General features: G+C 37.9%; 3 protein-coding genes across 4 annotated transcripts; 1 reads left to right on the forward strand and 2 right to left on the reverse strand.

Moving 5' to 3' along the window:
- Positions 1-9,207: 9,207 nt before the first annotated feature.
- On the reverse strand, positions 9,208-10,957 carry LOC127079760 (protein MAIN-LIKE 1). Its single transcript, XM_051020133.1, has 3 exons — positions 10,787-10,957; positions 10,027-10,701; positions 9,208-9,930 (listed from the first exon to the last, which is right to left on the reverse strand). Exons 2-3 carry the CDS (start codon positions 10,615-10,617, stop codon positions 9,268-9,270), a joined length of 1,254 nt encoding a protein of 417 aa, XP_050876090.1. The 5' UTR covers positions 10,618-10,701; positions 10,787-10,957; the 3' UTR covers positions 9,208-9,267.
- Positions 10,958-11,607: 650 nt separating this feature from the next.
- LOC127079765 (polyribonucleotide nucleotidyltransferase 2, mitochondrial) lies at positions 11,608-18,441 on the forward strand. Its single transcript, XM_051020138.1, has 16 exons — positions 11,608-12,022; positions 12,294-12,449; positions 12,514-12,684; positions 13,569-13,694; positions 13,771-13,932; positions 14,048-14,167; positions 14,311-14,448; positions 14,562-14,724; positions 14,915-15,040; positions 15,311-15,441; positions 15,614-15,833; positions 15,945-16,028; positions 16,656-16,735; positions 16,845-16,988; positions 17,118-17,819; positions 17,944-18,441. The coding sequence occupies exons 1-16, from the start codon at positions 11,732-11,734 to the stop codon at positions 18,046-18,048; spliced, it is 2,919 nt and encodes a 972-aa protein (XP_050876095.1). The 5' UTR covers positions 11,608-11,731; the 3' UTR covers positions 18,049-18,441.
- Positions 18,442-20,254: 1,813 nt separating this feature from the next.
- Positions 20,255-22,944, reverse strand: LOC127079777 (sirohydrochlorin ferrochelatase, chloroplastic). Of its 2 annotated transcripts, none has more exons than XM_051020153.1 (7): positions 22,767-22,944; positions 22,385-22,436; positions 22,088-22,263; positions 21,941-22,002; positions 21,233-21,343; positions 20,786-20,878; positions 20,255-20,532 (listed from the first exon to the last, which is right to left on the reverse strand). In XM_051020153.1, exons 2-7 carry the CDS (start codon positions 22,426-22,428, stop codon positions 20,428-20,430), a joined length of 591 nt encoding a protein of 196 aa, XP_050876110.1. In that variant the 5' UTR covers positions 22,429-22,436; positions 22,767-22,944; the 3' UTR covers positions 20,255-20,427. The 2 variants fall into 2 exon arrangements, with proteins under 2 accessions (XP_050876110.1, XP_050876105.1); XM_051020148.1 differs by having other exon boundaries at positions 22,088-22,275.
- Positions 22,945-72,089: the final 49,145 nt, after the last annotated feature.

A 72,089-nucleotide genomic window follows, 5' to 3' on the forward strand; every position in this document is an offset into this window, starting at 1 on the left:
ATGAAAAGAGAGTCCAATGCTATATATAAAATACAAATTTTTTGAAGTTCCGCATCACTTAGTTTTGTGAGTGAATAGGGAGTGAGTGTATTAGGGGTCTGAGTTAATTGAGAGTATATTATGTGTTGTAATAATTTTTACATAATATTATTCTTTGGTTGTCTATTCACAAATAGCCGTGGTTTTTTCTCCCATTTTTGAGTTCACGTTATATTCTTGTGTTGTGATTGATTTTTTTCTTTTTATACTTTGTTTGTTATTTTTCAACACTTTGAAGTTACAAAAGATAAAAATTTACACGTGACAATAGATATTTCACTTCATCTTCTAATCCACTCTCTATAATTCAACTTCTTCAACAATATTTTTACTATTTTTTTAAATAATAATTTGCTAATTCTTAGTCATGTTTCTTAAACCATATATTCAACATGCAACTATTATTTTATGAATCATACTTTTATTATTGTTGAAGTTGATAATTGTGTTGTTGGAGTTTGTTTAAAATTTTATTTAAATTTTTGAGTTATTTTAGATATATAAATATGTAAGAGCAACCTTATCTTTAGAAGATCCTAATATATTCAATAACCTATCCTGCTTTAAATTTTTCTTTTTATTTCATTCCTAATTTTATTGTTCTATTAATTATTATCTATATTATTTTAGTAGATGTAGGCTTTGAATAATCACAAAATATATATATTTTTAATAAATTTGTTGTTGAAGAAGTTAGGCTATAGATAAGTGTGAGATAAAAAAACAAATGGAAGTATTTATTATCGGAGAAAATATTAAAGTTTTAAAAAATTATTCAACATATGTTAATATGTTATAATTAACCTATGTTATAAAAAGATTATCAATAATTTAATAGTTTTAATAATTTGTATTTTCAATATAGTTTTAAAAATGGAGAAAAATATAAAGGTTCAAACATAAAAGATTTTATAGAATAAATTTTTATAAAAGTAAATTAAATGCATAGCCTTCTTATTATTGGTGTTGACAAAAAAAACTTTCTTCTCTTCTCCAAAGTAACATTTTGTTTTCTCTAATTTTATTAAAATTTATTTTTGTTTAGATATTGAAGCATCATAAAATATTTATTTTTACAAGAAATTTTGAAGAATCTGAATTATATCATATGACAGATTAAAAAATTAAATTTTTTTATTTCTTTTTAAAAGGGTTTCAATTTATTTAATTATCTTAGATAGTAAATTATGGCATTGATCTAAATTTTATCATTTATTTTAATTTCAGATTTTTCCGTCTCTTTTGCTTCAATTATTTTTCTATTAATAATGTAAAATATAATACAATAAATGATTTATTTAACATACTTACCAATTTAATGCTAATTTTATTTTAAATAATAAAATAATATTATTAAACATCAAAATAATCATCTTATATTTTAAGTTACAAGACACCCAATATTAAAAATATTGGTATTATTATACTCTACTTATTTCTTTTTTTAATAATGTTATTATTATTATTATTATTTTAATAATAATAATAATAATATTTAAATTAAATTTAAGTAAGCTATGACACTATGGAATGGAACTAAGAGCTAACAGAACGCAAAGAAAAGAAAAAGGATGAGGTTAACACAAAGATGTCAAGAAAAGGATGAAAAAGAATGGAGAGGAAAAAGGATGGATGTAAATGCAAAGATGCAAAGGAAAAGGGTGAAGAGAAACGCTTATCAAATTCGCTGCAGTAGGAACCATCTAGGAGTTATGGACATATAGAAATAATAGAATTTATGGAGATAATGTAACTAATACTAATAAAAAAAGAAAATCATGGTACAATAGTTAGTTTTTTATTGATATTGTTCTTTTAGTTTTTCATTTTGAGTTGCATCATTTAATATATGAATTTTTGAATTAATCAAAATTCTTTTATTAATTAAAATAATATTTATATTACTATATCATTTATTCAAAAATTTATTATTAATTATGGTTATTATTAATGATAATAATAAGTATAATTTATATTTTTTATATATGTTTATTGGGATTTAATAATATTTATGATGGCTACAAAATTATTAATGTATAATTTTTTATCTATAATACTTTTATTAAAAATATATTCTTACCTCGCAGATATTAATTAATAATTTAAAGGATTTCACATGGAAAGAAAGCAAAAATATTTTTTTTTTTATAAAAATAATCCAATTTTTCATTGAAATTCCTAAAATACATTCGGTTTCAATTTTTTTTTCAAACTACCCCATTTTTAGGAGGAGTCGCCAATTGACTCCAATTGAATTGGCGACTCCTCTTAAAAATTGAATGGAGGCGTCAATTGGATTGGCTAATTGGATTGACATGTGTCCTTGCCAATCCAATTGGCGCCCATGTGTAATACTTGATAGGAGGCGCCAATTGGATTAACACCTCAGTGTAAAATATAATTTTTTTTTGCTAAATGGTCTACGTGATACATAAATTTGAAATAAAACCAATTGATATTAATAAAATTTTCCATTTACACAAAAAAGCCTAATGGTGATGACCGGGATCACCTAACCGACCTCCGGTCCCACATCCCCTAGCAACCCTAACTCGTGGTCCTAACCCACGCTGATGATTCACCACTGGTGTTTGAGCATCTGAGGGGTCAAGAGCGTCACTACCAACTACAGGAGATGGTATGTTGAGGTAGTCAAACAAATCGACATAGTCTTCAGTATGCATCGAGGATGTACCGTCGTAGTTGAGTTCATAACCCATGTCAAAGTAGTTGGGTTGTGGTTGACTCATTGGTGGGCGATCGGGACGGTTAAAGGGAGACATGAGTGTGAATGATGCGGCGAGGAAAGGTTGGAAAGGTTGTTGGGGTGTTTGGTAGAGATAGGGTTGTTGGATGTTTTGGTTTTGTGAGGTTTGGGCTTCTTGGCTATGGTTGGAGGAGGGGCGGTTGGTGTTGAATGGTCGTTGGGTGTTCTGGCTAAGGCGCCTTTGGTAGGGTGATGGGGTGGGTGCGAAGCGATATTGGGTCTCAGGTTGATGGTCAATTTCTTGGTGGTGGTATGGGGTATGCTCTTGGTATTGGGGTTGGGTGTACGACATGTTTTGGTTGTATGTTTGTGTGTTGGTTGAATGGAACGTTTGACGGGCAGGGGGTTGTGTGTATCTGGTCTGACACTGTTGTTGGGGGTTTGATGTTGAGGTATCAGGTGTGTAAGTCATCTTGCGTGGGTCGTAGAGGTACATATCCTCGACGATGAACTGAAAATCAACTGATCTGTACCAAGCCATATAAGTACGACTTGGTTTTTCTTCATATGGCATGATTGCATCAGTTAAGACATGGTCATGACGGTGCTTCCATTTGCGACACTCCGATCTGGCGAAGCTTTGCCATGGATTGAAGTTCCATTGGTCGTCAACTTTACGCAGATGTCACTCTCCTAAGCTTGTTGGGGATCTAGGATGTTTTGGGGCATACCGAACTACAACTTCACACGATCACTGTTGTGCATCTCCACAGTTTTGAACCGTATTATCGGTGTGCATGCAGTCCATACGGCCGCGTCTTCAGCGTTGACCTCATGGTCATGATCCAAATTAAGGTATGGACGCCAAATGAACTGAAATGTGAAAGAAGATAGGATTATAATCTAGGTAGAAGAAGTTAACAAATTATAACGAAATAAATTAAGTTATTATCCTTACGTATGTCGGTCGAAGGTGATCCAACAGATTGCGATACTGAATAATACAGTGTATAGAACATCTGTTATAACTCATACCACGTGCAGACCATCTACACCAAAAAGGTATGAATATTAGTTAGAGATAATAATCTTTAAAGAAGTAAGTAAAGATATAGCAATTTAAACAACTTACTTTTGTGCATAAGGGAATGTGAAAGGATTGTTGTTGATGGGTGCTAGGGACGATAGTCTTGACCAACCCCATGCTTGTAGCAAAACAGCACATCTAGAAAATGTAGATGTGTCTTTGTGTGAGTTTTTGCACAATGAGCTATAGAGATAGGCTAGACAAGCAGATCCCCAACTGTAACTTCCTATTCTATCTACATGTCTAAGTAAAGGTAAATACATAATATGCATGCTAGAACCACTACCTTCGGGAAATAAAAACGAACCAATTAACATCATAATATAACACCTAGTTTTTATTATTCGAGCATCTTCGGTAGAATGTTCATCTAAGTATAAACTATTATAGTGTGATTTAAGGCGTGAAAGTAGTATACATTGACCTCTTGCATTATCATCTAACAAATCAGTCTCCAAGAGGTCCATGCAAATTGCTCTGGTTGAAGGTGAAACGGCTGGTGGATGGGGTTTCTTTCTTCGACATCTCAGAACGCATGTGGCTCCACAAGCCAATCTCTGTTTGATTTCTGATAGACATGCTGCCATTGAGAGTGCTTACAACAACCATGATAATGGATGACATGATCCTCCTTCTACCCATGTCTATTGCATCAGACATATTGCACAAAACTTCATGCGTGTAATAAAGAATAAGAATCTTCACAAGAAGGTGGTGAATGCTGGGTATGCTCTAACTCAACTGTCATTTCAATATTATCGTGATGAAATTAGACTGTCTAATGAAGACGCATGGAGATGGCTAAATAACATACCAGTAGAGTAGTGGACAAGGGCATTTGACAGAGGTTGTCGATGGAGCCACATGACAACAAACCTTGTGGAATGCATGAATGGGGTATTCAAAGGAATTAAAAATCTTCCAATAACCGCCTTGGTAAGATCGACCTATTATAGGTTGACTTCTACGTTCGCAACCAGAGGTGAAAGATGGAGTGCGATGTTAATGTTCGGGCAAGTATTCAGTGAGTGTTGCATGAAAGTCATGAAAGAGGAAAGCATCAAAGATAGCACACATGCTGTAACAGTCTTTGACCGTCATAGGCAAAATTTCAGCGTTCAGGAAACAATGGACCACAATGAGGGGAAACCAAATTTAGCCTATGCTGTTAGACTAAACAGAAGTTGGTGCGATTGTGGAAAATTACAGGCCTTCCACAGTCCTCGCTCCCATGTCATTGCAGCATGCGCTTATACTCGTCAAGACGCTTACAGCCATTTATCTGATGTGTACAAGGTCGTCACTGTCATGAATGTATATAATCAAAGCTTCTCGGTACTACCAATGGAGGAATACTGGCCTCCATATGAAGGTGATATAGTTTGGCATAACGACGAGATGCGTATAAAGAAAAAAGGAAGGTCAAACAACACACGTATCAGGACATAAATGGATTCCACAGATAAAATGATAAAATTATGTAGTATCTGTCGTCAACCAGGACACAACAAGAACAATTGTCCCAATCGAGGAGCATCATCTGGGTCTTAAGCTTTTTGTAACATTGTATTTCTATAACCTTCAATCATTATATATCATTAAGTTTTTGTTACAACGAGGTTCACAACAAACATCACTACAAAATAAGCTATCTGAAAACAAAAATATTTCTAATTGATTACAATAATTAAATTGATGTCATCTCGACCGAACATCATTTCCCTAGCATCCTTATCAGTCTTCATTCGCATCCAACCAAAGATACTATCGAGTCTCTCAATACTTCTAATTTTTTCCCCTTCCGGTATTTTCCCATCTAACCAACGAACCAGCTCCCTTTTCAGTTGATCGAACGTAGTGATGTTCCAGAACAACATCAACATCTGAGGTTTGTCTCTCGCATAAATCACCTTTTCGTATCGGCGACGAACACCAAACATGATTGTCAAATGATTAAATGAGATGTGGAACAATGACTCACACAACACATCTATTTATAACAAAAAAAATTATATTTTACACTGAGGCGCCAATCCAATTGGCGCTTCCTCTCAAGTTATACACAGGGGCGTCAATTGGATTGGCTAGGGCATGTGCCATAGCCAATCCAATTGGCGTCTCCATTCAATTTTTAAAAGGAGTCGTCAATTGAATTGGGAAAATTTTACCTTGTACCCCTACAATTAACCCCATACCCCTACAAAAATTTAAAAATTCCCATTTTACCCTTAATTGGTTTTAACCAATTTACCATTTCATTTTTACCATTCAGTTGAAAATTGCAAAAATTACACTTTCACACCCCTCGCACCGGAACTCCTGCAAAAAGACTTCCGGTATGTATTTTTCCAAACCGGAAGACTTTAGGAAAGACTTCCGGAACACACAAAAAAGCAAACCGAAACACTTAAGGAAAGAGTTCCGGTTCAGATAAAAAAAAATTCAAAAAAATTTGCATACCGGAACTCTTTGGAGAAGTGTTCCGGTATGCATTATGTGTGTTCCGGAAGTCTTTCCTAAAGTCTTCCGGTACGTTTTTTTTTTTAATTTTTTTTTTTAATTATTATTATTATTTTTTTTACAGAAATGGAAAATCTTCCCAAAATATGTGTAGATACTACTGATGCGTTTATGACAACGGAAAGATTTGGTACACGAGAAGAGGTTATCAGATGGATTAAAAAGGTTGGAATCGACAATAAAGTAACTGTTATTATCAGTCGTTCAGATACTGAAACGGGGAAGAGAGGGAGAAGTAACAAAATAATATTTGGTTGTGATAAAGGTGGGAAACACAAGATTAGTGATAGTGGTACCCAAAGTGCGTCCAAGAAATGTGGATGTCCATTTAAAATCAGGTCGACTCCGGCGAAAGATGGATCTGGTTGGAAGATTGATGTAAAATGTGGGTTACATAATCATGGTTTACCTGATAGATTAGAAGGTCATTCGTTTATTGGTAGGTTGACCACAGATGAGAAGCAACATTTCGCTGATTTGGCAAAGAGACATGTAGCACCTAGAAACATTTTGCTTTCCTTGCAAGACAAGTTTCCTGAGAATGTCACTCGGATTACGCAAGTATACAAGCATAAGAGTGTGATAGAAAAAGAGATAAGAGGTCCAAGGAGTGAGATACAACATTTGTTTAAGCTTATTGAGGATGCAGGATATGTGTATTGGAGTAGAAAACAGGATGACTCGGAAGTGGTGAGAGAGATATTTTGGGCACATCCTGATTCAGTTAAGTTGTTGAATATATTTCCGATTGTGTTAGTTATGGATAGCACCTACAAGACAAACAAATATAGACAACCTTTGTTTGGAATTGTTGGCATGACATCGACTGAGTTGACTTTTGCTGTTGGATTTGCGTATATGGAGTCTGAGCAAACAGAGAATTTTTGCTGGGTATTGGAGAAATTAAAAGAGTTGTTTGTGAAGAAAGACATGTGTCCACAAGTGATTTTGACAGATAGAGATCTTGCTTTGATGAAAGCAATTGAAGTTGTGTTTCCCAACTCAATTAATTTGCTATGTAGATTTCACATTAACAAAAACGTTGGTGCCAAATGCAAACAACATGTGGTGAATGACCTGCAAAAGACGATAGACACATTATGGATGGAAGTTGTCTAGGCTAGTGATGAGGTTGAGTATGGTCAGCGGTTGCATCAACTTGAGCAAGCATGTGTTGATTATAGTGGATTTATTAATTATGTGAAAGACACATGGTTGACTCCACATAGGCATAGATTTGTTGGAGCATGGATTAATCGAGTCCTACATTTGGGTAACACAACGACTAATCGGTACGTCTTATAATTTTGTATGTGTTATTTTTATATCTGATATTATTTTTATGTTTTTTTTATGTGTTATTTTGAATATCTGATATTTTTAATATTTGATATTTTCAATATCTAATGGTATTTTTCATATCTGATATTTTTAGGGTTGAATCTGCTCATTGGAAGTTAAAGCAGATGTTAGGAAACAGTATAGGTGACATGGTCAAATGTTGGGAAGCCATGAATAACAACTTGAGGTTACAACTGGGAAACATTAGAGCTTCATTTCAAAAGAGTTTTTCCGAAGTTGAGCACGCGCACGTAAGTCCCTTTTATGGTTATTTGCGTGGTTCCGTATCTCGAGCTGCTTTGAGACGTATTGCTGAAGAGTTATTGAGAGTTGATTATGTTGGAACTAACAGGCAAATATGTGGTTGTACTCTTAGAACATCTTATGGGTTACCTTGTGCTTGTGAGTTAGGAAGATACAGAGTAGGTGGTATACCGATACCCATTGATGCTGTTCATGTTCATTGGAGGAAACTAACTATGGAAGTTGAGTTAGAGATAGGTGAAGATGATGGATCAGAGGTGGATATGACGGCTGCAATGGATGAGTTGTGGAGACGATTTAGGTCATTAGATGTTATTGGGAAAAGGGCATTAAGGAGTAGGGTATGTGAACTAGCATACCCAACAATGACAACATTGTGTCCACCACCTGAGAAAATAAAAACCAAAGGAGGAGTGAAGAAGAATGGGAAAAAACCAGCAGATTATGATGTTTATAGGGACCCTTCGTATCATGAGTATGTTGATAAGGCATCTCAATCTTCACAAAGGCAATCTCAACCATCACAGACTTCAAAGAAGATCAAATTATCAAAGAAGCAACCACAATTCATTGTTCAATTTCCTAATCATATTAGGTCATACATTGAAGATGTAGTTAATGTTGAATCAGATGGTAATTGTGGATTTAGAGTCATTGCATCATTGCATGGATATGGTGAGGATGGTTGGCCAATGGTTCGCAGAGAGTTGGGGTTGGAATTAATAGACAAGGATATGTCAACTTTATATGACAAGTTATTTTCTAATCGGTTGTCAGCTGTGAGAGAATCTTTGATGATAGAATCGTTTGGTTCACAGCCACCTGAGAAATGGATGAGTCTACCAGATATGGGTTACTTGATAGCGAATCGTTATAATGTTGTACTTGTCTGTTTAGGCAATCCGTGCATCACTTTCTTTCCGATGACAAGTTCACATTCACCAAATGTCTCTGTTTATTGCATTGGGTTTGTTAACCAGAATCATTGGGTTCAGGTACGTATTTATATGTCTAAATATTTTAATTATTTCAGTTAATATTTTATGTTATATGACTTAATCTTTTAATTATTTTACTTTATCAGGTTAACATGAAAGAGGGGTTTCCATTGCCACCGGTCACATTAGATTGGAAGAAATTTCGTTCTCATATAGCAACTACTTGGATTCTAGGATTTCCAGGACGTATGCAACATTGGCAATTACTTACACCTGTATTAGCATGATTATGTAATCAAAACATAAATATGTAATCAAAACATGAAATCTATATTATTATGTCTATTATATTCAAAGCTTAATACATATAATCAATGTGAACGAGAAATATGCAAAGCTTCAAATAAATCAGAAAACTGTGGATCTTCCTCTTCAGCATTAACCTGTCTCAGATAGCGACGAATCAATGTAGATACACGAGCCCAATCAGGATCAGATGGCCCGACGTCATATACAGGAACGGGTAGGTCTCTAGGAGCGTCACGATGGGGAGGGACCAACCGTGGATGGGAAACACGATAATACCACTCCAGATAACCGTCTTCTACCTCAGATGGAGTGGTGGCCACGGTAGATGAACCGATCACAGCGATAACACTCTGATGGTAACTGATCCAATCAACATCAATATCCGTCGCCATCATACAATCCAGAGGTGGGGATGGAACATACTGCCTATACCCGAACTGACGTAAACATCTATCAGGCAAGTATGGAACAACTGTTTCACCCCACTTCAAACAACCCCTGTAAAGACATATCTCATCAAATACACGCCATGCTCTATGATCCTCAAATGGTCGCCAGATGACGTCGGTAGGTGTCAGCTCGTCCAAAATAGGTCGTAAATCATCGACCTTCAGGACTCCCTGTCTATACGACCATCTCATCGCTCGGGGAAGACCACAGTTTCCAGCAGGATTCCAATTCTCCCCTCTTTTTCCAACAGTTGGAAAATACTCGTGAATCCAACACTGTTACAAAATAAAAACATAATAAATAAAACAAATTAAGTTACAATATTTTATAAAATGAATCCAACACTTAATTAACAAAATTAAATTATATACCTGTAGGAGAGTAGGATATCCACCGAGCTGTTTGCAACTGTACATGGACGCATCTCCAAGATATCGGTAGAGGGTAACTAGTGCAGCTGCTCCCCAACTATATCCTGAACATCCATCCAAGTCCCTAAACAGGAGGAGGTATCGTGCCTCTACAAGTGTAAAGGTCTTATCAGCAAATATGGTGGAACCCACCAACATCAATAGATATGCTCTAGTCGCATATGCCCAGCTGGAAGCAGCCCTATGATGTACGAATATATCATATAACCACTCCAACTTGTAATACGACCCCCTGCAGCTCCGAACATGTGACTGTGCCTGACCCTGTGACACTCCTAAGTAATCAACAGCAAGTTCAACAGCTAGCTCTTCAGTCACATCCTGAGGACTCCAAAAGATACCCCTAATGGGCAAGTGAAGTAGACATGCGACATCATCTAAAGTAATGCTCATTTCACCAAACGGCATGTGAAATGAAGATGTCTCTAGATGCCATCTTTCCACAAATGCAGAGACAAGATTTGTGTCTATCTTGTTCAGACTCGTTCTCTGCAGTGAAGCTAAACCGGATCTAGATACCCAACTCTCCATCTGTGGTGGAAGAGCCAATGGAACCCTAGAAGTCAACTTCAGTCCATGTCCGGCAACCTTCAACTCTTTCTTTGGTCCTCTTTCCTAAAAACAATTAAAACACATATTAGAAAACAAATTATAAAATATTCAACTATTATTCATTTTCAAATATAGCCCGTTTACTTACCTCACCGAACCATATATGTCGAGCAACATGATGCTCGTACTTCACCAAAAGAGACGTATCGTACGGCCCTCCTGGATATCCAGTCGGCTCAGCTGCAGCTGCAGATGAAGATGCACCCCGGTCTAACGTGCGGACTGGAATCCGGCCATCTGCACCTCTTCTTCGAACCACTGCAAAAATAATGTTAAAAAAAAATAATTAAAATTAAAAAAAAATAAAAAAAATTACGTACCGGAACACTTCAAAGAAGAGTTCCGGTTAGCAAAAAAAACAAAAAGCCTTCCGGAACACTTTCTTAAAGAGTTCCGGTATACATCCAAACCGGAAGTCTTGAAGAAAGTGTTCCGGTATACAAGTATACAAACCGGAAGACTTTCTAAAAGACTTCCGGTTCAGTGTCCCTTAAAGACAACAAATCGGAACTCTTTAGAGAAGTGTTCCGGTATACAACTATCCAAACCGGAAGACTTACTCTTAAGTGTTCCGGTATACAATGCAAAAACGCCAAATATTTGTCTTCTCCGGAAGTCTTCAACGAAAATGGTAAAAAAAATTTGAAAGGCAAAATATACCCTATTTATATGAGGGTATTTTGGTCAAAAAAAATTTAATGTAGGGGTAATGGGTACAATTGTAGGGGTATAGGGTAAAAATTTTTTGAATTGGCGTCTCATCCTAAAAGTGAGATAATTTGAGATTTTTTTTTAAACCAAATGTATTTTAGGAATTTTCTTAAAAAAATAGATTATTTTTGTAAAAGATTCCAAAAACAAAATGTTGTGAGTAAATATAAAATAAGAAGATAAACCTTGAATTAGTTTAAGTAAAAATAAAACCGGTCAAAATTAAAACTAAACCCTAAACCCTGGCCAAGATTCTTACAACAGGCTAGTAGTTGAGTAAGTACCTCCAGAGTTATACTGATCAATTTTCTCAGTTATTCCAATGTCCATGGCATTATGGATGAGAAGTGCAAAGCCACTTCTCCACACATTACGCCGCCATGTTGCCTTCCGCCGCACCATTTCTTCCGGCAACGGTGGGTCCGCAACAAAATTTCTGGAAACTTTCACTGAGGAATTTGAAATCGGTAACCGCCTCGTCACTCTCGAAACCGGTAAAATTGCTAGGTTCGCTAATGGCGCTGTGGTTTTGTCCATGGAAGATACTAAAGTGCTTTCCACTGTCACTTCCTCTAAAGGCGACACTGCACGGGCCGATTTCTTGCCTCTCACTGTAAATTCTTCTTTCTTACGGTTTCACGTTATATAAGTTTAACTATGCTGTAGCTTTGAGCTTTCTCAGAGGTTTTAAAAAGCGTGTTCACTGTTGCGTTAAGGCTTTCGCAATTTTGTTCTGTACACTGATTGGGGTCGCGGTGGGAAATAACCACACTTAAAAACTGGGAATAACTGTATTGGCATTGTCGAGGCCGTTTTCGCAGTCACAGACTGTTTTTTAAAACCTCAGCGTGTAATTGCAATCATATCATTTTCGGTTGATTTAGGTTGATTATCAAGAGAAGCAATTCGCGCAAGGTGTGATTCCAACTACGTATATGAGGAGGGAAGGTGCTCCTAAAGAACGTGAGCTTTTGTGTGCTAGAATCATTGACCGTCCTATTCGGCCTCTTTTTCCATCTGGATTTTATCATGAAGTTCAGGTATGACACTAAACTGTTGTTTATTTGTTTATTTTGTTTTGTTGATTTGTGGTTGATTTATTAGGTGATGGCTAGTGTTCTTTCCTCGGATGGAAAACAAGATCCGGATGTGTTGGCGGCTAATGCGACGTCCGCTGCGCTTATGCTATCAGATATTCCTTGGGGTGGCCCCATAGGAATGATTCGAATTGGTAGGATTTGTGGGCAGTTTGTGGTGAATCCTACCATGGATGAGGTAATTTTGTCATGCAGTTTCATAGATTCCTCCATATTACAATATTCTTTAGCTGCTTAGGAGACGCTTGCAAGAACTTGTATGTAACTTTCATGACCAGTGTTGTTCAATGGCGGTCATGGCGTGGAAGATTTTTTGACAACCACCGCATGTAATTTTTGAAGGGTTGCTCACCCTAGGCAGCAATGGTGTGATTATATGACAGATTTTTTGGCCTTTTGCCATCTGCCATTGACTTGTACGTGACATAACACTTAAGTAGTTGTTTGGTTAAGCTTATAAAAAAAACATATTATCAAACAAGCATAGGAAAATCAGCTTAGGTGACTAAGTTATTACAAAATAAGCTTTCATGGGACGTGCTTGATTAAATAAAGCTGTTTACCTAAAATATCAACAATATTTGTCGGAAGTTGGTTTGTACCATATTTTGATACTTTAATCTCAATCAATATTTGTTTTTGCTGAAAAGCAGTAGAGTGTGACTTTGCTGATAAATATCTTGGTTTGTTGAATATCATTCTTCCCCATTCTCTCATTGCTTTGCATTGCGATATTGTGTGCGTTTGAAGGTGAAAAATTATTAGCGGTTTGGTAGATTTTAAAGTTCTATCGATGTTTTATTCTTGACAATTTATTGAAACAGATGTTTCTTCACTTTTCTTTATTTCCTTAGCCTTTGAAGTCCAATTGTTGATATTTTTTTTAACTGATTATATTCTGAAGTCTGAATTTTTGTTTGTCGGAAGTTGGTTTGTACCATAGTTTGAAACTTTAATCTCGATCATTATGTTATTTTTGCCGAAAAACGGTAGACCATGACTTTGTTTGGTTGAATAGCATTCTTCTCCATTCTCTGATTGCTTTTCATCGCAACATTGCAGCTCAGTTTAAGTGATCTTAACTTGATATATGCCTGCACAAAGGACAAAACTTTGATGATTGACGTACAAGCCCGTGAGATATCTGAAAAAGATTTGCAAGCTGGGTTAAGATTGGCTCATCCGGAGGTGACTTTATTATTTTTACTTGTTTGACACCATTCATCATTGAATGCTTTTGAGCCGTGTTTCTCTGATTATTCAGGCAGTAAAGTATATTGAACCTCAAATTAGATTTGCCGCTAAAGCTGGTAAGTCTAAGAAAGAATACAAATTGTCTATGCTCTCTGACAAAACACTGGAGAAAGTCAGTAATTTGGCCGAAGCACCTATTATAGATGTTTTTACTGATCCTTCTTATGGAAAGGTGCTCTTATTCTCTCTCTCTCTCTCTCTCTTATTCCATCGCTTTTAACGAATCGAGAATGTTGGATAATTTACGCTCATTATATTTATCAATATTTTGTTATAATTATTTCTAGTTTGAACGTGGAGAAGCATTAGAAAATATCACACAAGATGTAAAGAAAGTGCTTGAAGAAGAAGAAGATGAAGAAAGCATAAAGGTTTTGTCAAAGACAGTAGACACAGTGAGGAAGAAGGTGGGGAGCATTCTGATTTATAAGTTTGCCTTGTAATTTGCATATCTCCGCAGTCAAAAACAAACTTGCATATCTACGTGTCATGTTGAATTTGGATGTGCTTTTCAAACATTTGTGTTCATTTATATTTTTGAATAATGTAGGTGGTCCGTAAAAGAATTATTAGTGAAGGATCCAGAGTTGACGGAAGACAGTTAGATGAAGTAAGACCCTTGTATTGTGAAGCTGGATATGTTTCCATGCTGCATGGATCTGCACTTTTTTCCCGCGGAGAAACACAGGTCAAATATGTTCCATGTTTTTCTGTTATGGATTGGTGAAAGTTAAATAATTGTAGCGCTATGAAATAATTGTTATTTTAAACTGAGGTGATTTGTTTTGATGTCATGGACAGGTCCTATGTACGGTAACACTTGGAGCACCTACAGACGCTCAACGCCTGGACTCTTTAGTTGGACCTCCGTTAAAGCGGTTTATGCTTCACTATAGTTTTCCACCATTCTGCATAAATGAAGTTGGTAAACGTGGTGGTCTAAATAGGCGTGAAGTTGGTCATGGTAAATGAGTACCTTGCTAAGACTGTGCATAATACTATTTGAATATTGTCTACATTTTGGTTCATGGATAAAGTATGTAAAGATTAAAGAGAATCTATGGGAGACAAACAAGAACATAAGTAATCGGAGTTTGTATTCACACAGCTTCATTAGCTTAAGAGGTTGGCTTTTTGTTGTTTTACTTTTGTAGGTACACTTGCTGAAAAAGCTCTTCTTGCTGTTTTGCCTCCTGAAGATGTTTTTCCATATACTGTTCGTGTCAACTCCGAAGTCATGGCTTCAGACGGTTCAACTTCAATGGCAACTGTATGTGGAGGTATTATTTTAACCCACAGTAGCTGCGTTTAATGCTATTGTATGATCTTAATTCACAATTAAGCTCTGGATGATTGATTACTTTTCTTGCGACGAACGCTAAATTGATAGAAGGTTAAAATACAAGTATAATATAAGCTATAACCTATACAAACAGAAAACTAGGACAAGAAAGGCATGACATATTATGTAATCTGACGGACATCACTGCCCAGGCCTAGCCTATGTACAAAATTGAGAGAAAATTTACTATGAATCTTTCTGTTTGTAGGGAGTATGGCTTTGATGGATGCTGGCATTCCAGTAAGGGAACATGTTGCTGGTGTTTCTGTGGGTCTTGTTAGTGAACTTGATCCATGCACAGGCGAAATAGTGGACTATCGTATACTGACTGATATTTTGGTATTTTTCTGAACTTTTATAAATCATGATGTACAATGTCTGTTTGATTAATATGCAATTATAATTGATACGTTTTAAATATCAACTACTTACACTCGAGGCACTACCTTAGTATAAAACAAGCAGGGATTATTGATTTCATGCAGAAGTTTTAAATTTTAATTTTTCGAAGGGCTTGGAAGACCATTTGGGCGACATAGACTTCAAGATTGCTGGAACTCGAAATGGAGTTACCGCCATTCAGTTGGATATGAAACCAGCTGGAATTCCACTAGATATCATATGTGAATGTTTAGAACCTGCACATAAAGCCCGTCTACAAATTATTGATCACATGGAAAGGGAAATAAAAGCACCACGCACCAAGGGTGGCATTTCTTCTCCACGACTAGGTTTAGATTTTAAACTTTTTTTTTCCTTTTATTTGTTTTGTAACTTTTTAAGTTAGATTCCTTGATATTTTAGGATACACTAATGTTTAAGATTTATTGTTGATGATGCAGTCACGTTAAAGTACAGCAATGATGCTCTTCGTCGCTTAATTGGACCAATGGGTTCTCTAAAGAGGAAAATGGAATTGGAAACAGGTCATTTTAACTTTTAATTGTTTAAAATGTGTTTTAACAATTTGTTTTTCATGTGTGAGGATCACTTGTTTTTTTCTTTTTCTTTTAATTCTACTGTAATACTATTTTTTGCTCTCGTATTTTGGTTGATCATTCTCTGGTTTGTAAAGGGGGTAAAAGTGAAATGTGGTTTGTAAGGGGTTAGTTTCAATTAATAATGTAAGACGGTAAAAGAGATATGTGGTCTGTAAAGTGTAAAGAAGGTTAGTTCGACATGATTATGATCAAAATACTATCCTTGAAAGTCAAAATGGTTAGGTTTGATTCTTATTACCAACAATTCTCTCGATAAAAGATGTTTAAGTATCATACTGAGCTCTTACCAATGCTTGTGGCACGCCTTGGCCTTGGAAGAAGGGTGATTTTACTGATTTGTACACATTTTAAAAAAAATTCTGATCTTGTTTTGAAAGTTTTACAATTTATTGTCATGTTTATATCCAAATCGTATTAAATATATTAAAATGTTGTCCCTTGTTGGCCTCTAAAACATGAAAGGTGTTTTTGCTTGCTCTAGTATATATATTTTGCAGAGCAGCTGAAATTTTTAGTTTTTCCTGCTGAACTGTTATTATTTTCTACAATCAGGCGCGCGGATGTCTGTTGGTGATGGTACACTTACAATAGTTGCTAAGAATCAGTCTGTAATGGATAAAATACTAGATAAGGTAGTTCTTACATGTTGAACTATTAGTTTTTAATTTGATCATGTTTTTGTTTTATTATTATTATTTAAATTGCATTCTTACAGTCCTAATAATCAACCTTGTTTGCCAGATTGATTTTATAGTTGGCCGAGAAATTGAAGTTGGAGGTGTTTACAAAGGTGTTGTCACGACTATAAAAGAATATGGAGCTTTTGTCGAGTTTAACGGTGGCCAGCAGGGCCTTCTCCACATTTCTGAGTTGTCACATGAACCAGTATGTATGACTTAACTATTTTAGTTTCTTATTATTAATGGCCGTAGTTGTATGTATCTGTTTTACCATCAACAGCATAAACTCTTTTATACAATAGTTTATTTAACAAACTCGGTTTCCTTTCCTCAGGTTTCCCGAATTTCAGATGTAGTCTCTATTGGCCAGCAAATTACTTTGATGTGCATTGGCCAAGATGTTCATGGTAACATTAAATTGTCCCTCAAAGCGACTTTGCGTGGACGTGGAGGATCAGACACTAATGGTATAGCTGAAGGATCTGTCGCATCTGCAAAAGAAACTGCCAACATTTGGGCACCAGTTTCGAATGCGTCTAGTACTACACAAGAACAAAATTCTGCTTCCGAGTTGTGTATAGAAAAAAACGAGGTGGCTGAAACAAAACCCTCAGCCTCCCAAACACCAGTAATTTTAATACGAAGTGCTGAAGAATGTGATGAGGAGGAGAAATCTCTCGGCTCGAATCACAATCAGACTTCAAATGGTCCTCTTATTGATGATGGGCTACAATTGGATCACAACTCAAAGTCTCTGTCCAAGTCAAAACCTCGTAAATCTCAAGATACAATTGATTCTGCATCTCATTCAGGTCCCTTGCCATATAAATATGCCAAGAAGCCAAAACTTTCAACGCAAAAAGAGTCAAAATCTGAAACTCAAAGGGAAGATAGGAATGAGAAAGAAGGTAAAGACACTTCAACTACAAAAGATTTGATACTTGGAAAAGAAGTTACTGCCAAAGTTTATCAAATTCGTGCACATGGGTTAGTATTGGATTTGGGTGGAGGAGTTCGAGGAATGTACCGTTTTGAGGTAGAGTCATTGCTATAAATAATCAATTTCATTGTAGCATCAAAAACAACATTAACTTAAATCTTTTTTGTATGCAGCTAGAGACATCAATCACTTGCTGACCTATTTGTGTTTTGTATCGCAGGAAGATAGCAAAAAGAACTTTAACATCGGCGATGAGATGCGAGTAATTTGCTCAAGCTTTTCTAGCAAGGGAATTCCAGTAATGTCTTCTGTGGATGATAACTAAACTTTGAAATAGCTATTACTTTCATGAAAGAAAGTCCATAGATGTATACTGCCAAGATGCTTGTTTGGATGCATATAAGTGCTTGGAATTGAGATTCAAGCTAAACTAATTTAATGAATGAAATGTTGATTTTAAGAATACGGGATCCCTTCAACAAAAAAGAGATTATGGGCATGATCAAGGCTTACAAAAGACAAGGAGCTTGTTTCTAGTTCACGGCCGAAATAGAGAAAGTTAACATTGTGGTGATGCTTACTTTCTTCAATTTTGTCACATTCATAGTCTTGAACCATGATTAATAAGCACATTTTTTTGTAAACATTGTTTAGAAATTGTATTTTAAGTATAATTTATATGATGCTATAATTAGAAGTACCAGTCTAATTAGAAAAAGATGAACTTGATGATCACAATACAAGACCTGGGAAGGGTAAGCCCTTTTAAAGAATAAAAATGGGCATTTCATTGCACCTCATAACTATTCACCCAATCTAATGAAATGTTTTTAAAAAAAATTAGGATCTATGTCAAATACAAGTAAAAATAAGTTTGAGAATGAAATATGGATTCACCTTTAAATATTGAAATTCGGTCACATTCATTTAACTGTGCGTGGATAGTCTTTCTATTCCCATTTCATTACATTTGAAATCAACTTTTCAATTTCTTTATCAAAAACAGAACAGAGTTTATCTAAAACCAACATTTTTCCAGCTTTGCTCTCAATATATATTTCTGTAAAATCAACACTTCATTAATTTCTACTCGTTTTCATTCAAATTAAGTATATTCATCTCATATTTAATAATTTTTTCATATTCTTATTTTTTTTCTTCTGATTTTTTTATGCTTGCAACTCCTTATTAATTTAATAGATTATAGTTAAGTTACATTAGATTACATGTAATAGCAATTCAATTTTTACTTAGATTTGATATGAATTTGGGACATTTAAGACTTAAATTTGATGTTTAATATGATTTATGTTTTCTGCGTGTAATATGAATTTTTAAATCCGAACCTTAACAAAATTTGAGTTTCACTTGTCATTCTATTTCTAAACTATTTTTATTTATACATTAGTTTTGCTTTTTTATTATGATATGACTTTTATTGTTTGATTATAGAAAATGATTAGCGAACAACATTGATGCCGATATGGTTAGTTATTATCCCAACATACTCCAATGCATCGGGAGAGAGGTAAATCGGCGAGTTGATAGAGAATCATCTCGTGTAACTCAAGGCTTCTATCATCTATTAAATGGACGTATGATCTTGATTTTGACGAAATGGATTTGAGTTGAATGTTAAAAGTGTAAATAAACAATAATCAAACATTTTAGATTTCGGTGCTATTAATTATGAATGTAAACACTTATTATCCATTTATTTTAAAAACTCGTGTTAAAGTTGGTTAGGAGACAAACTAATGGATTGGTCATACTTTGGCATATTAGTCTTCACAATTTTATTGATTTACAGATAATAATTCAAGATAATATTAGTAATGAAATGAATTAAGTTTTTTTTATTTAATTTATTTTTATTAAACTTAATTAAATATAATCAGTATCATTAAACTTAATAAAAGCCATGAATAGTAAGGATTCGACTGTGTTAAATATAATAAGATTAAGTTTAACTAATATATTGTAAGTGAGTCATTCAAGTTTGCAAAGCAATAAGCATTCTCACAAGAGCAACACTTCAACTTTCAAGAGCAACACTTCAACTTAAAATACAATAACCAGTTTGATATTATTTCATCATAGACTAGTATGTCTAGCTAGGATGGAACATTTGGAGCCATTAAATTCACACAGATACATTATAAAATGATGGTCCAATAGTCTTAGATAAATTCTGATATTATTTCAACTTAAGTCAATCCAAAAGCTAACTCGATGATGAGCTAATAATTTTTAGCCAACAACATTGTCTCCTTATAAAGAACTTATGAAACTAAATCTTATTTATTATCGATTGAATATACAATTTAATTAAGTATCTATAGTATAAACATTTTCATATAAAAAATTATAATTCACATTGCAAATATATGCTCAAAACATTATCCATCTAAACAAACATAAGACAATTGAATAATCAAAGTATTTGGTTGGTTTATAAATTAGATACATTGATTATTTAATTAATTTAAAAAGTGAATTGTCTCTTATATAAAAAAAACGGAAACCGTATATTTGATGATTTGAAGCACATATAAAGTTTATCTACGAGAATCAATCTGTTGCTTGAAGTTGTGGCTTTGGAACAGTTACAGCTCAATAAATTTACACATTCCTTTGACTTTAAGGTTCATGTCATCCTCATCTACCTTCTAAAAAGGACACTCAACTATTTAGTATCCTAAAATTATTGATTAAGTATGCATTTTCCAGTTCCAGCACAAACTGAACACTCGTCTGCTTCTCCAGCGACATGCTTTAAGCAATAATTGATCCTATCATTCACAACATCCTGCAACACAAGGTATGTTTCTAAGTTCAAAATGATAGGTATGATGGAAAATGTACCCATAATTTGGTTCAAAGAAAGTACTATTTTGAAATAAAAACCTCTATGATACGCGACTTTATAGGAATAAGAGTGGACAATCAAAATGAAAAAAAAAAAAACACTTGAACTTGAAATATTAAGACAGAACAAATGTTATTTAAATCGGGATAGGTGAGTTAATGTAAAAAGAAATGATTTAAGAGAAAACTTATACCACAAGTAGCTCATGGAGTCCAAGAGGCGCAGTAACAATGTATGATACACCAGGGTGTTGCTTTGCTGCCTCTGCACTCAAGGAAGGAATATCCTGCACATTATGTGGCCTAATTAGGACTAAAATTGAGCTTTTGAGATATTATCAATGAGTTTGATTTTGATACTGCTAGTGTACAAAATTTCATACTGTCAACAAATCACAACCAATGATGTGTAACTTTAGAATTAGTTATTATTAAAGCAAACATTTTTAATGATCGAACAATTATGATTGTTGACATTGTAAAAAATCATTACAGTGTGTATATGAATTAAATCCATTCTCTATAAGTGAGGTTTTGAAACAATGAAGTTTGAAACTTAGACACTTTCTATCTTCATCATGTCAAAGAATCACATTGATAATTTGTAGAAAGCTAGAGAACTTAGTTATATGCAATTCTACCTTACTCCAATGCCTTCCAGGACCGAGGAAAAAGGGACTGATAATAACACGGTGTGCCCCTTGCTGAACGCAAGATTGAAAAGCATCTCCAATTGATGGTTCTGCTAGTTCCTGAAAACTTATAAATATTACTGTTCGGAGTATCAAGAGTTTGCTCTATATACACCTATGTCGTAAAATGCAAAAGCAAAAATGAGGAAAGAAACGCCAAGAAAATTCTGTTACTGCAATTATCAAGATCAGAAAATGGAGGCATATATGTTTACTTATGCTTGTGCATACCAAACAACACAAGGATACTGCCAGACTAAGCAAGATTCTAACAAAACAAAAAAAAGTTCTATCCACACAGTTTTCTAAAGGCTATAAAGATTTTAAATCATGACATCGGTTGTATTGTGATGATCATTGATATCGTTGAAAATCGTAGTCAGATGTAGCTCTGCAGCCTCAATGTTGGTCACATTGCAGAATACATACAAACTTCGACTGATGTCACACCAAATCAGGGTCATGAATGTGATTGATGCAGACTATCACGATTCACGGTCGTGTTGTGGTGATATAAAAATCTAGATGTTAAGGTTGAAATTGCAGTTGCAGACTCAGGCATCTATGATTCTACCATCCTTCAAACTTCATACTCTATCCTGATTTTCATTCTATACTTAACAAGAAGAAAAAACTCAACAAATTGAAGAAAATTACCATGTGAGCAGGCTCCACAATCTGGTATCCAGTTTTGTGTCTAAACATCTCCACAAATTCATCTAACATTCAAAACAAGACAACTTCATAAAAATCAAAACTAAAACATTCCCAATTGAATATATAATTTCAGTAAACTATTCTTACTAAGCATTAGATTGGACTCTTTGCGACGTGACCCGTGATCCACAATTATGACTGCATCACCAGGACCAACCCCAGATGAGTTTTGAGTGCTTTTACGCAAAAATTGAAGCTTCGAAGAAAAACTGAGAGAATTCGAGGATTTCGAGGGTGCCCATCTTTGGTCTGTTCCAATTTCACTTGCAGAAAAACTAACAGCAATCAGAAAGACAAAAACAACAACACTGGAAAAACAGAAAATAAAAAATAAACAAAAAGATAGAAAGTGAGATGAGAAATTGGGTAAAGTAAAAATTGAACCTTGGGAAGAGATTGGAAGGAAATGAGAGAGACTTCACAAGCATAGTTGATCCTGCTTACAGGAGATATAGGATACTTTTGTTATAAATATGATAGATGCAAATATATAAGGACTTTAACATATACATATACTTTTCAAATTTGGTACAACTCTAAGAGGAATTTTCACAAACACCACATATGCAGAAGAAATTACCATCAACATGAACAAGCACTATAAAGTATCAGAATTTACAAGACCAAAACTTCATATACGACATGCACAAATTGAGAAACTATACTCAGACCCAATATCATTCAACCAAACCACCAATCACAGTCAATTTTGACTCATTCCATATAAACATGCAAGAGAGGAATTAGTAAGTGATGAAATGCTTACCTTGACTAAGAGAATCCCCCAAAGATTGAAAAAAAATGTATATATCTTTGTGAAAGTGTTCGTGTAGAGACAGGTGAGAATGTCACCAATGAATTTTTCTTAAACTTTCATATCTATAACTATAACTATGAGTTTCATTCCATATTTACCCTTTACACATTATTTCTAACATTCTCACAAGATGATTTATTCAATAACACTAAATGATAACTGTAAAAGAAAATAACTTCACTCACTTGCAAAGTCACTCACTCCACTATTGCAGTACAAATAATTGATTCATTATTTCATTATTGGTACTATTTGTTTTAGCTTTAAAAAAATAGATTTTATTTTTGTATTTTTGAAAATTAATTTTATAAAAATATTTTTTAAAATATTATAATTTTTTTAAATTTATCCTTTTATAAATTAAAAGATTAATTTTGATATACTATAGCATAAACCTACATGATTGAAGATCAAAATATAGTCAAAATCATAAGTTTTTTAAAAGTTATATTTTAAAAATGTTTTTTTTAAAACTATTTAAAATAGTTTCAAAATTAAATGATTTTTTTAAATTTTGATATTCAAAATTTTTTCGATAAAATGTTGAAATATCTAAAATAACATTTTAAGAATAACTATTCAAATCAAATTTTTATTTAAAATTTTTATGAAAAGTTTTTTCATAAATTTTTTTTCATCAAAATATGTTATATTATAAAAATTATTTAAAAAATAAATAATACAAACGGGGCTCATCAAGTCATTAACTTCATTTTTGACAGGTATTTTTGTCAGAATATTGTGAATTGAAAGGGTGAATATTCCAACAGAGACGTAAAATAAATAGGAATTCCGCGCTTTTAAATTAAATTGAAACAAAAATACAAATTCCAAAAGATATATATATATATATATATATATATATATATATATATATATATATATATATATATATATATATATATATATATAATATATATATATATATATATATATTATATATATATATATATATATATATAGATATAGAGAGAGAGAGAGGAGAGAGAGAGAGAGAGAGAGAGAGAGAGAGAGAGAGAAGAGAGAGAGAGAGAGAGAGAGAGAGAGAGAGAGAGAGAGAGAGAGAGAGAGAGAGAGAGAGAGAGAGAGAGAGAGAGAGAGAGAGAGAGAGAGAGAGAGAGAGAGAGAGAGAGAGAGAGAGAGAGGAGAGAGAGAGAGAGAGAGAGAGAGAGAGAGAGAGAGAGAGAGAGAGAGAGAGAGAGAGAGAGAGAGAGAGAGAGAATCCAAGCTCGTGTGACTCCCATAGTTTATTTTGTCCTTATACCTTATGGGCACATTGTTGGTTGCGGTAAGCAAAAATAAGTATTTTGTTGTATCATCTCCATAGGGATTAGTGCGACATCAAATATCGTTCAACAGTCTCTACGTTTCTAAGCTTGGGTTTGTAAAATTTGAATTTAAAAGCTAAACTATGTAAAATGAATGAATATATAAATAAAGTTTCAGAGAGATCTGAGAGCTTTACAGGATTGTATTTCATCCACGATACGAACATGTAATTTACCAACCAGTTAAGCACAATCTAAACAGTCATCAATATGATCATGTAACGCTCACAACAAGGTTCATGTCTAAACTTCCGTCGAGAGTTCTACCATATTGTTTAATCGACGATCTCTCAGTCTATTAAACAATATGGAGCATTAAGAATCGATACACACGGCGAATGTTAGATCTAAATCTATGTCTAGAGTTTAGCGTCTAACCGATGATTATCCTAGATCTAAATTCGAAGAGTATTTCTCAATAACGGTTTAAATTAATAGATAAACAAGTAAACAAGGATAATCTCAATATAGATTCGTGAATAGAGCAAACATAACGCCATGATTAATAAAAAGACATACTATAAAAGCGAACTTACATACAATCCCAACATGAAAGAGATTACAAGGAGAAGAGTGAAGATGAACAAACATCTGATTTCCCAACGATTGAGGCAAATCCAACTTTGGATCTTCAAAAAGCATCCCAACTTGTTGTTTCTAAGATACTCTAACTCTCCTAACTACAAAAAAAATGGTGTTGATGGAATTGGGGTTAAAAGTTCCCAAAATCATCCCCTAAAAATCTGTATACAAATGAATAAATAGGGGCTGAAAAAGTGGAATCACGTTAAGCCTTGTCAGAGCCCACTTAGCGCGATCAGCAAAAATAAACTTAAACTGCCTTGATTCACGCTAAGCACGCTCCTAGCACACTCATGGCATGAATTTCCCAATGTTCCTGCCTTTTGTTTTCTCTAAGCGCGCTAGGACCGCGCTTAGCCCAAGTGACATAATTTTTATTCCCAAAATTGCATCTTGAAGTTTTACTTTTGCCTATCAAGTGTCCAATGCTTCAACCATGCAAGGAGACCTACAAAAGAGATGAAAACTATCAAACTAAGCGATATTTACATGATAACGCAAACTATATAATATATATGCAAAAGTTGAGGTTTATGCATGAAAATCAATTGAAACAAGTCAATAAGTATCAATTATCCACACACAAAATTATCACAATTTAACATTTATGAGACTCTCCCCAACTTAAAACTTGTTTGACCTCAAACAAGAATCAATTACCCTAAAGAAAACAAAAGCAATCACCAAGCAATCATGATCAATAAGTTTTTACAAACAGAAACAATGTATGGTTCAAATTTCAAAAGTACAAGCAATGCAATGCTTACCATTATACTATAATGATACCATGACTATAAAACAAATTCTAAGCACAAAACACATGTCAAAAATTTTAAAGCAATACATTTTCAAAGATGAATCACACCTAACACACAACTTCATCAATGGATGAAGAACAAACATGAGGGACTTGATTCACACCCAACAATCTTGCTAACATCTAGATCAAACTATGCATTTATCCAAAAAAAATATCGAAAGCATAAAACATAAATTACAAGGACTTCAAGGCTTGTAATTTGACTTGGATAACAAACAAAAGGTCATTTCTAAAGGTAATTGAAACAAAAATCTTGCATAATCATATGGGAGTGATCACTTCTCACAATCTCAAACATTCACAAATTTCATTCACATTTTTCTCATTGCACAATTGTCACACCTTTTCACACAACTTATTAGGACAATTTATTTGCTATTTTTTTATTTTTTATTTTTCAATGCTTTTTCTTTTTCTTTCTCAACCTCATAGCAACCAACATTTGCTCCCGAACTTGAATGAAACTAATCATTTTAATGTGAATGCAATCAATCATTGTAATGTGAATGCTCCCAAACTTTCAAAGACAAGGGTAAAAATTCAAACCACGATTTATGGTTGAGGGTTCATGAAAAAAGTTCAAAATTCAATCTAAAATCAACAATGAACTAATTAGTTCTGTACAAGTTCCAAAAGTTGACATCAAAATGGATCCTGACACAAGGTTCAAATGGGGTAAGCAAATTCTCACTCACTCACAAGGTAAGCTACTTTTTGATTAAGTGGTTATGCTCAAAACCAAGCAAAATGTCTTGATCATTTTAGCATTTTCATATAAATCAACACGAATGCAAGATTAAATATAATTCAAACGATTTAAAGTAATTCAAACATGGACAAGTATTGCAAAAGAATGAATGACATGATACTTATACAAAGCATAAGTTTTATATTAATGCTATGTTGTAGAAAGCATTAAACATGTACTTTAACAATGTACTATCCTTTCAAACTTTTTATCATTACCAAAGCATTTTCTTGTTGATACACCCAAACTTGAAACAATCACTTCATGTTTCCTCAAGCCAATCAAAGACAAGCTTTTTGGATAAACAAAAAATAAATCTCTAACAACTTAATGACTTAATATTAAACTAAACTACTAAACATAAAATAAAATAAGTTCAAAATAGGTTAAAAGACCTGGGTGAAAGTGGATCAGTGGATGAAATATTTTTACATGTGCAGCAGAACGTGCTAAGCACCATTTGATATCGATGAGCGAGTTGAGTTGCAACTGTTTTTTTAAATGAACTTTTTTTAAGTTTTTCATCCACTCACACTCTTTAATACCTATACTACTGAATAAAAAGCTATAACAAAACTTAAAAAGTTGGGTTGCCTCCCTACGAGCGTTTGTTTTACGTCGTTAGCTTGACGCCTTTATTTATTAGACGTTTCTCCATGTTGCCTCTTTTGCATGGTTAGTTGTTCACCAACGGCTATCCCTAACCAATATTTGAGCAAACGTGAAAGGAAACAAAAATATATATAAACACTTGAACAAACTTGATGGAAAACAATTATATACAAACACTTCACAAACGTTATGAAAAACAAGAATATATACAATATAAACAAGTATGAAAAACAAGTACAAAGCAAGTATGTATACAATATATACAAGTTTATATACAAGTATCTATACACTATACATAAATGTACAAAGCTTAAAAAAGATAGAAATTATTATGATGCTTTCAATATCTAAACATCAATCCCCGACAACGACGTTATTTTGTTGGTTGCGGTAAAGCAGCAAGCAAAAGTAAGTATTTTGTTTTATCGTCTCTACAAGGATTAGTGCGACATCAAATTTCGTTTAACGGTTTCTACGTTTCTAAGCTTGGGTTTGTAAAACTTGAATTTAAAAGCTAAACCATGTAAAACGAATGAATAAATAAATAAAGTTTCAGAGAGATCAAAGAGCTTTACAAGATTGTATTTCATCCACCATACGAACATGTAATTTACCAACCAGTTATGCATAATCTAAATATTCATCAATATCATCACATATCGCTAACAACAGGGTTCATGTCTAAACTTCTGTTGAGAGTTCTATCGTACTATTTAATTGACGATCTCTCAGTCTATTAAACAATACGGAGCATTAAGAATTGATACCCACAGTGAATGTTAGATCTAAATCTATGTCTAGAGTTTAGCATCTAACAAATGATTATCCTAGATCTAGATTCAAAGGGTATTTCTCAATAATGGTTCAAATCAATAGATAAACAAGTAAACAAGGATAACATCGATATAGATTCGTGAATATATCAAACATAATTCCATGATTAATAAAAATACATACTATAAAAGTGAACTTACATACAATCCCAACAAGAAAGAGATTACAAGGAGAAGAATGAAGATGAACAAACATCCACCGCGATTTCCCAACTATAGAGGCAAATTCAACTTTGGATCTTCAAGAAGCATCCTAACTTGTTGTTTCTAAGCTACTCTAACTCTCCTAACTACAAAAAATGGTGTTGGTGGAATTGGGATTAAAAGTTCTCAAAACTATCCCCAAAAAATTTGTGTATAAATGAATAAATAGGGGATTAAAAGTTCCTAAATCGTATTATTGTTTCGTCTCCTGACAAAGCGTGTAGTGTTGTATAAGTTATTTCTTGGATTCCAAAGATAACTTTTCACTTGTCTCACTCATAATTTTTTTTAATTCTTTCAATCTTACACATTTACTCTCTTTCCACTCTATTTAAACACCTATCTTCTCTCATATTTCTTCACATTTTTTCTTTTCCTATCAACTTTTTATTTTAAAACCCCTCATCCCTCTTTTTCTTAAGATCTTAAAACCTTATGTAAAATGTCTCTCAATATTGGAAGCACATGTTATGTATTCAAGGCGAGCTTCTCTGATCGAGAATGTTGTGAGAAGAAGATAGCTGGAAAAGTTTTGAAGACAAAAGCCCAAATAGAAAAGTCTAAGTGACTAAGGCGTTTAGTATCAGCGGTTGCAAGAGTCAATCAGTTGTGCGATGCAAGTGATTCACTCGTTTCAGAGTCGTAATGGGAAGAAAACTCCCTAATTTAGACGCTTGTATGAAGCACATGTTGATGTTCATGTGCAGTCTAGTTTCTCTCCTTTGGGTTGTCCCCCTCTGTCTCTTTCTTCTTTTTTCGCTTTTACAATTTTTTTCTTTTTTCCTCTTTTCTTTTTTCCTTTTTCCATGTAATTTCTTTCTTGTTCTCACCCTCCCACATTTTCTAAAATTTTGCTATCAATCTTTTTTTATTAATGACAAAAGGGGAGAAATGGGGATTTGATTTTGATTGTTTTTATCTAATGATCAATCTGAAACATCCATAAATATGGATGAAATTTCTTATAATTCCGATGTTATATCAATGAGTGAAATTTCTTTCTGATTTGTTTTGTTTATGTCATCCTTGAATGAATATCAATGAATATTTTTGTTATACATTTGAATCTTTTTGTGCTTGTTAAAATATCTAAATCTTATCTTACTAAACTATTTCTCTAAGATTTATATTTTATTCTAATTCTTAAATTCAGAGGGAGCTTGTAAAACTAACTCTGAAATTTAAAGCTAAGAATTTTTTTTAAGCCAAGAAAATTTTGTTAGTCTAAAACTCAAGGGAAGCTTACAAACCTAACTCTGAACTTTAAATGATTGTTAGTGGGAGCTTGCAAACCTTACTCTGAACAATCGAGCTAAGAAAAAAAATTTAGGTCTAAAACTCAGGGGGGCTTACAAACCTAACTATTTTAAGTTTAAATGATTGCTTATTGAATACAATTGTTCATAAAAATACAACTGTTTGTCATCATCAAAAAGATGACGATTGTATGAACAAATTTGGTTTTACGTCTACATACCTTTGAGTTTTAATGATAAAAAAAGATAGTAGAACCATTGTATACATTAATCGTGTGTTCAAGTGTGCAGATCTTCAATGTCTAAAGAAATAAAATCTGAACAATCTAAAATGTTGAAGTATGTTGATCAGAACAGACTCTAAACAAGAGAGACTCTGATATTAGAGACTCTGAAGTCTGGACGTCATCAAAATCTAAATCAATAATATTCTTGTAGAAGTCCTGAAGATATTGTCTACTCTGGTTGTCACCAATAAACTCTTCTGAAGAAGACACCTCTGATATATTATGAGTCATCCTAACCTTATCAAGTCTCCAGACTCTAATAGATTCTGAAGTCTGAACATTTTATCATGTATGCCAAGACATTGTTCTAAAGTATTTTAATGGGTGAATAGTTACTATGCATTATGCTAATCAAACGTCAAATCAATTAGTATTATTTCAAACGGCTAGAAAAAGATTTTCTACCTACCCAAGATTTACTATTATACTTACCCACTCTACAACAAAAGTGCACCTCGAAGAAAGCTTCAATCCTATCCTCCAACGAATCTATTCTTCCTATATAAAAAGGTCAAAGACTTTACATTATAGTAAGGATAGTAATGGATGACTACAAAAGAAAAAGGCTTCAAAGATGAAACTTCGTAATGTAGAAGATCCATTAAAGAAAAATCATTTATGAAGAAAAGAAAAGAGAATAGAGAAACTTTATTCTCAAACACTTAAAGCTATGTATTTCATATCTTGTTTAAGTGTGAAATTTGATTGTAATTTTGTGTGCTCTGCTTATCAAGAAGCAAACTCTGTAAACACAAAACTTGTTATTGTAATTGTAACACCATAGATTGCTTTCAGGATTACTACCTGTCTCCATAAACCAACACAAGTTTTTTCAACGTACTTTGTCCTCGCTCACATACTTTCTGAAAAACTTCCTAGAAGGTCACTCATCTAAATACTACTCCAAGTGAAGCACATTTAACTATGAAACTCTTATCTGTTAGGCTACCGAAAAGAAGATGCATCTTTTTGATATAGGTAATATTAGTCGATCCTTATAAGCATTCATTCAACCATATAATCTCATATCTGCACAGCCTCAGGATCCCTCTCATTTCGATGTGAATTCGGGCGACCACTCCCCGACCTCTTCGGCCTCGGGTGTTACAGTAACCCTGATTAAATCTCCTTAAGCGACTAGGCTGGTAAGGATCTTAAGGACTCAATGACCGTTAGATTTCTTAGGGGGGCAGCTAGATCAGAACTCTTGAAAAATAAGTGGCATGTAGTCATTGAGGATTAAATCTCCTTTAGCGACCAGGTTGGTCAGGATCTTAAGGACTCAGTGACCATCAGATTTCTTAGGGGACCAGTTGGATCGTAATTCTTAAGAAATCAATGGTAGGTAGTCAATGAGGATTAAATCTCCTTAAGCGATCATGTTGGGTAGTGTAACACCTCAAAATTTGCCCTCCTCTCTTGGGACTAGCTAACATATTGCATATCATTTTTTAGGTCATTAAGCATTGCATATTGCATATCATGTGGTTACATTGTGCAAGTCATCTTCCCAAGTCTTGATCAGAAGATAGGAGGTCATGGTGCAAGCTAGGGTTTCATTGGACTGATCATTAATCATCTGAGGATGTGGAGGTCCAAATTAGGGTTTTGTGATTCTCAAAGAAGATTGGTCTTCATCTTGATTGAAATGATTCATCATCATCATCATGGTTTGTCATCATCAAGTGTTGGATCATATACCTTGAGATTAGGGTTTTGACCACTGGTCAACCCTAATGAGTTGCATCGGGCCAATCAGGGCATAGCAAGGAGATGGGGTCTATGATGGATATGGGGATCATTTTATGATTGTATTGAGCTTATGGAGGCTAGGGTTTCATCCTTGAGCCATTTCATCAGAAGATTGGGGCTCAGATTGATCAGTGCATTGCCAAATTCATCTATCAGTTGAAAAAGTCAACTATGGTCAACTGTGCTTGATTTTATGGATTTGGAGGTGGGAGAGAGTTGGATACACTTCATTCATGTTGAAACAAGTGTCATTTGACATGTCAAAGCTCAAGAATGAAGAAAATAAAGTCAGACAAAAATTGCCAAAAATAGAAAGTGACTTGTAAAGGAAGTTTCCAAAAATGGAAAGTTTTTCACCACAAAATTACGTGTCCAAAAAAAAGCTTCAAATGAAAATTTGTTCAACATGAAAGTTGTAGATGTAACACCCTTCTAAAATACCCCAAGTATATAATTAAAATAACACATATCAATCAGAGTAAATATGCAATCAAGGGTGTCACACAACATTTCACACCATAATAACTGTCATGCTCCTTCATTAACTCAAAACATAAAACGTTAGCACAATACGCAGCGGATAGAGATCAAATCGATCATTCAAAACATGCAACATACTACATGTAAACTGGTTCAACAATCATCAACAACAATATTAAAAATGTTCCCTCCCGATGTTACATCTATCAGAGCATGACCCACTTAGGAGACTACACTAGACTCCAAGCATAAGCTTCCACTCAACTCATTTGTTCGTTACCTGAAAAATAGTTGTAAGGGTGAGTTCCTCAATCGATACAATAAGCATTATAAATCATCATGTAATGCTAAGTAAATTCACACATTTCATCACCCTAATCGTAACATACATCCAGTAACGGCACATCAACTCAAACATCATACTTAATATCAACACAATTCCACTCCTCAATTAAATTAAATATCCATACAACAAGCCAACAAATGCAACTCTAATGAGACTCGACTCGTCATGCATGTGGTACCATTCGGAGTAAAACTCCCAACTTAAAATCATTGCCATTTTATTGGGCATCAAGGCATAAGCCTTCAACTTTCAACTTAAAATTTGCCAATCCAGGCCAACGTGGTGTGAGCAAAGCTCCGACTTAATGCATATGAATGTACATGGCATACACGACTTTAAACTGTCGACAACATAATAATAATAGCAATACAACAATGTTTTCAACAACATCAACTTATAATCAACTTTGGCTCACCAAGCCTACAACTCAGTATTTTCAACAACTTTCCATACACGGAACAACTCAGCAACATACTTGTATCAACACTTCATAACATAAATCCAACAAAATTACTCATCACAATTAACTATAATAGGCCAATCACCAATTAGGTTCACAACATTAAAAATATCAATTTTTCAAATTTCCAACAGTGTTAACCGGTTAACGCCCTGGGTTAACCGGTTAACGCAGGACAAAACACACTTTCTGGCAAAACGCAACAGTGTTAACCGGTTAACGCCCTGGGTTAATCGGTTAACGCAGGCAAAACAGCACATTTCCACAAAATATAACAGTGTTAACCGGTTAACGCCCTGGGTTAACCGGTTAACGCAGACAAAACAGCAGTTCCTGCGCTAACACAAGGCAGAATGCAGAGTTCTCCGCATTTTCCGCCGTTGGAGGACTTCCGGACCTCCGATTCAATTTCCGTAAAAAGCTATACGTTCGGGGGAACGCGACTCACACAATTACGGACTCAATTACAGCTTTAATACAACTTATTCATCACAATATTTCAGCATTCAACATCCCAATTAGGGTCACTTCAACGGTTTATCACTACCCATGACATGTTAATCTATAATACCCAGTAAACGACGATAAACCCCCCCTTACCTGAGATAATCCGGCAATCTCTAAGCTTCAAGCTTTTCCGTTCTTCAACCTTTGCTCTCTAGCTCTTCCTCTTTGCCCTTTCTCCACTTTCCACTTTTCAGCCGCTTCTCTGTTTCACGTGAAAACTCTTTACCAAAAATGAAACCCTTTTCTCTTATTCCAACTTATATATTTTCCACTAATTATTATTCCAAATAATAATAATAATAATAATCCAATAATTCAATTTATTTAATTAAATTAATAAATATATTATTAACTTAATTTAAATAATTCTCTTATTTTATTCGGGGTGTTACAACTCTCCCCCACTAAAAGAGTTTTCGTCCTCGAAAACATACCTCAAGCAAATAACTCTGGATAAGACTCTTTCATCTGACTCTCCAGTTCCCAAGTCACATTGCCACCTGTTGGTCCTCCCCAAGCTACTTTTGTAACACCCCAAATATTGTTAGAGTAATTTAAATATTATTTAATATGATTATTGGAAGGTAAAAGGAATTATTAAATAATATCGGGAATTATTATTATTATTATTATTATTATAGGTGTTATTTATTTTAATAATAATTAAATAATAAAATAAATGGAATATGAAGAGTGGAAGGGTAAAAGTGGAAATTTGATAAGAGGCCAAAGGGAGAACTCAGAGTGTTTTTCACGTATTTTGCCTCAGAGTCAAGGAAAGGGGGGAACGCTGAAGAGGAAGAGAAGAAAGAGGAAAAAGGCCAAAGATTGCTCAGAACTTCCTTCAATCCAAAGAGGTAAGGGGTCTGAACCTTATTAAACAATAATATGCTGAAAATGGTGAAATATTGGATGAACGAAATTGGGATTTTAATCGAAGGAATTCGTAGAAATTATATGCAATGAGGTTAGGATTTGTGAAATCGAATAGGAAACTAATTGTATTAGATGATATGAGTGATTTTGTGCGAAATTTGGACTGTGGAAGGATGAATTTGGATAGATCTCGTAGCAGAGAAAGCCATTGCAGATCTGGAAATCTGGTTTCTGGTCATACGCGTATGGCACTAGGCAATACGCGTATGAGATGGCTGGTACGCGTATGGCACTAGGCAATACGCGTATGGATGAGGAAGATGATGTTTTGAACGTGTTTTGGTCTCTGTTGGTACGCGTATGGGAATGTGATACGCGTAGCATACGCGTATGGACATGGGCAATACGCGTATGGAATTGGTCAGGCGTGGGCAATACGCGTATGGGCATAGGCAATACGCGTATGGGCAGAATTGTGGTCTTTCCTAGACTGTTGTTGAGCAGTTTTTATTGTTTAGGCTGAGCGAGGTAACTTAGCTGATGCATGGTATACGAGGGATCATTTCCCGTTGCTTTGAGTGGTATAGATATTAGTAGAGTGTGATAATACTGTGTTTGACTATGTGGCATGATGTGATATGCTTTTGTGATAGAATGTGTTAATGATGATGATCACATGACTATATGATGCTGTTGTTGCTATGTTGATTATGATGCATGCTTGGTGTGCATGCATTCATGAAAGGCCGATGCCTAGTGATGAACGGACTGAGTTCCAATGATGTTGTTGACTCCGGGCTTGTTGAGAGGCTTGGTTCCTTGCGGGGAACTCGGATTCTATGGTGATGAATCTGGGAGTGGTGATCCTGTAGTTGGTCACAAAATGGGTATACCGAGTCGTGTTGAGTCATGCATGGGTGTGTGCATTGCATTTGATATGTTGTTTTGTTGATGTTCATGAATATGTTGATTATGATGATTATGATGAGCTGTGTTAGCATCTATGAAATATATTTATGTTTATATTTCTGTCGTTATATTATTATTTAATAATGTAATTCTCACCCCTTCTGCATGTGTTTATGTTCATCTATGATGAGCAATGTGCAGATAAAGAGGAGTAGCTATTGTTGAGGTTTGAAGAATAAGTGTAGAGTTATTCTACAGAGTCGAGTCAAATGCTCTGGTCATGTGACACCGGGGTTATGGGATTCGATAGATAATTGATTATTATTTAAGTTGTTTATGATGACTAACATGTTGAGATGTTTTGTTGAGATAATGTTGAACCATTATTATGAATTGTTATATGATGAATGATAATATTAATATTGTTGTACGCTGCGAAGTTTTAATAAAATAAATAATATGTTTTATGTTGTGATGCGATAATTGTTATGTTGTAAGAAATGTAAACTCTTCTACATGTTGTACTCTGATAATCTATTTAAATATGTCGTTTGGGTAGAAGGGTGTTACATTAGTGGTATCAGAGCATGGTCAGTCCAGTCGAGTCATAATGTGATGTTTTCCCTGTTGGTCGATTAGTGTAAATGACACTGTCGATATTTAACGGTGGTGGTTGTGTTGTGCAGAGTATGGCTGGAGAAAATGACAATGCGATTGCTGAGGCTTTGGCTGCTATGGCGCAGGCTATGCAGGCGCAGCAGAATCCGCCGGTCGACGAGTTTAAGAATTTGGGAAGGTTTCTGAAGAATAACCCTCCTACATTCAAGGGGCGCTATGATCCAGATGGTGCTCAGATTTGGCTGAAGGAAATTGAGAAGATTTTCCGGGTGATGACGTGTACTGAAGCATGGAAGGTGCAGTTTGGTACGCATATGTTATCTGAAGAGGCTGAAAACTGGTGGGATAACACTCGACAGAGGATTGAAGTACCAGGTGCTGAGATGACTTGGGAGAGGTTCAAGACGGCCTTTCTGGAGAAATATTTTCCTGCTGATGTGCGATGTAAGAAGGAGATGGAATTTCTGGGACTGAAGCAGGGTAACATGTCTGTTGCTGATTACGCTTCGAAGTTTGAAGAGCTGGTACAGTATTGTCCTCATTATAATAATGCTGATGCTGAGGAATCCAAGTGTGTCAAGTTTGAGAACGGGTTGCGTCCCGAGATCAAACAAGGCATTGGTTACCAGGAGATTCGTAGGTTTCCTACACTGGTTAACAAGTGCAGGATATTTGATGAAGATAGCAAGGCTAGGACTGCTCACTACAAGAGTCTTAGTGAGAAGAAGAATAAGGATCGTGGTAGTCCTTATGCATCTCCGAATGGTAAGGGTAAGCAGAAAGTGGTAGATGCGAAGAAGCCAAGTGGGGGAGGATCTCCCGTAGCTGGTAAATGTTTCAAGTGTGGCGAGCCAGGCCACCGTGCTGATAGCTGTACCAAGAAAGTGCTGAGATGTTTCCGATGCGGTCAGGCTGGTCATAGAGTTACGGAATGTAAGGATGCTGGTCCGACATGTTTTAATTGTGGCGAGAAAGGCCATATCAGTTCGCAGTGCTCGAAACCGAAGAAGGCAGCTACTGCAGCTCATACTACTGGTAGGGTGTTTGCTCTGAGTGGGGCTGAAGCTCCTAAAGAAGATAATCTGATTAAAGGTACTTGCTTGATTAATAATGTTGAATTGCTTGCTATTGTTGACACTGGTGCTACTCATTCGTTTATTTCGTATGAGTGTGCGACCAGGATTGGTGTGATTATGTCGTCCCTAGGCGGAAGTATGGTGATAGATACTCCTGCTAATGGTTCTGTGAAGACTTCTGTGGTCTGTCGAGGTTGTCGTTTGACGATCTTTGAGAGAGAGTTCGTAGTTGATTTGGTGTGCTTACCCTTGCACCAAATTGATATTATTCTGGGAATGAATTGGCTAGAATTCTATGGCGTGTTTATCAACTGCTATAATAAGACGGTGCGGTTTTCTGAAGTTGGTGAGAATGATGAGGCAAGATTTCTATCTGCTAGGCAGGTGGGGGAATTTGTGAAAGATGAAGCTCAGATATTCGCTTTATTTGCGTCTCTGCAATCGGATAAGAAAGTGGTGAGTGTAGATTTGCCTGTTGTCTGTGAATTTCAGGATGTGTTTCCGGAGGATGTAAGTGAATTACCTCCAGAACGTGAAGTCGAATTTGCCATTGACTTAGTACCAGGTACGAGTCCAGTGTCGATGTCTCCTTATAGAATGTCGGCAACTGAATTAGTTGAATTGAATAAGCAACTTGAAGAATTGCTTGAGAAGAAGTTTGTGCGTCCAAGTGTTTCTCCTTGGGGTGCACCAGTATTGTTAGTGAAGAAGAAAGAAGGTACGATGAGGTTGTGTGTCGATTACCGACAGTTGAATAAGGTGACTATCAAGAATCGGTATCCATTGCCGAGGATTGATGATTTGATGGACCAGTTGGTTGGAGCTCATGTTTTCAGTAAGATTGATTTGCGGTCGGGTTATCATCAGATCCGAGTGAAGTCAGATGATATTGCGAAGACTGCTTTCCGTACGAGGTATGGTCATTATGAATACACTGTGATGCCGTTTGGTGTATCTAATGCTCCAGGTGTGTTTATGGAATATATGAATCGTATATTTCATCCGTACCTTGATAATTTTGTTGTGGTGTTCATAGATGATATATTGATATATTCTAAGACGGAAGAAGAGCATGCAGGACATCTGAGAATTGTTTTGCAGGTGTTAAGAGAAAAGAAATTATATGCAAAGTTATCTAAATGTGAGTTCTGGTTGAAGGAAGTGAGTTTCCTTGGCCATGTGATTTCGAGTGGTGGGATTTCTGTTGATCCGGCTAAAGTTGATGCCGTATTACAGTGGGAGACTCCGAAGTCTGCTACTGAGATACGCAGTTTTCTGGGGTTAGCTGGTTATTATCGCAGATTTATTGAGGGCTTCTCTAAGTTGGCATTGCCGTTGACGCAGTTGACTAAGAAGGGTCAAGTGTATGTGTGGGATGCAGCTTGTGAAGCGAGTTTTGTTGAGTTGAAGAGGCGGTTGACCAGTGCTCCAGTGTTGATCTTGCCTAATCCTGGTGAGTCCTTCGTTGTCTATTGTGATGCTTCTTTGATGGGTCTTGGTGGTGTTTTGATGCAGAATGGTAAAGTTGTAGCTTATGCTTCTAGACAGTTGAAAGTTCATGAGAGGAATTATCCTACGCATGATCTAGAACTTGCAGCTGTTGTATTTGTGTTGAAAATGTGGAGGCATTATCTGTATGGTTCCAGATTCGAAGTGTTCAGTGATCACAAGAGTCTGAAGTATCTGTTTGATCAGAAGGAGTTAAATATGAGGCAGAGAAGGTGGTTAGAATTACTGAAGGATTTTGACTTTGAATTGAGTTATCATCCCGGTAAGGCTAATGTAGTTGCAGATGCGCTGAGTAGAAAGTCTCTACATATGTCTATGATGATGGTTCGGGAGCTTGAGTTAATTGAACAGTTCCGTGATATGAGTTTGGGTTGTGAAGTTTCCGCTGGTAGTGTAAAGTTGGGCATGTTGAAGTTGACTAGTGGAATTCTGGAAGATATTCGGAATGGTCAGCAAGTTGATGTCGCTCTAGTTGATCATATTACTATGGTTAACCAGGGTAATGGTGGTAATTTTGAGATTGATGAGAATGACATCCTGCGATTTAAAGGTAGAGTTTGTGTTCCTGAGGTGTCTGAATTGAAAAAGAGTATTCTTGAAGAGGGCCACAGGAGTGGATTGAGTATCCATCCAGGTGCAACTAAAATGTATCAAGATTTGAAGAAGTTGTTTTGGTGGGCTGGTATGAAAAGAGATGTTGCTAAGTTTGTGTATGCCTGTTTGACTTGTCAGAAGTCAAAGATTGAACATCAGAAACCGGCAGGTATGATGCAACCTTTGAAGATTCCTGAATGGAAGTGGGATAGCATTTCCATGGATTTTGTGACGGGATTGCCGAGGACGACGAAAGGTAATGATTCTATTTGGGTGATTGTGGATCGATTGACTAAGTCGGCGCATTTCTTGCCGATGAAGATTAATCACTCTTTAGAGAAGTTGGCAGGGTTGTATATTGAGGAGATAGTGAGGCTGCATGGTATTCCATCCAGTATTGTGTCTGATAGAGATCCCAGATTTACTTCTAGATTTTGGGAAAGTTTGCAGAAAGCGTTGGGAACTAAGTTGAGGTTGAGTTCAGCTTATCATCCTCAGACTGATGGTCAGACCGAAAGAACTATCCAATCCTTGGAGGATTTGTTGAGAGCTTGTGTGTTGGAGCAAAGTGGTTCTTGGGATAGTTATTTGTCGTTGGTGGAGTTTACTTATAATAATAGTTTTCATGCTAGTATCGGTATGGCTCCATATGAAGCATTGTATGGTAGGAGGTGTAGAACTTCATTGTGTTGGTATGAATCAGGTGAGAGTGTTGTACTCGGACCTGAGATTGTGCAGCAGACGACTGAAAAGGTTAAGATGATTCAGGAGAAAATGAAGATTTCTCAGAGTCGTCAGAAGAGTTATCATGATAACAGGAGAAAGGCACTTGAGTTCCAAGAGGGAGATCATGTGTTCTTGAGAGTTACTCCGACGACAGGTGTGGGTAGAGCTTTAAAGTCTAAAAAGCTTACTCCGAGGTTTGTGGGTCCGTATCAGATTTTGAAGAGGGTTGGGGAAGTGGCGTATCGGATAGCTTTACCGCCGTCGCTTTCTAATCTGCATGATGTGTTTCATGTATCTCAGTTGAGAAAATATATTGCGGATCCTTCGCATGTTGTTCAGTTGGATGATATCCAGGTGAGGGATAATTTGACCGTTGAGGTGTTGCCAATTCGGATAGATGACCGAGAAGAGAAGACCCTGAGAGGTAAGAAGATTGCTCTAGTGAAAGTTGTTTGGGGAGGTCCAGCTGGTGAGAGCTTGACTTGGGAGCGTGAAGATCAGATGAAGGAGTCGTATCCGGCTCTATTTGCTTGAGGTATGTTTTCGAGGACGAAAACTTCTAAAGTGGGGGAGAGTTGTAACACCCCAAATATTGTTAGAGTAATTTAAATATTATTTAATATGATTATTGGAAGGTAAAAGGAATTATTAAATAATATCGGGAATTATTATTATTATTATTATTATTATAGGTGTTATTTATTTTAATAATAATTAAATAATAAAATAAATGGAATATGAAGAGTGGAAGGGTAAAAGTGGAAATTTGATAAGAGGCCAAAGGGAGAACTCAGAGTGTTTTTCACGTATTTTGCCTCAGAGTCAGGGAAAGGGGGGAACGCTGAAGAGGAAGAGAAGAAAGAGGAAAAAGGCCAAAGATTGCTCAAAACTTCCTTCAATCCAAAGAGGTAAGGGGTCTGAACCTTATTAAACAATAATATGCTGAAAATGGTGAAATATTGGATGAACGAAATTGGGATTTTAATCGAAGGAATTCGTAGAAATTATATGCAATGAGGTTAGGATTTGTGAAATCGAATAGGAAACTAATTGTATTAGATGATATGAGTGATTTTGTGCGAAATTTGGACTGTGGAAGGATGAATTTGGATAGATCTCGTAGCAGAGAAAGCCATTGCAGATCTGGAAATCTGGTTTCTGGTCATACGCGTATGGCACTAGGCAATACGCGTATGAGATGGCTGGTACGCGTATGGCACTAGGCAATACGCGTATGGATGAGGAAGATGATGTTTTGAACGTGTTTTGGTCTCTGTTGGTACGCGTATGGGAATGTGATACGCGTAGCATACGCGTATGGACATGGGCAATACGCGTATGGAATTGGTCAGGCGTGGGCAATACGCGTATGGGCATAGGCAATACGCGTATGGGCAGAATTGTGGTCTTTCCTAGACTGTTGTTGAGCAGTTTTTATTGTTTAGGCTGAGCGAGGTAACTTAGCTGATGCATGGTATACGAGGGATCATTTCCCGTTGCTTTGAGTGGTATAGATATTAGTAGAGTGTGATAATACTGTGTTTGACTATGTGGCATGATGTGATATGCTTTTGTGATAGAATGTGTTAATGATGATGATCACATGACTATATGATGCTGTTGTTGCTATGTTGATTATGATGCATGCTTGGTGTGCATGCATTCATGAAAGGCCGATGCCTAGTGATGAACGGACTGAGTTCCAATGATGTTGTTGACTCCGGGCTTGTTGAGAGGCTTGGTTCCTTGCGGGGAACTCGGATTCTATGGTGATGAATCTGGGAGTGGTGATCCTGTAGTTGGTCACAAAATGGGTATACCGAGTCGTGTTGAGTCATGCATGGGTGTGTGCATTGCATTTGATATGTTGTTTTGTTGATGTTCATGAATATGTTGATTATGATGATTATGATGAGCTGTGTTAGCATCTATGAAATATATTTATGTTTATATTTCTGTCGTTATATTATTATTTAATAATGTAATTCTCACCCCTTCTGCATGTGTTTATGTTCATCTATGATGAGCAATGTGCAGATAAAGAGGAGTAGCTATTGTTGAGGTTTGAAGAATAAGTGTAGAGTTATTCTACAGAGTCGAGTCAAATGCTCTGGTCATGTGACACCGGGGTTATGGGATTCGATAGATAATTGATTATTATTTAAGTTGTTTATGATGACTAACATGTTGAGATGTTTTGTTGAGATAATGTTGAACCATTATTATGAATTGTTATATGATGAATGATAATATTAATATTGTTGTCCGCTGCGAAGTTTTAATAAAATAAATAATATGTTTTATGTTGTGATGCGATAATTGTTATGTTGTAAGAAATGTAAACTCTTCTACATGTTGTACTCTGATAATCTATTTAAATATGTCGTTTGGGTAGAAGGGTGTTACAACTTTCACTAAGGCAATCTCTTTACCCCGCAACTGCTTCAACTCTCGATCCTCAATCCTCATAGGCGATATTTCAACAGTCAGGTTATCTCTTACCTGTACATCATCTACTTGGATCACATGCGACGGATCATGAATGTACCTCCTCAACTGAGACACATGAAAAACCTCATGCAAATTCGCAAGTGACGGCGGTAAAGCGATACGATAGGCTACCTCTCCTATCCTCTCCAAAATCTGATAAGGACCAATAAATCGAGGTGTCAACTTCTTTGACTTCAAAGCTCGACCAACCCCAGTTATCGGAGTAACACGAAGAAACACGTGATCTCCCTCTCGGAACTCAAGTGATTTCCTCCTCTTGTCATGATAACTCTTCTGACGACTCTGAGCAATTCTCATCTTCTCCTGAATCATCTTAATCTTTTCTGTAGTCTGTTGAACAATCTCCGGTCCAACCACAGCACTCTCACCGGACTCATACCAACATAAAGGTGTCCGACATCTCCTACCATACAAAGCTTCAAACGGTGCCATACCAATACTCGAATGAAAACTATTGTTGTAGGTAAACTCAATCAAAGGTAAATAACAATCCCAAGCACCTCCCTTTTCCAAAACGCAAGCTCTCAAAAGATCCTCCAATGACTGAATCGTCCTCTCAGTCTGACCATCAGTCTGCGGGTGATATGCAGAGCTCAATCTCAATTTAGTTCCCAAAGCCCTCTGCAAACCTTCCCAGAACTTCGATGTAAATCTAGGATCTCTGTCCGAAACAATACTCGACGGAATACCATGCAAACTTACAATTTTCTCAATATACAACTCAGCTAATTTCTCTAACGGATAGTCCATTCTGATCGGAATGAAATGAGCCGACTTTGTCAATCTGTCAACAATCACCCAAATAGCTTCAAAATTCTTACTTGTCCTCGGTAAACCAGAAACAAAATCCATACTGATACTATCCCACTTCCACTCTGGAATAGCCAACGGTTGCATTAGCCCAGACGGCTTCTGATGCTCAATCTTTGACTTCTGACAAGTCAAACAGGAATAAACAAAACTCGCAATTTCTCTTTTCATTCCCGGCCACCAAAATAACTTTTTCAAATCATGATACATCTTCGTAGCTCCAGGATGAATACTCAGGCCACTACGATGTCCTTCTTCAAGAATACTCTTCTTAAGTTCGATAACATCCGGAATGCACACCCGACTACCAAATTTCAAAACATCATTCTCATCAACTCTGAATTCGCCACCTTGACCTTGATTCACTAGAGTCAACTTATCAACCAAAAGCACATCGGATTTCTGACCCTCTCTGATCTCATCCAGAATACCACTTGTTAACTTCAACATCCCCAATTTAACACTATTGTGAGTACTCTCACACACCAAACTCAAGTCTCTAAACTGCTAAATTAAATCCAATTCCTTAACCATTAGCATAGACATATGTAATGATTTCCGACTCAATGCATCAGCCACTACGTTTGCTTTACCCGGATGGTAATTCAAACCAAAGTCATAATCCTTCAGAAACTCTAACCACCTTCTCTGTCTCATATTCAGCTCTTTCTGATCAAACAAATACTTTAAACTTTTATGGTCACTGAAAACCTCAAATCTTGACCCGTACAAGTAATGCCTCCACAATTTCAGAACAAATACCACAGCTGCCAACTCTAAATCGTGCGTCGGGTAGTTCCTCTCATGAACCCTCAGCGGTCTTGAAGCATAAGCTATAACCTGCTTATTCTGCATCAACACACCACCCAAACCCAACAATGAAGCATCACAGAAAACTTCAAATGATTCCGACGAACTTGGTAATATCAGAATAGGAGCAGTAGTTAACCTTCTCTTTAACTCTTGGAAACCTTCTTCACATTTTGAGTCCCAAACAAACGCTTGCCCCTTCCTAGTCAACATCGTCAATGGTAACGCCAACTTAGAAAATCCCTCAATGAACTTCCTATAATACCCAGCCAACCCAAGGAAACTTCGAACCTCAGCAACAGACTTCGGAGCTTCCCACTTAGATACCGCTTCTATCTTAGAAGGATCAACAGCAACGCCACCTCTTGAAATCACATGACCCAGAAAACTTACCTCTCCTAACCAAAATTCACACTTGGACAATTTAGCAAATAACTTCTTTTCTCGTAGAACTCCCAAAACCACTCTCAAATGTTCAGCATGCTCTTCTTCAGATTTCGAATACACCAAAATATCATCAATAAACACCACAACAAACTTGTCTAGGTACGGATGGAAAATCCTATTCATGTACTCCATAAATACTCCAGGCGCATTAGTCACACCAAAAGGCATTACAGAATACTCATAATGTCCATACCTTGTTCTGAAAGCAGTCTTCTGAATATCCTCGGTTTTCACACGGATCTGATGATACCCAGATCTCAAATCTATTTTGCTGAACACACTTGCACCAACCAACTGATCCATCAAATCATCAATCCTCGGCAAAGGATACCGATTCTTGATCGTCACTTTATTCAGTTGCCTGTAGTCCACACACAACCTCATAGTACCTTCTTTCTTCTTAACCAATAGCACTGGTGCACCCCACGGTGACACACTCGGACGAATAAATTTCTTATCCAACAGATCTTCCAACTGACTCTTCAATTCAGTTAACTCAACAGCAGACATACGGTACGGAGCCATCGATATCGGCCTAGTACCAGGTACCAAATCAATCGAGAACTCCACTTCGCGCTCTGGCGGTAATTCATTCACCTCTTCCGGAAACACATCAGGAAAATCACACACCACGGCTAGATCGCCAATCACCAGTTTATCTTTAGCCTCCAAAGTCGCTAACAGCATAAACAACTCTGCCCCATCAGCTACTTCCTCATTCACTTGCCTTGCTGATAGAAACAAACTCTTTCCCTCCTCAATCTCAGGAAAGACCACCGTCTTATCAAAACAGTTGATAGAAACTCGGTTAAACACCAACCAGTTCATACCCAGAATAACATCAATCTGCACTAGTGGAAGACACACTAGGTCCATCCCAAAGTCTCTACCAAAAATACTCAAAGGACAATTTAAACAAACCGAAGTAGTAGTCACTGAACCCTTCGCAGGAGTATCAATTACCATACTACCAAACATCTCAGATATCTCTAACTTAAGTTTCACAGCACAATCCAAAGATATAAAGGAATGAGTCGCACCTGTGTCAATAATAGCTACAAGAGGAAAGCCATTAATATAACACGTACCTCAGATAAGTCTGTCCTCACTGGAGGTTTGAGTTCTGGTCAAAGCGAACACCTTTCCAGTTTGAGATTTCTTTGGCTTCTGACACTGACTTCCAATATGCCCTTCTTCGCCACAATTAAAACAAATCATTTCCTTGTGCTTGCAATCAGCTATTGCATGACCAGTCTTACCACAACGAAAACACCTCTTTACTTCAGCAGTGCATACATTACTCTTATGACCAGCCTGACCACATTTGAAGCAAACTATACCAGCAGGAGCACCTCCCCTACTAGTCCTCTGAGCCGGAGCAGCTCCTTGTTTCCCTTTTCCCACTGGGGCATCATACGGCTTGCCACGATTTTGATGTTGCTTGCCCCTGCGGTCACTGACAATCTTGTAATGAGCATTATTGTCTTCTTCAAATATCCTGCAGCTATCAACCAATTCAGTAAAAATGTGTATCTTCTGATACCCAACAGCCTTCTTAATTTCAGAGCGCAGTCCATTTTCAAACTTGATGCACTTTGAAAATTCAGCACCAGCACCAGTGTAATGAGGATAAAATTTGGACAGCTCCACAAATTTCGCAGCATAATCAGTGACAGACATGTTTCCTTGCTTCAGCTCAAGGAACTCAATTTCCTTCTTACCACGGACATCTTCCGGATAATACTTTCTCATGAATTCCCTACGGAATACATCCCAAGTAATGACTTCACCTGCCACGGTCAACCTCTCGTGAGTCTCTAGCCACCAGTCATCAGCTTCGACTGCTAGCATGTGAGTACCATACCGAACCTTCTGAGCTGGAGTGCAATCCATAACACGGAAGATTCTCTCAATCTCTTTCAACCATCCCAAGGCTGCATCTGGATCATGCTTCCCTTTAAACACCGGCGGATTCTCTCTTTGAAAAGTCGCCAAGCTACGTGATCCAGCATCACCACCAGCATTTGGCAAGTTCTGCACAGCTTGTGCCATCGCTTGCATTGCGGCAGCCATTGCAGCGTCATTCCTTCCAGCCATTTCAACTTATCAATACAACACAACTTAAAAGTTAGATTAGTAACAATACACAATTGTTAGACAGTAACGACATGACAACTGGCCGGACAGACCGACCTGCTCTGATACCACTAATGTAACCCCCTTCTAAAATACCCCAAGTATATAATTAAAATAACACATATCAATCAGAGTAAATATGCAATCAAGGGTGTCACACAACATTTCACACCATAATAACTGTCATGCTCCTTCATTAACTCAAAACATAAAACGTTAGCACAATACGCAGCGGATAGAGATCAAATCGATCATTCAAAACATGCAACATACTACATGTAAACTGGTTCAACAATCATCAACAACAATATTAAAAATGTTCCCTCCCGATGTTACATCTATCAGAGCATGACCCACTTAGGAGACTACACTAGACTCCAAGCATAAGCTTCCACTCAACTCATTTGTTCGTTACCTGAAAAATAGTTGTAAGGGTGAGTTCCTCAATCGATACAATAAGCATTATAAATCATCATGTAATGCTAAGTAAATTCACACATTTCATCACCCTAATCGTAACATACATCCAGTAACGGCACATCAACTCAAACATCATACTTAATATCAACACAATTCCACTCCTCAATTAAATTAAATATCCATACAACAAGCCAACAAATGCAACTCTAATGAGACTCGACTCGTCATGCATGTGGTACCATTCGGAGTAAAACTCCCAACTTAAAATCATTGCCATTTTATTGGGCATCAAGGCATAAGCCTTCAACTTTCAACTTAAAATTTGCCAATCCAGGCCAACGTGGTGTGAGCAAAGCTCCGACTTAATGCATATGAATGTACATGGCATACACGACTTTAAACTGTCGACAACATAATAATAATAGCAATACAACAATGTTTTCAACAACATCAACTTATAATCAACTTTGGCTCACCAAGCCTACAACTCAGTATTTTCAACAACTTTCCGTACACGGAACAACTCAGCAACATACTTGTATCAACACTTCATAACATAAATCCAACAAAATTACTCATCACAATTAACTATAATAGGCCAATCACCAATTAGGTTCACAACATTAAAAATATCAATTTTTCAAATTTCCAACAGTGTTAACCGGTTAACGCCCTGGGTTAACCGGTTAACGCAGGACAAAACACACTTTCTGGCAAAACGCAACAGTGTTAACCGGTTAACGCCCTGGGTTAATCGGTTAACGCAGGCAAAACAGCACATTTCCACAAAATATAACAGTGTTAACCGGTTAATGCCCTGGGTTAACCGGTTAACGCAGACAAAACAGCAGTTCCTGCGCTAACACAAGGCAGAATGCAGAGTTCTCCGCATTTTCCGCCGTTGGAGGACTTCCGGACCTCCGATTCAATTTCCGTAAAAAGCTATACGTTCGGGGGAACGCGACTCACACAATTACGGACTCAATTACAGCTTTAATACAACTTATTCATCACAATATTTCAGCATTCAACATCCCAATTAGGGTCACTTCAACGGTTTATCACTACCCATGACATGTTAATCTATAATACCCAGTAAACGACGATAAACCCCCCCTTACCTGAGATAATCCGGCAATCTCTAAGCTTCAAGCTTTTCCGTTCTTCAACCTTTGCTCTCTAGCTCTTCCTCTTTGCCCTTTCTCCACTTTCCACTTTTCAGCCGCTTCTCTGTTTCACGTGAAAACTCTTTACCAAAAATGAAACCCTTTTCTCTTATTCCAACTTATATATTTTCCACTAATTATTATTCCAAATAATAATAATAATAATAATAATCCAATAATTCAATTTATTTAATTAAATTAATAAATATATTATTAACTTAATTTAAATAATTCTCTTATTTTATTCGGGGTGTTACAGTAGATCTTGCTCTCACCTTTCCAAAAAGTCCAAGAACTTGAATTTCTCATGTATGGTTGACAAGTTATGGTCCATTCATTTTCTAAAAATGCCTAAAATCAAAGTGGCATAACTTTCACATGGAATGTCCAATTTGGGTGATCTTTTTGTGAGCAAACCCCATTTCACATGTACTTTCATGATGCATGGTCAAATTTCATCAAAAATGGTCATGGCAAAAAGTCATTTTTCAAGTGTTCAAATTGGAAATTGGTGGGAAAATAGGTGAAATCTCAAAATACATGGTTTTTGAATGCAAGGCCAATTCTAACACACTCCATGTGCCAAATAGAACTTGTTTGGACTGTCATGTGCTGTCACATTGCATTATTTGGAAAGGACCATTTTGCCATTGCACTTAAAAGCTCATTTTTCACTAATACACTTGATTTTTGCTAATTGTGATTAGTAAGTGGATTAAGCTTTGGTATATAATGTTAATCATAACAGAATTTGTTAACCACATTTCATTCTCCAAGATTCATAACTGAATTTCCCTCCATTTTCTCTCAAATTCTCTCAAAACTTCATCACTTTTTTTCACATTTCTTCACCAAATCTTCATCAATTTGCTTCGTTCTTGATTGATCCATGCTCTACATGTGGTTGTGGTGAACTGTTTTACAGAATTCGTGGCCAAATCTTCAAGAATTCCAACTGTCCAAAGCTTGCACAACAATGGCATCTTCATGATTCTTGCACTTGGAGCTGTTTCGAGCTAAGCTAGCTTCTCCATTCACCTCCCTCATCAACAAACTACATCTGTTTTGCATAATTGGAACCAGAAACATCAAGATCAAGATCTGCAATCTCCACAAGGTGATTTTTCGAATTTCACCATTGCATGAACTATTATATGGCTTTTGTAGATCTTGCAACGTAGAATGCAATGCTGCTTGTGGTTTTGAATTTGGTTGAGTATTGAGAGAGAAATCTTGATTGGAAGTTTGATGTGCAAACCTTAACTCGATCGATCCCGTTGATATGCTTAGAGTTAGGTTAAATGCTTTCCATATCCATGATCTAGGTTGAAAGACGAATCCAATGATATATGGCATGATGATTTTCGTGCAACTTTGTTCTTGACGTTACTGTACTGTTGCTGTGCGTCGTTTTTTTCGGAGAAGACGCTTGCTCGCTTAGCGAAGGTTATACTCGCTTAGCGAAGGACTGGAGAAGATGATTACTCGCTTAGCGAAGGTTTCTGTTCGCTTAGCGAAGGACTGTGCGCGCGTCACTGTTTGAAATTAGCCTCGCTTCGATTCCTGGCTATGCCGTTCCATCATTATTTCATTTCATTTCATTTTCTTTTTCATGTTTTATTTCATTTTGATGCATGAACTTCAAAAAATCATAAATCATTCATTTCTAGTCCAAATTTGATGAGGTTTTTTCTATAATGCTCCTTGTGATGTGTAGAATTTAATCATGATTTTTATTATTTTTGTGCACATGTGGAAAATTAATTGGCTTAGGGTTTGATTCAATGTGTCACATTTTTGTATGTTTTGCCATAACCTTCATGAAATACTCATACCTTTTAAGAAATGGATGAAAATTTTTGTGCTTATTCTGGACATATTGATGGTGATTTTCATGTAGAGTTTGTGATTTTTGGATACTTGGTGATGGAGTTATGATTTTTTGAATAGAGGTGTGACAATTTGTGTCACACCTAGCTAGGTCAACTTTCTGATTTTATTTACCTGGCCTAGAAATATTGAATTGCTCTAATTTTTTGCATGAATGATCATTGATATGTCAAGATAACATGTGATGTTTGCTGGAATTTTTGGTTGCATTTTCTAATTGATTGATAATTTTCTTCCCTGTTGGTTCATTTGGTAACCTTGTGTGACACATGCTGGCATTTTGCTTGTGAAATTCTCATATGGTATTGGATGAAGATGAAATTTGGTGTGAGCATTGTAGACACATTATAGGACATCATGGTTTTGATCCCATTCATTTCTAATATTTTGTCACTGTTTTATGATTTTTGGAAGTTAATGCTTATGTTGATGCCTTGAGTTGGCTTGTTTAATTTTGTCTGGACTTCTTGATTTTCATTGACCTACTTCCTCTTGTTCAATTGAGCTGAAAATTGACATGATATACATTGAATGTGTCCTGTTTAGGTGTGAATTTTTGTGGAATTAATTGAATTGATTTGATATGCTTTTGAGTGAGATAGTTCTGTTGGGTCATTTGAGGTTGCACATTGCCTAGTTTGTACCTTTTAGGTCATGAAATGATGATGGTGAATGATATGAGCATGGGACCAATTGCATTTGCTTTTAATTTGGTTGAATGTGATTTTGGATAGATTTCACTTGCTGTTTTGATTTTTTATCCCCTTTGGACCCTAGGCTTGGCCTAGTGGTCTTGTTTCTCACATTTGGTGTGGATTTTCAGGTTGAAAGGCAAAAAGCTTAAGGAGATAAATGCAAGTTGCAAATTGAATTTGTTTGATGTTGTCCACTAACATGATTTTGTTTTGTAGGGTTTGATGCTTGAGTTTGAGCTCATAGCTTGCACTTATGTGCATTAACTTGTGTTATCTATACAGATTAACTGATTAACATTTGCTGTTTACTGTTGGTTTGTCTGAGTACTGATGATACTTGATTGATTTCAGGTACATTTAGTTGCTTACAGTTCCTTGAGAACTTGCTTGCTGCTGCTTGGATTTTAAACCAATTGAGGTAGAATTTCTATTCTCCATGTAGTCTGGAAGACCTGGCCTGTTACTTGGCCAGGCAACTGTCTGAAGTCCTCCTTAAGAGGCGATGTTTGTGATTGTTTAACTTTGTGCCCAGCAGGTAAAGACCTTGATTAAGGCAATTGGTGGATCATAGAGATATGCAGTCTATCTCCCACTATTCTGTTGAGTCGTCCCTCTGCTCACACCCCTGTGTTGACGCATTGGGACACAAACCCAAGATCTTGTACTTTGTACAGTTGTGTCAGAGTCTTTGAGTGTAGAAGGGTTCCATCTTTCTGAACCCACACTCCTTTGTCAGAAGCTCTCCCTGGACAGGGATAAGAGCTGTGAAGTCTAATCTTCACTCACCTTTCATCTGGCTTCACCTTAGCCCCTCAATGGCAAGGTTAAGAGCTAACACTACCCTTGTACAGATGACTTGCCTCGGCAGTCAAACCCATTGTTTGAGCCTCACTTGACTGGATATAGTGTGTGCTTTGTGAATACTTGCTTGAAATGCTTGTTTTGTTTTGTTTTGTTGATGCTTGCATGCTTGCTTTCTTCCTGGATAGGATTAGCTTGCTGTTGTGCAAGTAGGTAGAAACCATAACATAGGGCAATGATGCATGATAACACTAGGCTCGAGTACAGCTCCCTGGTAGTGTGTCTTCCCTTTGTGTTTGGCTAGTCTTTCTCCCCCGTTGGGGGGAACTACATCGCCCTGATCCTTGTTCCAGACGAGGTATGTAGGCAGGAGACCGTGCGAGGTCTCTCCGGGCACTTTTTTTTCCTTTTTGTGTGTGTTTGCTTGTTAAGCTTGCGTGTCAGGATATGGATGTAAGCCCAGCGATTGGCTGTCCGTATCCTGATGGTGTTTGATTGTGCTTGTTGTGTGCTTGGAAGCCGGTGTAAGTCCATCAAGTGGCATCTGGGTTCCAGTGTGCGTGTGTTTTGGTTCGGATGCTGATGTAAGCCCAGTGATTGGCATTCAGGCTCCATGTTTGCCTGTATCTGTGGGTGTGTTGTTTGGCGTGCGTGAGTCGAACTACAGTAGCTCTGATTCTCGTTCCAGACGAGATATGTAGGCATAAGATGCGATGTCCTAGCGAGCCCACTTCCTCTTAACCCCACCTGCGTTCCTTGTGTGTGTGTGTGATGTTTTAGCAACCTTTTCTTTCTTTTAGAACGTGGATCCCGTCGAGTACGACGGACGTGAGGGGTGCTAATACCTTCCCCTTGCGTAACCGACTCCCTTACCCTTTCTCTTTGGTCGCGAGACCATGCTTTTTTCCAGGTTTCTCTGAGCGTTTCCTTTCCCTATTTTGGGATAAATAACGCGCAGTGACGGCTCTGTTTGTGTTTTTGTTTTAGCCCGCCGGTTGTTTTTTCGCGGATGCGACAGCTGGCGACTCTGCTGGGGACATATGATGTTGACCTGTGCTGGTCCATCTTCCCTAAGCGAGTCTTTCCTAGCGTTCTAGGATAGTTTAGGTTGCTTGTTGTGCTTTATTTATTGCATTTATTATTCTAACCAGTGTATATATTTGCATAAATATTTGCATGCATCATACTATCATGTTGTTGCCGTCCTCTGTGCAGGTGGTTCCTCTGTTTTGGGGTGGGTGTTCTGAGTGGGGCTAAAACCCAGGCCCGAGTATACACCTAGGATTAGCGTGGTCTCACGTCGCTCACATGCCGGTTGGGCACATTGTTGCGACGTGACTTACCACAAGCCGGACGAGGTTCATCTGAGAAGTGCTCTTCCAGTGGGGTTTTCCACTTTGGTTGGGTTATCTCTTTTGAACTATTGACTCTGGTGACCGATCATTTCCCGGGTCTTTGGTTTAGACGATCTTAAGGGAGCTACAATGGCACACCCGAAAGGGCAAATCCATTGAGTATCTCTGTCTGATTGTCGAGACTATTATCCGCCTTAGGATGACCTGATTGGAATTTACCTGTGAGGGGAGGGTGATTCTTACAGATGCATGATCAGATGGTGACTTTGATGGTGACTTTTTGTTCCGTGGATCAGAGTCATATTTATAAGTCGGATTTATGGCCGTTTATTGCCAAGGCGTCGGAGTGCTGTCCGAGTTATTTATCAGTGGGGATCCGTTTATTTCAGGATTCCCCGGGCCGATTTAGATGATTATGGGTCTGTTCAGAGATGGTTTGATGATGATGATGATGATGTATCTGTCTTCCGTTTATTTCGGAACCCTTGAGATGGATTTGTGGTTACATTTTCCCTCAGATGGTTGTGATCGGTTCAGAGACCCGGGCTGTGGTTCAGAGCAACAGATGATCAGATGACTTGGAGGATGGCATAGTGCATTGCATTCACGCATCAACATCATCCATATTTTGCATTCACCTGCATCTAACTCACGTCTATCTATACTCAGGGTACATTCTCGATTGAGATTCTGGTTGAGAGACATCTTGATGTCAGAGTGTTATTGGTGAAACATTATCTGTCTCGATGAAACCAGAATCAAAGGACAGAAGCTTCCTCATATGGATAGACGTTGCATTCATGCATATTAACCTGTTTGATGTTTTGCAGGAATCATTGCTCGTGCTCGCAGAGCTGTACCTTTGCACTCAACCCGTCCTCACAGATACTTCACTCGGCGCAACATTCCCAGGTTGATGGATCTCCCAAATACAGATATTCTCGAGCTGAAGGATAAGATGAGCGAACTGATCAACATCATGCAAGGGTTTGCAGTTGGTCAGAAAGCTTTGGCCGACAAAGTTGAGAAGCTCGAGCGGGCCTCAGCTGCTAACAGCGGTGTCAACCTGGATGGTGCCTCCAACCAGGGGCTCAGTGGATCCAGAGACGGGGAAAAAAGAGCAACCGTAGGTATGGTGAACAACAATGCTGGTGGATTTGGTGCTGCTACTGGTGGTGGGCCCGGTCTGGGGCATAATCTGAAGGATAGTCTGTTTTCGCCTTTCTTCGGGGTTGATGATGACAGGGAGGAAGATCGAGAGGCTGATCAGTTTTCTATGCACAACGAACCGTTCGGTCAGTACGGCGCCCAACCACAGAATAAGGAGATTCAGCTGCTGGCTGACAAGATCAGGGCTCTGGAAAGCCATGCCATTCCCGGGGTCATAAACATGTCAAATATGGGGCTGGTAGAGGGGATTGTGATCCCACAGAAGTTCAAGGCGCCCGCATTTGATAAATATAATGGAAGTTCCTGCCCGGAGACTCATCTTCAAGCCTTTGTCCGCAAGATCTCTGCATACACTACAGACCAAAAGCTTTGGATGTACTTCTTTCAAGACAGTCTGTCTGGAGGATCCCTGGAGTGGTACACCAAGCTGAAATCTTCTGATGTTAAGAGCTGGCAAGATCTTGGCGATGCTTTCTTTAAACAGTATCAGTTCAACGCTGATATGGCTCCGAGTCGTACCCAGCTGCAGGGTATGTCTCAGAAAAATAACGAGGGGTTTAAAGAATATGCTCAGAGGTGGAGGGAGTTGGCTGCCAGAGTGCAACCTGTAACACCCTTCTACCCAAACGACATATTTAAATAAATTATCAGAGTACAACATGTAGAAGAGTTTACATTTCTTATAACATAACACTTATCGCATCACAACATAAAACATATTATTTATTTTATTAAAACTTCGCAGCGGACAACAACACAAATATTATCATTCATCATATAACAATTCATAATAATGTTTCAACATTATCTCAACAAAGCATCTCAACATATTAGTCATCATAAACAACGTAAATAATAACCAATTATCTATCGAATCCCATAACCCCGGTGTCACATGACCAGAGCATTTGACTCGACTCCGTAGAATAACTCTACACTTATTCTTCAAACCTCAACAATAGCTACTCCTCTTTATCTGCACATTGCTCATCATAGATGAACATAAACACATGCAGAAGGGGTGAGAATTACATTATTAAATAATAATATAACGACAGAAATATAAACATAAATATATTTCACATATGCCAACACAGCTCATCATAATCATCATAATCAACATACTCATGAACATCAACAAAACAACATATCAAATGCAATGCACACACCCATGCATGACTCAACACGACTCGGTATACCCATTTTGTGACCAACTACAGGATCACCACTCCCAGATTCATCACCATAGAATCCGAGTTCCCCGCAAGGAACCAAGCCTCTCCACAAGCCCGGAGTCAACAACATCATTGGAACTCAGTCCGTTCATCACTAGGCATCGACCTTTCATGAATGCATGCACACCAAACATGCATCATAATCAACATAGCAACAACAGCATCATATAGTCATGTTATCATCATCATTAATAGCATGACATACAACTCAACAAAACAACAACAACATTACAACGATATCACATCTGGGAGTTTAAAACGCGAAAGCTGTCCGTCAAACTGATATGGCGAACGCCATTAGGCTAATGGCGAACGCCATTAGCGTTAAACGCTCTTATTCTGGAAAAACTGTCCGTCAAACTGATATGGCGAACGCCATTAGGCTAATGGCGAACGCCATTAGGCTAATGGCGAACGCCATTAGCGTTAAACGCTCTTATTCTGGAAAAAAAGCCCAAATGGCGAACGCCAAAGGCATAATGGCGAACGTCATTTGGCTGTTATGTGCATAAATAAGATTTTAAGTGCGGAAACAGTGGACGCGCGGCTTCTAAGCATATAACTCAACAAAACTTACAGATCGGAGAATTTCCATCAAAACCCCAAACTTTCCCAATCTCCCTAAAATCCCCAAAATCCATCAACAATCCAACATATATCATGAATTTGCTCGCATATTATCGTTTAATAAGGTTCAGACCCCTTACCTCTTTGGATTGAAGGAAGTTCTGAGCAATCTTTGGCCTTTTCCTCTTCCTTCTCTTTCTCTTCAGCGTTTCTCCCTTTCTCTGACTCTGAGGCAAAAATACGTGAAAACACTCTGAGTTCTCACCTTGGCCTCTTTTATCCATTTCCACTTTTACCCTTCCACTCTTCATATTCCATTTATTTTATTTATTTAATTATTATTAAAATAAATAACATCTATAATAATAATAATAATTCCCAATATTATTTAATAATTCATTTTACCTTCAAATAATCATATTAAAATAATATTTAAATTAATCTAACAATATTCTGGGTGTTACAACTCTCCCCCACTTTAGAAGTTTTCGTCCTCGAAAACATACCTCAAGCAAATAGAGCCGGATACGACTCCTTCATCTGATCTTCACGCTCCCAAGTCAAGCTCTCACCAGCTGGACCTCCCCAAACAACTTTCACTAGAGCAATCTTCTTACCTCTCAGGGTCTTCTCTTCTCGGTCATCTATCCGAATTGGCAACACCTCAACGGTCAAATTATCCCTCACCTGGATATCATCCAACTGAACAACATGCGAAGGATCCGCAATATATTTTCTCAACTGAGATACATGAAACACATCATGCAGATTAGAAAGCGATGGCGGTAAAGCTATCCGATACGCCACTTCCCCAACCCTCTTCAAAATCTGATACGGACCCACAAACCTCGGAGTAAGCTTTTTAGACTTTAAAGCTCTACCCACACCTGTCGTCGGAGTAACTCTCAAGAACACATGATCTCCCTCTTGGAACTCAAGTGCCTTCCTCCTCTTATCATGATAACTCTTCTGACGACTCTGAGAAATCTTCATTTTCTCCTGAATCATCTTAACCCTTTCAGTCGTCTGCTGCACAATCTCAGGTCCGAGTACAACACTCTCACCTGGTTCATACCAACACAATGGAGTTCTACACCTCCTACCATACAATGCTTCATATGGAGCCATACCGATACTAGCATGAAAACTATTATTATAAGTAAACTCCACCAACGACAAATAACTATCCCAAGAACCACTCTGCTCCAACACACAAGCTCTCAACAAATCCTCCAAGGATTGGATAGTTCTTTCAGTCTGACCATCAGTCTGAGGATGATAAGCTGAACTCAACCTCAACTTAGTCCCCAACGCTTTCTGCAAACTTTCCCAAAATCTAGAAGTAAATCTGGGATCTCTATCAGACACAATACTGGATGGAATACCATGCAGCCTCACTATCTCCTCAATATACAACTCTGCCAACTTCTCTAAAGAGTGATTAATCTTCATCGGCAAGAAATGCGCCGACTTAGTCAATCGATCCACAATCACCCAAATAGAATCATTACCTTTCACCGTCCTCGGCAATCCCGTCACAAAATCCATGGAAATGCTATCCCACTTCCATTCAGGAATCTTCAAAGGTTGCATCATACCTGCCGGTTTCTGATGTTCAATCTTTGACTTCTGACAAGTCAAACAGGCATACACAAACTTAGCAACATCTCTTTTCATACCAGCCCACCAAAACAACTTCTTCAAATCTTGATACATTTTAGTTGCACCTGGATGGATACTCAATCCACTCTTATGGCCCTCTTCAAGAATACTCTTTTTCAATTCAGACACCTCAGGAACACAAACTCTACCTTTAAATCGCAGGATGCCATTCTCATCAATCTCAAAATTACCACCATTACCCTGGTTAACCATAGTAATATGATCAACTAGAGCGACATCAACTTGCTGACCATTCCGAATATCTTCCAGAATTTCACTAGTCAACTTCAGCATACCCAACTTTACACTATCAGCGGAAACTTCACAACCCAAACTCATATCACGGAACTGTTCAATTAACTCAAGCTCCCGAACCATCATCATAGACATATGTAGAGACTTTCTACTCAGCGCATCTGCAACTACATTAGCCTTACCGGGATGATAACTCAATTCAAAGTCAAAATCCTTCAGTAATTCTAACCACCTTCGTTGCCTCATATTTAACTCTTTCTGATCAAACAGATACTTCAGACTCTTGTGATCACTGAACACTTCGAATCTGGAACCATACAGATAATGCCTCCACATTTTCAACACAAATACAACAGCTGTAAGTTCTAGATCATGCGTAGGATAATTCCTCTCATGAACTTTCAACTGTCTAGAAGCATAAGCTACAACTTTACCATTCTGCATCAAAACACCACCAAGACCCATCAAAGAAGCATCACAATAAACAACGAAGGACTCACCAGGATTAGGCAAGATCAACACTGGAGCACTTGTCAACCGCCTCTTCAACTCAACAAAACTCGCTTCACAAGCTGCATCCCACACATACACTTGACCCTTCTTAGTCAACTGCGTCAACGGCAATGCCAACTTAGAGAAGCCCTCAATAAATCTGCGATAATAACCAGCTAACCCCAGAAAACTGCGTATCTCAGTAGCAGACTTCGGAGTCTCCCACTGTAATACAGCATCAACTTTAGCAGGATCAACAGAAATCCCACCACTCGAAATCACATGGCCAAGGAAACTCACTTCCTTCAACCAGAACTCACATTTAGATGACTTTGCATATAATTTCTTTTCTCTTAACACCTGCAAAACAATTCTCAGATGTCCTGCATGCTCTTCTTCCGTCTTAGAATATATCAATATATCATCTATGAACACCACAACAAAATTATCAAGGTACGGATGAAATATACGATTCATATATTCCATAAACACACCTGGAGCATTAGACACACCGAACGGCATCACAGTGTATTCATAATGACCATACCTCGTACGGAAAGCAGTCTTCGCAATATCATCTGACTTCACTCGGATCTGATGATAACCCGACCGCAAATCAATCTTACTGAAAACATGAGCTCCAACCAACTGGTCCATCAAATCATCAATCCTCGGCAATGGATACCGATTCTTGATAGTCACCTTATTCAACTGCCGATAATCGACACACAACCTCATCGTACCTTCTTTCTTCTTCACTAACAATACTGGTGCACCCCAAGGAGAAACACTTGGACACACAAACTTCTTCTCAAGCAATTCTTCAAGTTGCTTCTTCAATTCAACTAATTCAGTTGCCGACATTCTATAAGGAGACATCGACACTGGACTCGTACCTGGTACTAAGTCAATGGCAAATTCGACTTCACGTTCTGGAGGTAAATCACTTACATCCTCCGGAAACACATCCTGAAATTCACAGACAACAGGCAAATCTACACTCACCACTTTCTTATCCGCTTGCAGAGACGCAAATAAAGCGAATATCTGAGCTTCATCTTTCACAAAATCCCCCACCTGCCTAGCAGATAGAAATCTTGCCTCATCATTCTCACCAACTTCAGAAAACCGCACCGTCTTCCTATAGCAGTTGATAAACACGCCATAGAATTCTAGCCAATTCATTCCCAGAATAATATCAATTTGGTGCAAGGGTAAGCACACCAAATCAATCACGAACTCTCTCTCAAAGATCGTCAAATGACAACCTCGACAGACAACAGAAGTCTTCACAGAACCATTAGCAGGAGTATCTATCACCATACTTCCGCCTAGGGACGACATAATCACACCAATCCTGGTCGCTCACTCATAGGAAATAAACGAATGAGTAGCACCAGTGTCATTTACACTAATCGACCAACAGGGAAAACATCACATTATGACTCGACTGGACTAACCAGGCTCTGATACCACTAATGTAACACCCTTCTACCCAAACGACATATTTAAATAAATTATCAGAGTACAACATGTAGAAGAGTTTACATTTCTTATAACATAACACTTATCGCATCACAACATAAAACATATTATTTATTTTATTAAAACTTCGCAGCGGACAACAACACAAATATTATCATTCATCATATAACAATTCATAATAATGTTTCAACATTATCTCAACAAAGCATCTCAACATATTAGTCATCATAAACAACGTAAATAATAACCAATTATCTATCGAATCCCATAACCCCGGTGTCACATGACCAGAGCATTTGACTCGACTCCGTAGAATAACTCTACACTTATTCTTCAAACCTCAACAATAGCTACTCCTCTTTATCTGCACATTGCTCATCATAGATGAACATAAACACATGCAGAAGGGGTGAGAATTACATTATTAAATAATAATATAACGACAGAAATATAAACATAAATATATTTCACATATGCCAACACAGCTCATCATAATCATCATAATCAACATACTCATGAACATCAACAAAACAACATATCAAATGCAATGCACACACCCATGCATGACTCAACACGACTCGGTATACCCATTTTGTGACCAACTACAGGATCACCACTCCCAGATTCATCACCATAGAATCCGAGTTCCCCGCAAGGAACCAAGCCTCTCCACAAGCCCGGAGTCAACAACATCATTGGAACTCATTCCGTTCATCACTAGGCATCGACCTTTCATGAATGCATGCACACCAAACATGCATCATAATCAACATAGCAACAACAGCATCATATAGTCATGTTATCATCATCATTAATAGCATGACATACAACTCAACAAAACAACAATAACATTACAACGATATCACATCTGGGAGTTTAAAACGCGAAAGCTGTCCGTCAAACTGATATGGCGAACGCCATTAGGCTAATGGCGAACGCCATTAGCGTTAAACGCTCTTATTCTGGAAAAACTGTCCGTCAAACTGATATGGCGAACGCCATTAGGCTAATGGCGAACGCCATTAGCGTTAAACGCTCTTATTCTGGAAAAACTGTCCGTCAAACTGATATGGCGAACGCCATTAGGCTAATGGCGAACGCCATTAGCGTTAAACGCTCTTATTCTGGAAAAAAAGCCCAAATGGCGAACGCCAAAGGCATAATGGCGAACGTCATTTGGCTGTTATGTGCATAAATAAGATTTTAAGTGCGGAAACAGTGGACGCGCGGCTTCTAAGCATATAACTCAACAAAACTTACAGATCGGAGAATTTCCATCAAAACCCCAAACTTTCCCAATCTCCCTAAAATCCCCAAAATCCATCAACAATCCAACATATATCATGAATTTGCTCGCATATTATCGTTTAATAAGGTTCAGACCCCTTACCTCTTTGGATTGAAGGAAGTTCTGAGCAATCTTTGGCCTTTTCCTCTTCCTTCTCTTTCTCTTCAGCGTTTCTCCCTTTCTCTGACTCTGAGGCAAAAATACGTGAAAACACTCTGAGTTCTCACCTTGGCCTCTTTTATCCATTTCCACTTTTACCCTTCCACTCTTCATATTCCATTTATTTTATTTATTTAATTATTATTAAAATAAATAACATCTATAATAATAATAATAATTCCCAATATTATTTAATAATTCATTTTACCTTCAAATAATCATATTAAAATAATATTTAAATTAATCTAACAATATTCTGGGTGTTACACAACCTCCACTGGTGGACAGAGAGATGTCTGATCTCTTCATGGGTACCCTGCAGGGGGTTTTTGCTGAGAGAATGGTGGGTTGTCCCGTCACCAACTTTGCTGACATTGTGGTGGCTGGGGAGAGAATTGAAAGTTGGCTGAAGCTCGGGAAAATCCAGGGTGGTAATGCTTCGTCATCAGGATCGAAGAAGCCCTTCGGAAATGGCCAAAGGAAGAATGAGGGTGAATCAAGTGCTGCGTATGCCCAAAGGGGACACGGTAGGGATCGTTACTACCAGCACACTGCTGCAGTAACCATCCCTGCTGGTAATCAGTCAGTACGACAGCAACGTCAGCCACCTCAACAGAGAGCTGGGTACCAGGTGAGGGGAAAAGGGGTTGATCGCCGTTTTGACAGGCCACCCGTGACATATGCTGTTCTGTTTAAGAAGCTGATGGATCTTGGGTTGGTACAGCCAAGGGCGATGGTTCCGATGAGATCAGATCAGAGGCCTTCTAACTATGATGAGAACGCCCAGTGTGAATTTCATTCTGGAACACCGGGGCATAACATTGAGGGTTGTAGAGCATTCAAGAATGTTGTCCAGGATCTGGTAGACTCCAAGGCCATCAATTTTGCGCCATCACCGAATGTTAATGCCAATCCCATGCCGGCGCATGGTCAGGCGATGGTGAGTGCAATTGTTAAAGATTCGGATCACGCCTTTGCAGTAGGTGAAGAGACTGACAGTGACCGCGAGTTTGATGGTTGGATAAAACTGTGCGTACCAGGGATGGGAGTCCAGAACTGGAAGGCCTAAAAAAAAAAGATCATCGCTGTCGCTCTACTCGAGGAGTAATGTTTCTTGTTTTCAGTTTTGTCTGCATGAAAGCCATACGTGTTGCCCGACACGTAATGGTTCATTGTAAGGGCCACCTCATGTTCATAATTTGCAACATTTCTACATCATTAATAAATGGGTGTTTTTCAGTCAAAAAGCGGTGTTCCCTGTTTTTCATTTATTTTTGCAGTTTAAAAACAAATAAAAATGGCAATGCTTATTTTCATTTTTCTCTTTCTTTGATTTGTTTTGTTCCGAATTCAAAAATAATCCTTCTGATCTCGTTGATAACAATTTGGTTACACCTCATATGACTTCGACAATCCGATCTATCATGCCGAAGAAGAAGACGAAGAAGATTGTGATCTGCGGGAATTAGCCAGGTTGTTGAAACAAGAGGAGAAGGTGATTCAGCCGCTTGAGGAGCGAGTTGAGATTGTTATTCCAAGCACCACCGAGGTCAGAGAAGAAAATGAAATTGGGGCCGCTTCAGAGGCGAGTCGAAGGTGGAACGGTAGCCCTGTTAAAGGAGCATGACGGTACCTTCACCTGGTCATGTCAGGATAGGCCAGGGTCGGATACCGTTGTCGTTGTGCACAGACTACTATGGAGAGAAGATTGTCCTCTAGAGAAGCAGAACGCCGGTGCTACTCATCAGAGAGTCATGGTGACTTTGTTTCATGATATGATTCATCATGAAATCGAATGCTATGTTGATGACATGATAGCAAAGTTCCAAACAGAAGAGGGGCATCTGGCGGATCTGGCCAAGCTTAGTGGACCAGTTGAGACAATTCAAACTGAGGTTGAATTCCAGTAAGTGCACTATCAGAGTGCAGTCCGGTAAGATGCTAGGGTTCATTGGAAGAGAGGAATCGAGGTTGATCCTGCTAAAAAAAAAAAAAAAAAAAAAAAAGAAATGCCTGAACCGAGCACAGAAAGAGAGGTTCGTGGTCTATTAGATAGATTGAACTACATGTCATGGTTCACATCTCATCTAACAGCTACGTGGGAACCATTCAAGAAAAGATCAAACGGTCAGGTGAAATGATGATTGCCAAGGGGCATTGAAAAAATAAAAGAATAGGTTGCAGGAGCCTCTGATTCTGACGTATCCCTGTAGAGGGACGACCATCAAATTTTGTACTTGACAGCCTTCGAGGGGTCTACGAGGTGTATTGGGGCAGCATGACGAGTCTTGTCGAAAAGAGCATGCAATTTACCTTAGCAAAAAGTTTACCGACTGTGAAACAATACATTCACTGCTCGGGAAAACTTGATGTACTTTGGCATAGGCTGCTCGCCGACTGAGACAGTATATGCTGGTTCATACCACTTTGTGGATTTCGAGATGGATCTGATCAGGTAGATTTCTGAAAGAGCCAGCAATGACCGGACGGGTTGCGAAGGGGTCAATGATTTTGTTTGAATATGATATTCGATATATCTCTCAGAAAGCAATCAAGGGGTGTAGTGTCTGATTACATCGCCCAGCAACCCGTGGAGGATTATTAACCGATGAAGTTTGAGTTCCCTAATGAGGACATCTCGAGGTGCTCTAATCGAAAGGTTGAGAGTAACCGATCCCGGAGGAGGGGCCTGACCCTGAATCCGAACGGATTCTGATGTCTGATGGGGAGGTTAAGGTGAGTGAGCTTTTGTTGCCCGGATAACGTTTGAATGCACTGACGGTGTGATTGTGCAGAAAATGGTGGTAACCTACAGAGACTGGTATGAGATGTTGCCGTTTGCATTGCCTGGGTACCGATCGTCGGTGCGCACGTCTACTGGGGCAACACCTTTCTTGTTGGTGTATGGGATGGAAGCGGTGCTACCAGTCGAGGTTCAGGTTCCCTATTTTGAGAGTCCTGATGGACGTACAGTTGCAAGAGGCTGAATGGGTAAGGACTCGGCACGAAGAGTTGAGCCTGATAGAAGAAAAGAGGCTAGCAGCCATCTGTCATGGGCAGTTATACCGGCAACGGATGAAGCGTGCTTTTGACAGAAAAGTACGACCTCGGGTATATCACGTGGGTGATATGGTGCTGAAAAGGATCCTTCCTCCTCAAAACGATCGAAGGGGCAAATGGACACCGAATTATGAAGGTCCATTCGTGGTCAAGAAGGTTTTCTCTGGTGGAGCCTTGTTGTTGACGACCATGGATGGCGAAGATTTTCCATCCCCTGTGAATGCGGACGCAGTTAAAAAAAATACTTCGTATAAAAAGACCCGCTGGACGAAAAGAATAAAATAGTCCAGGCAAAAATGGGCATCCCGGCGAACCGAAAATAGAAAAGAAAAGGGTTCGGGCAGAAATTAGGGATAAAATGAAAAATTGTACACCCGACAAGTCGAAAACCTGAAAAGGCGACTTGGGCAAAAATGGGTATCCCGGTGGACTGAAAACCCGAAAGGGCGGTCCAGGAAAAAGAGGGATTGAAACGAACAACTGCGTCTAGCATGATCGTTTGCGCTTTGGTTAAAGCATCATGGATAATACCCGGTAGGGATCAATCGGAAGCGTCTTGTTCAGAAGGCAGAAAGCACGGAGAGTCTGAGGACATATGGGGTGTAACCGAGTTGGAACTCGATGAGATCACGGGTTTCACATTGCCATTAGGATAGATTTTTCCTTTTGTGCGCAATTACCTCTTTTCAGGAATTGCTTCCTTTGTATTGCTCAATTTGAGCCACATACTTTTCCAATCAATAAAATGCATATTCAGTCAAATAATTTTGTTTTTGTTTTCATTACCGCTTTGATTGCAAAAACATCCGATTATTTTGATAAAGAATCTTGCATTTTTAAGACATACAGGTCCCTTCCAATGCATGTTTATAAGATTGAAAGCTTGAAATCTTATTCGGAAGGTTGAGTGACCCAAGTGTTGAAATCTTGACACGCCTGGGGCATGATTTTATCTAACGATCTGTTTTGCAGGAACTGTTAGATCTTTTCACTCACTTGCAGGTTGTGGTGTGGAAGCTTCGACAGAAACGAATCCCCATGGAGTCCAATCAGGGACGAACGAATATGAAGGGATGACGAAGAGACGAAGAGACGAAGAGACGTACGAAGATCTTTGATGATAATCAAGAAGACTCTTCAAAATCGGAAGATTGGAAAGTCTGTAGAAATTCCCCGCAGGGTTCAATCAGGGACGAGTGAATGGGTAGAAAGACGGCGAGAGACGTCCGACGACCTTTGTAATTAATCAAGAAGACTCTTCAAAGTCGGAAGATTGAAAAGTTTGTATAATCCCCAGGAGTTCGTTCTCCGTCGAGCGCGACGCGATTTGGAATACAAGATGATGGAGCAGAAAAGGTCCAGATGAGTCCGGGAGTTCTCAAAATTGGAAAGCTGACATGGGAGTTGGATATGAATGTCGTGGTTCGACGAATCGACGGGTGTTCAGTACCAGACTGTCCTCCTCCCCAAGCAGAGTCGGAATGACTAATTCCCCAGCAGATCCAAGGTCTGTGGATCCCTTAGCTGAGTCAGGATGGTTATCCCCAGCATGTTTAAAATGATGTTTCCTCAGCAGCCAGGCCTGAAGGTTGCTATCCCCGAGTGGAGCGGGTTTCAATGAAATATATCTCCAGCAGTGTTCATCCTACCAGTGGATTGGATGAGTTTCCGTAGCAGACTGATATCTGCATCCCTAGCTGAGTGTATCCTACCTATGGATTGCATGGGTTGTCCCCAGCTGAGTGACATTCGTTTCCCTAGCAGGGTCAGGATGGTTATCCCCAGCAGGTGTCAGATCGATGCTTCCCCAGTCGTAAGGCAAGGGTTGCTGTTTCCCCAGCGGAGCTCTCTGTGAGCGTTTCCCCAGTGAAGTCGTCAGGTATCTGTGAGGGTTTCCCAGAGCAGAGTCGGGATTGATATCCCCAGCAAGTCGAAAACTGGTATATCCCCACAGAGTGTTGGTGGTTCTTATCCCCAGCAGTTTCCTGTGTGGATTGGGTGCAAAGGAGGTTCTTCCCCAGCAAGGTTTGTCTTTCCCCAGCAGCAGCGGTGTTATTCCCCAGCAGGGCGGAATCGGAGTATTGGCGAGTTCCTCAGCAGAGTGTCTCGTACTCCCTAGTAGAATCCCTTGAGGGGGATACTTTTTTTATACATTCATCATGAAAATAATATCATAGCATGTTGCATAGAAAAATAATAAATTGCGTAGCATTTCCATAATTATGGAGCATTACGCAGAAAAAATCAATCATGCATCATATTGCAAGCATAAGCTAGTCTCAAATCGTGGTTACTGTTTGAGAGGTGACTTTATCCAAAAGGTGAAGGTGTTGCTCCGAGGAGTCTAGCCTCATGATTGAATCAGAGGTATCCCCCAGTAGTGCGATACTGGAGGAGATTTACTTTTCCGTCGGACAGAGATGGGAAGTGTTTTGCGATCAGCGCAGTTCAAGCCGTGGTTACCGCTTGGAGTTTTGTTTCACCGGATGGTGAAGATGTTACTCTGAAGAGTTTAGCATCATGATGTCAGATCAGCAAGGTTCTCTGGTCGTGCGATACTGGATGACTTTTTCCGTCGAACGGAGATGGAAGTGAAATCAAGGATGTTATGCGATCAGCGCGATTTTCGGGGTTCAACCGGAGAAAAGGGAATGTTGAGGCATTTTCTGGGGTTCATATGGAGATTGGAAATGAAGATTGTATCCGGGATGAGGTCCTTAGGATTATCTTCTGTTCATGTGTCACCTAAGACTTTGGCGGGTGCCAGCAGAGGTCGTTATGGGTGTCTTCGGATGAAGAGATGCACATGTTACCTTCCTTTGTGAAGGTGTACCCTCTGACATGTCGCCCTCAGAGTGGTGTTTGGTGTTATTTCCGACGTTGCCAGCGGAATTATCACAAGAGATTGGAGATCGGGGTTCAAATGGAGAAAAGGAAGTGTTGCGACATTTTCTGGAGATCGGGGTTCAAATGGAGAAAAGGAGACACGAGGTGTTTTCTGGAGACGGGGTTCACATTGGCGATCACAAGTTATCGTCAGGCGACTGGGGTTCATTATTTTGGCAAACAGGAGAACGGGATTCAAATGCAGTGGTCGGGGATCATTTGCGCAGAGAAAATTTCGGGGTTCAAGAAAATGAAAAAAGAAGAGAAAAATTTCGGGGTTCAAGAAAAGCAAGAAAAATAAAAAAAAGAAAATAATAATCCCGAGCGGATATGTGGTGTTCAGGCCATGGCTATCCCTGTGTTACCATTTATTTTGGTATCCAGGTTGACGTTGTTGTTTCGGTGATCAGGCCGACTTTTTCCGTACCAGACGGATTTTTGTTTCGAGATTGTGTTCTCCGCCGATTCTGACAGGCGATGTTAATTATTTCCCATCAGAGTGCAAATTGTTCGTCTGTTCTTGGTATTCAATCACTCTTCATCCTGATCATCTGAAAGCCGAGGCTATTCATATCGACAGGTTCACAGTGGATTGAATAGGGGCAGCTGTAACACCTCAAAATTTGCCCTCCTCTCTTGGGACTAGCTAACATATTGCATATCATTTTTTTAGGTCATTAAGCATTGCATATTGCATATCATGTGGTTACATTCTGCAAGTCATCTTCCCAAGTCTTGATCAGAAGATAGGAGGTCATGGTGCAAGCTAGGGTTTCATTGGACTGATCATTAATCATCTGAGGATGTGGAGGTCCAAATTAGGGTTTTGTGATTCTCAAAGAAGATTGGTCTTCATCTTGATTGAAATGATTCATCATCATCATCATGGTTTGTCATCATCAAGTGTTGGATCATATACCTTGAGATTAGGGTTTTGACCACTAGTCAACCCTAATCAGTTGCATCGGGCCAATCAGGGCATAGCAAGGAGATGGGGTCTATGATGGATATGGGGATCATTTTATGATTGTATTGAGATTATGGAGGCTAGGGTTTCATCCTTGAGCCATTTCATCAGAAGATTGGGGCTCAGATTGATCAGTGCATTGCCAAATTCATCTATCAATTGAAAAAGTCAACTGTGGTCAACTGTGCTTGATTTTATGGATTTGGAGGTGGGAGAGAGTTGGATACACTTCATTCATGTTGAAACAAGTGTCATTTGACATGTCAAAGCTCAAGAATGAAGAAAATAAAGTCAGACAAAAATTGCCAAAAATAGAAAGTGACTTGTAAAGGAAGTTTCCAAAAATGGAAAGTTTTTCACCACAAAATTACGTGTCCAAAAAAAAGCTTCAAATGAAAATTTGTTCAACATGAAAGTTGTAGATCTTGCTCTCACCTTTCCAAAAAGTCCAAGAACTTGAATTTCTCATGTATGGTTGACAAGTTATGGTCCATTCATTTTCTAAAAATGCCTAAAATCAAAGTGGCATAACTTTCACATGGAATGTCCAATTTGGGTGATCTTTTGTGAGCAAACCCTATTTCACATGTACTTTCATGATGCATGGTCAAATTTCATCAAAAATGGTCATGGCAAAAAGTCATTTTTCAAGTGTTCAAATTGGAAATTGGTGGGAAAATAGGTGAAATCTCAAAATACATGGTTTTTGAATGCAAGGCCAATTCTAACACACTCCATGTGCCAAATAGAACTTGTTTGGACTGTCATGTGCTGTCACATTGCATTATTTGGAAAGGACCATTTTGCCATTGCACTTAAAAGCTCATTTTTCACTAATACACTTGATTTTTGCTAATTGTGATTAGTAAGTGGATTAAGCTTTGGTATATAATGTTAATCATAACAGAATTTGTTAACCACATTTCATTCTCCAAGATTCATAACTGAATTTCCCTCCATTTTCTCTCAAATTCTCTCAAAACTTCATCACTTTTTTTCACATTTCTTCACCAAATCTTCATCAATTTGCTTCGTTCTTGATTGATCCATGCTCTACATGTGGTTGTGGTGAACTGTTTTGCAGAATTCGTGGCCAAATCTTCAAGAATTCCAACTGTCCAAAGCTTGCACAACAATGACATCTTCATGATTCTTGCACTTGGAGCTGTTTCGAGCTAAGCTAGCTTCTCCATTCACCTTCCTCATCAACAAACTACATCTGTTTTGCATAATTGGAACCAGAAACATCAAGATCAAGATCTGCAATCTCCACAAGGTGATTTTTCGAATTTCACCATTGCATGAACTATTATATGGCTTTTGTAGATCTTGCAACGTAGAATGCAATGTTGCTTGTGGTTTTGAATTTGGTTGAGTATTGAGAGAGAAATCTTGATTGGAAGTTTGATGTGCAAACCTTAACTCGATCGATCCCGTTGATATGCTTAGAGTTAGGTTAAATGCTTTCCATATCCATGATCTAGGTTGAAAGACGAATCCAATGATATATGGCATGATGATTTTCGTGCAACTTTGTTCTTGACGTTACTGTACTGTTGTTGTGCGTCGTTTTTTTCGGAGAAGACGCTTGCTCGCTTAGCGAAGGTTATACTCGCTTAGCGAAGGACTAGAGAAGATGATTACTCGCTTAGCGAAGGTTTCTGTTCGCTTAGCGAAGGACTGTGCGCGCGTCACTGTTTGAAATTAGCCTCGCTTCGATTCCTGGCTATGCCGTTCCATCATTATTTCATTTCATTTCATTTTCTTTTTCATGTTTTATTTCATTTTGATGCATGAACTTCAAAAAATCATAAATCATTCATTTCTAGTCCAAATTTGATGAGGTTTTTTCTATAATGCTCCTTGTGATGTGTAGAATTTAATCATGAATTTTATTATTTTTGTGCACATGTGGAAAATTAATTGGCTTAGGGTTTGATTCAATGTGTCACATTTTTGTATGGTTTGCCATAACCTTCATGAAATACTCATACCATTAAAGAAATGGATGAAAATATTTGTGCTTATTCTGGACATATTGATGGTGATTTTCATGTAGTGTTTGTGATTTTTGGATACTTGGTGATGGAGTTATGATTTTTTGAATAGAGGTGTGACAATTTGTGTCACACCTAGCTAGGTCAACTTTCTGATTTTATTTGCCTGGCCTAGAAATATTGAATTGCTCTAATTTTTTGCATGAATGATTATTGATATGTCAAGATAACATGTGATTTTTGCTGGAATTTTCGGTTGCATTTTCTAATTGATTGATAATTTTCTTCCCTGTTGGTTCATTTGGTAACCTTGTGTGACACATGTTGGCATTTTGCTTGTGAAATTCTCATATGGTATTGGATGAAGATGAAATTTGTTGTGAGCATTGTAGACACATTATAGGACATCATGGTTTTGATCCCATTCATTTCTAATATGTTGTCACTGTTTTATGATTTTTGGAAGTTAATGCTTATGTTGATGCCTTGAGTTAGCTTGTTTAATTTTGTCTGGACTTCTTGATTTTCATTGACCTACTTCCTCTTGTCCAATTGAGCTGAAAATTGACATGCTATACATTGAATGTGTCCTGTTTAGGTGTGAATTTTTGTGGAATTAATTGAATTGATTTGATATGCTTTTGAGTGAGATAGTTCTGTTGGGTCATTTGAGGTTGCACATTGCCTAGTTTGTACCTTTTAGGTCATGAAATGATGATGGTGAATGATATGAGCATGGGACCAATTGCATTTGCTTTTAATTTGGTTGAATGTGATTTTGGATAGATTTCACTTGCTGTTTTGATTTTTTATCCCCTTTGGACCCTAGGCTTGGCCTAGTGGTCTTGTTTCTCACATTTGGTGTGGATTTTCAGGTTGAAAGGCAAAAAGCTTAAGGAGATAAATGCAAGTTGCAAATTGAATTTGTTTGATGTTGTCCACTAACATGATTTTGTTTTGTAGGGTTTGATGCTTGAGTTTGAGCTCATAGCTTGCACTTATGTGCATTAACTTGTGTTATCTATACAGATTAACTGATTAACATTTGCTGTTTACTGTTGGTTTGTCTGAGTACTGATGATACTTGATTGATTTCAGGTACATTTAGTTGCTTACAGTTCCTTGAGAACTTGCTTGCTGCTGCTTGGTTTTTAAACCAATTGAGGTAGAATTTCTATTCTCCATGTAGTCTGGAAGACCTGGCCTGTTACTTGGTCAGGCAACTGTCTGAAGTCCTCCTTAAGAGGCGATGTTTGTGATTGTTTAACTTTGTGCCCAGCAGGTAAAGACCTTGATTAAGGCAATTGGTGGATCATAGAGATATGCAGTCTATCTCCCACTATTCTGTTGAGTCGTCCCTCTGCTCACACCCCTGTGTTGACGCATTGGGACACAAACCCAAGATCTTGTACTTTGTACAGTTGTGTCAGAGTCTTTGAGTGTAGAAGCGTTCCATCTTTCTGAACCCACACTCCTTTGTCAGAAGCTCTCCCTGGACAGGGATAAGAGCTGTGAAGTCTAATCTTCACTCACCTTTCACCTGGCTTCACCTTAGCCCCTCAATGGCAAGGTTAAGAGCTAACACTACCCTTGTACAGATGACTTGCCTCGGCAGTCAAACCCATTGTTTGAGCCTCACTTGACTGGATATAGTGTGTGCTTTGTGAATACTTGCTTGAAATGCTTGTTTTGTTTTGTTTTGTTGATGCTTGCATGCTTGCTTTCTTCCTGGATAGGATTAGCTTGCTGTTGTGCAAGTAGGTAGAAACCATAACATAGGGCAATGATGCATGATAACACTAGGCTCGAGTACAGCTCCCTGGTAGTGTGTCTTCCCTTTGTGTCTGGCTAGTCTTTCTCCCCCGTTGGGGGGAACTACATCACCCTGATCCTTGTTCCAGACGAGGTATGTAGGCAGGAGACCGTGCGAGGTCTCTCCGGGCACTTTTTTTTCCTTTTTGTGTGTGTTTGCTTGTTAAGCTTGCGTGTCAGGATATGGATGTAAGCCCAGCGATTGGCTGTCCGTATCCTGATGGTGTTTGATTGTGCTTGTTGTGTGCTTGGAAGCCGGTGTAAGTCCATCAAGTGGCATCTGGGTTCCAGTGTGCGTGTGTTTTGGTTCGGATGCTGATGTAAGCCCAGTGATTGGCATTCAGGCTACATGTTTGCCTGTGTCTATGGGTGTGTTGTTTGGCGTGCGTGAGCCGAACTACAGTAGCTCTGATTCTCGTTCCAGACGAGATATGTAGGCATAGGATGCGATGTCCTAGCGAGCCCTCTTCCTCTTAACCCCACCTGCGTTCCTTGTGTGTGTGTGTGATGTTTTAGCAACCTTTTCTTTCTTTTAGAACGTGGATCCCGTCGAGTACGACGGGCGTGAGGGGTGCTAATACCTTCCCCTTGCGTAACCGACTCCCTTACCCTTTCTCTTTGGTCGCGAGACCATGCTTTTTTCCAGGTTTCTCTGAGCGTTTCCTTTCCCTAT

The sequence above is a fragment of the Lathyrus oleraceus genome, chromosome 1 (genome assembly GCF_024323335.1).
Source record: "Lathyrus oleraceus cultivar Zhongwan6 chromosome 1, CAAS_Psat_ZW6_1.0, whole genome shotgun sequence".
Taxonomy (NCBI): domain Eukaryota; kingdom Viridiplantae; phylum Streptophyta; class Magnoliopsida; order Fabales; family Fabaceae; genus Lathyrus; species Lathyrus oleraceus.

Coding starts and splice junctions, on each gene's coding strand:
- LOC127079765 (XM_051020138.1), top strand. CDS start 11,732: ATGTCCATGGCATTATGGATGAGAAGTGCAAAGCCACTTCTCCACACA. Junction 13,933..14,047: donor CTGATCCTTCTTATGGAAAG/GTGCTCTTATTC, acceptor AATTATTTCTAG/TTTGAACGTGGAGAAGCATT. Junction 15,834..15,944: donor CATTTCTTCTCCACGACTAG/GTTTAGATTTTA, acceptor TTGATGATGCAG/TCACGTTAAAGTACAGCAAT.
- LOC127079777 (XM_051020148.1), bottom strand. CDS start 22,428: ATGCTTGTGAAGTCTCTCTCATTTCCTTCCAATCTCTTCCCAAG. Junction 22,276..22,384: donor CCTTCCAATCTCTTCCCAAG/GTTCAATTTTTA, acceptor GATTGCTGTTAG/TTTTTCTGCAAGTGAAATTG. Junction 22,003..22,087: donor AGAGTCCAATCTAATGCTTA/GTAAGAATAGTT, acceptor TTTGAATGTTAG/ATGAATTTGTGGAGATGTTT.
- LOC127079760 (XM_051020133.1), bottom strand. CDS start 10,617: ATGGAGAGTTGGGTATCTAGATCCGGTTTAGCTTCACTGCAGAGAACG. Junction 9,931..10,026: donor GATATCCTACTCTCCTACAG/GTATATAATTTA, acceptor ATTTTGTAACAG/TGTTGGATTCACGAGTATTT.